General features: G+C 35.5%; 3 protein-coding genes and 1 long non-coding RNA gene across 7 annotated transcripts; 2 read left to right on the top strand and 2 right to left on the bottom strand.

Moving 5' to 3' along the window:
• Positions 1-661: 661 nt before the first annotated feature.
• LOC118031964 (1-aminocyclopropane-1-carboxylate oxidase 1-like) lies at positions 662-2,291 on the top strand. Of its 2 annotated transcripts, XR_012169135.1 has the most exons (5): positions 662-826; positions 943-1,169; positions 1,312-1,648; positions 1,785-2,163; positions 2,195-2,291. XR_012169135.1 is itself a non-coding variant. In XM_035036513.2 (4 exons), exons 1-4 carry the CDS (start codon positions 725-727, stop codon positions 2,052-2,054), a joined length of 936 nt encoding a protein of 311 aa, XP_034892404.1. In that variant the 5' UTR covers positions 662-724; the 3' UTR covers positions 2,055-2,291. The 2 variants fall into 2 exon arrangements, 1 of the variants encoding a protein (XP_034892404.1); XM_035036513.2 differs by having other exon boundaries at positions 1,785-2,291.
• Positions 2,292-23,221: 20,930 nt separating this feature from the next.
• LOC118032015 (uncharacterized) lies at positions 23,222-24,112 on the top strand. Its single transcript, XM_035036574.1, has one exon. The coding sequence runs from the start codon at positions 23,222-23,224 to the stop codon at positions 24,110-24,112; it is 891 nt and encodes a 296-aa protein (XP_034892465.1).
• A 17,391-nt stretch (positions 24,113-41,503) lies between these two features.
• On the bottom strand, positions 41,504-43,464 carry LOC140955239 (uncharacterized). The gene is made up of 5 exons (XR_012169056.1): positions 42,977-43,464; positions 42,550-42,857; positions 42,199-42,471; positions 42,012-42,131; positions 41,504-41,928 (listed from the first exon to the last, which is right to left on the bottom strand). It is a non-coding gene; the product is annotated as an uncharacterized lncRNA (long non-coding RNA).
• Positions 43,465-43,804: 340 nt separating this feature from the next.
• On the bottom strand, positions 43,805-54,362 carry LOC118032000 (inositol diphosphatase DSP1). Of its 3 annotated transcripts, XM_073407433.1 has the most exons (6): positions 53,887-54,362; positions 53,710-53,803; positions 50,756-50,813; positions 50,607-50,650; positions 50,336-50,517; positions 45,612-45,715 (listed from the first exon to the last, which is right to left on the bottom strand). In XM_073407433.1, exons 1-6 carry the CDS (start codon positions 54,129-54,131, stop codon positions 45,703-45,705), a joined length of 636 nt encoding a protein of 211 aa, XP_073263534.1. In that variant the 5' UTR covers positions 54,132-54,362; the 3' UTR covers positions 45,612-45,702. The 3 variants fall into 3 exon arrangements, 2 of the variants coding, with proteins under 2 accessions (XP_073263534.1, XP_034892452.1); XM_035036561.2 differs by lacking the exon at positions 45,612-45,715 and having other exon boundaries at positions 49,971-50,517; positions 53,887-54,358; XR_012169137.1 differs by lacking the exons at positions 50,336-50,517; positions 50,607-50,650; positions 50,756-50,813; positions 53,710-53,803; positions 53,887-54,362 and adding exons at positions 45,795-46,093; positions 46,198-48,564 and having other exon boundaries at positions 43,805-45,715.
• Between the last annotated feature and the right edge of the window lie 17,727 nt (positions 54,363-72,089).

Consider the following 72,089-nt stretch of genomic DNA (forward strand, 5'->3'; position numbering starts at 1 on the left):
AATTAATATTTTAACTTTTTTTTACTTGTTATTCATACTTCAAGGAAAAAGCCAAATGAAATGCTAAAATACCTTTTCTTTATTGCAATATATTTCTCAAAAAAGCTAAAAACTATCAAAGTAGGACTAACAAAAAAATAAACCAATTAAATCTGGTTCATGTAGAAAAACAATAACATTAAAATTATTAAAAAAATAAAACACTTATTTATTTTACTCTAATAAAAATTAGCTTTTTAAATGGTTTTTTTTTTAATTGAAATACACATGATAAAAAAAGCTATATTTATATTATTTAAAATATTATTTTTATTAATTTATCTCTTTAAAAATAGCAATTTTTGATTGAAGATGCTCTTGGGAGTAATGGAGGGGAAATAAGAAAAACTGAGTAAAGCATGGAAAGTGGTGAAGCCGCGTGAAAGCGTCCATTTTTGGGTGAAAAACTGAAAATAGGAGAGAAAGCGTGCCGCCACCAAAGTGGGTCCCATTAGGCCGGCCCAAACATATATATTACAAAGTCTCAAAATGATTTACCAATTATTCAATTTTTTTTAATTAAGATTATGACTAAAATACCCTTTGGCCCCACCATCACTTACAGTAATCTTCTTCAGACCCCTATAAATACCATACCATATCAACACTCCATTGTATCCGAAGCAAGCATCAAATTAAGCATCGCTTTAAGGACTTTAGAGAGAAGCAGAAAGATAAGAGAGAGATGGAGTTCCCAGTGATTAACATGGAGAAGCTTAACGGTGAGGAGAGAGCTGCCACCATGGAAAAGATCAGAGATGCCTGTGAGAACTGGGGCTTCTTTGAGGTTTGTCAACAATACTCTTTTCCTAAAAATGCCTTCCGACATTATATATTTAGTTTAGATTGATCACCCCCGTCTCTTACACTTGTTTTTTCTTTCTTTCTTTGAACGTTTTTCAGCTGTTGAACCATGGCATAGCCCATGAATTCTTGGACACTGTGGAGAGAATGGCAAAAGAACACTACAAGAAAGGCATGGAGCAAAGGTTCAAGGAATTGGTGACAAGCAAAGCCCTTGTGGGTGTCCAAACAGAGATCAAAGATATGGACTGGGAGAGCACCTTCCACGTGCGACATCTCCCCATTTCTAACATTGCTGAGATCCCCGATCTCGATGACGAGTACAGGTACAGTAACTAATATTTAATACTTAATAAAACTTGGCATCAACTGTGCCCAAGAAGGTGATTAGTAATTAAGTAGCCTTAAGGGTATGATTAGTATATATCACCTCTCGATATTTACCCGAATATGTTTTGGTTGATACAGGAAGGTGATGAAAGAATTCGCATTGAAGCTGGAGAAACTGGCGGAGGAGCTTCTGGACTTGTTATGTGAGAACCTTGGACTTGAAAAGGGGTACCTCAAGAGGGCTTTCTGTGGATCTAGCGGTAGTCCAAACTTTGGGACCAAGGTTAGCAATTATCCACCATGCCCCAAGCCAGACCTGGTCAAGGGTCTCAGGGCCCACACAGATGCTGGTGGCATCATCTTGCTCTTCCAGGACGACAAGGTCAGCGGTCTGCAGCTTCTGAAGGATGGCCAGTGGATTGATGTGCCTCCCATGCGCCACTCCATTGTCGTCAACCTTGGTGACCAGCTTGAGGTATGCCCAGTAAAATAATCTGAACTGCTGCAACGTAGCTAGCTAATTGCTGGTGTCTTAACTCAAAGCATTGGGTCAAATCTGGCTCACTCGTTCTAACCATACTAAATTCCTTGGAACTTCTATGAACACGCAGGTGATCACCAATGGCAAGTATAAGAGCGTGGAGCACAGAGTGATTGCTCAAACAGACGGCACTAGGATGTCGATAGCCCCTTTCTACAACCCTGGAAACGATGCAGTTATCTATCCAGCACCTGCTTTGGTGGAGAAAGAAGCAGAGGAGAAGAAACAACTGTACCCGAAATTTGTATTTGATGACTATATGAAGCTGTATGCTGGGCTCAAATTCCAAGCCAAGGAGCCAAGGTTTAAAGCCATGAAAGCTGTGGAAACTAACGTCTAATTGGGTCCAGTTGCATCTGCTTAATCTTATTCGCGGTGGAGGAGGGCTGGAAGCTGTGTTTCTATTTCTATTTTTTTTTAGGAGTGGAATAAAGATTTAGTAGTGAAAGGCTTTCAAGAAGCTGCTGTTTCTTCCACAAGGCTTTCAAGCGTCATTTTCCATAAAGCTGTTGGAAAATGACCTTGATTGCTTTGGAGGTAGACAGCTTTATTTTACAGGAACAAGTTGTTTTTCTAATGTCCTTTCTCTTCAAGTTATCGTTCAATTCATGTGTGTGACGCCATGAACTCCTTCCAAGTTCTTTCCCGTGAGGAAACACAAGAACAATACGTTCTATTACCATAAATGAATCACCAAATATAATGAATGTAGATGATCCACAGAATGAACGGTGGAGGGAAAGCAAGCGCAAACACAAGTTAAAAAATGTTTGCAAAATTCAACAAAGAATAGACAAAGTACTGGAAATGTCACCGAGTGACAGTCGCTTTCGCATAAACTTTATGTCACGTCTCTTGGAATAATTTTTTTTATTATATTATTTCCTTAATCATTAAGATTTTATAGATTTTTGACAGAAAAATATAAATTAATCATTAATATTTTTGACAGATTTTATAGATATTTCCTTAATCATTAATATAAATTAGACTGAAATTTTGACAGAAAAATATAAAAAACCTTGTTTTTCTACCGAGTTAAAATTTTATAATTCATTAGAACTCGACAAGGCCTTCAAATCATGTTTACATCTTATTCAGTTCAAGCCATCATCATCTGACAGGAAATGAATGTTTGATGTTCCATTTAGCAACTAATTCCACAAAGAAGATATTCAATCGTCTCTTTATTACGATGGCAGCCCAGATTGCCCTAGAGGAAAATCATGGTCTAATGAAGTCTTACAGCTCCATCTATATTAAAATGTAGGGAATCTTTACGAGGCGGTAAGAAATTGTTTTCCAAATGATGTTGGGCTCTGCATCTTGCAGAGAAGCAGCACATGCACCACTAAATTGTTTGTAACCAGATCATGGGACAGTCCACTGTTTCTTGCCCCAGAAAGTAACTGTCACTACAAACAATTGTCTAGTTAAGCCAAAAAAGAAACAAAAAATCCCACATCCACAATGGTTTTGTGTCCCATGATTGAAGGTCATCCTGGCTATTATTCTTAACCCTGTAATAGAACAAGACAATGAGAAGAGATAATAAATAGGATTATTTAAGATAATTATTTATTCAAGCTACCCAACAAGATGACGATGGAAGTCCACCACAAAGCTTCTTTATGCTATAGGAACTTGAAATCCACCTATGCAAACAACTTGCGGGAGTGGAAAAGCAAAGAAGCATGCCTAAGAATAAAGACTACGAAACCTCCTTTTGGCTTTAATCATAACTGGAATCCTCTCAGATCCACTCTCGAAGACAAAATAAATTCATTAACAAATCAGCAAAGCTCTTTTTACCCGTCAAAAGCTTCTTTTAGAGTAATTTGAGATTTGGAAAATTTGCTCTTTGCTTCTTGGGCAAGAAATTAAGAAGATATGCTTAATTGGTAAGTTAGCCTGGGTAATTGGAAACCATTTTAAATTGGTAGAGAAGGTCCAAAAATTTCTTATTTATGCTTTGCAGATGATATGCTTTTGTTCGCAGAAGCAAGTGAGGGGCAATTGGATAAAGTTCTTGAATGTCTTAATCTATTTTGTTCTGCCTCTGGTCAACGAGTGAGTGTTGAAAAGACCAAGATGTTTTTCTCTAAAGGTGTTTCTCATTCTATTGTTAGATCACTTAGTTACTGGAGTGGGTTTGCTGTTACTCAAGACTTGGGCAAATATCTGGGGGTCCCTCTTCTTCATCAACGCATTACCAAGCAAACATATGGTTACATTATAGAGAGCTTGCATCAGAAATTGGCGACATGGAAATCTAAACAGTTGTCTCTTGCTGGTAGAATCACTTTATGTAAGTCAATTCTGGCTACTGTTCCTTTATATCCTATGCAATCCAGTTTATTACCCAAGTCAATTTGCTTTGAAATTGAAAAAATCTGCCGAGGATTTATTTGGGGGGACAACATTGAGGCTAAACGAACTCATCTTGTTAACTGGAAAACTCTTTGCCAACCAAGAGATGAGGGAGGTCTGGGGCTGAGAGGAATGCATTCTATGAACCGAGCTTTCATAATGAAGTTGGGATGGGGTATCATTAACGACAATACTAGTCTATGGGCTTCAGTTTTTAGAAGTAAGTATGTCAGATCTAGTGATAACATTCCTAAAGTACAAGCTAAGCAGAAAGATTCTCCTCTTTGGAAAGCGATATGCAAGGAATGGTCTCATGTGATTAAAGGCATTTCTTGGGCTATTGGCAATGGAGAAAACGTCAAGTTCTGGGAGGATGAGTGGTTGGATGGCTTTGGTTCTCTTGCTAGATATGCGACTCAGGATCTATCTAAGGAATTGCTCAACAAGTCAGTGGCAGAAATGGTTTCCAGCAACAATCAGTGGAGATGGGATGTTTTTGCGCACCTCTTGCCAATGAATATTGTGATGACTCTAGCTAACTATCCCCCTCCAAATAGGAAGCCGAATGAGGACCAGCTCTTTTGGAACCTTTCCATGAATGGTGAGTTCACTATTAAATCAGCTTATTCTCTCTTCTTATCAACTCTTGTGATAATCGGACCCATTTGAAAGCCTTTATGGCGTCTTGTTGGAGATGGAGAGGTCCTAAAGAATTAGATCTTTCCTTTGGCCGTGTTCCATAAACAGAGCTATGACCAATAAGATTAGGTATAAAAAGACATATGATGGTTCCCCTAATTGTTATTGTGGTAGCAGTGATATTAAGACCATTTTACATGTGTTAAGGGACTGCAGATGGGCCCGGAAAGTGTGGCTGAAAATCTTGAATCCCTTGATACTGATGGTTTTTTGCTATGGATTTAACATAGTATGGTTGTTGTCTAACTTGTCAAGCATAGTTAATACAAAGGAAGGTTGGTGCTGGTCAATCTTGTTTGGTGTTATTGTGTGGTTCATTTGGAAGTACAAGAATTGTCGCATTTTTAGGGAGACTCCAGAAGTGGTAGGGCATCCTTTAATGGCTATTTGGGATTTGACCAAAGAGATAATAGGAGCTGGACACCATGGGGAGCTTAATACTTTGATTTCTAAGAAGATGAATGTTGTGGGATGGAAATACCCCCCTTCGAATTGGATGAAATTAAATGTAGATGGATGTAGTAAAGGCAACCCAGGTTTAGCAGTGGCGAGAGGATTAATTAGGGATTGCATGGGCTCTTGGATTAGAGGTTTTTCTATTAATACGGGGATTTGTACTCCAGTTCGTGCTGAGTTATGGGTGGTGATTATAGGGCTAGAGTTGGCTTGGTCTTTAGGCTTTCGCAAGATTATTTTGGAATCTGATTCTTTGGTTGTGGTGGATCTGCTCTTGAAACAATCCATGAGAGCTGATGCTAAGTTTGCCTTGGTTAACAGAGCTCGTGAAGCTCTAAGTAGAGATTGGGTAGTCCAAGTGCAACATTCTTACAGGGAGGCGAATGCTGCTGCAGATTGGCTTGCTAACTTTGGGCTTTCCAGGCATCCACTTTTTAAGGAGGATTCGACTATTAATGACTCTCCAGAGGCTTGGATATTGCGTTTTTAGTAAAGTATGACTTGATTGGAACAATGTTCCCCTCGTTTAATTTAATTTTGGCTTTAGCCCCGATTCGTATAAACAAAAAAAAAAAGAAATTAAGAAGAAGAAAACGTAACGTAGTAGTCGTGCTAAAATTGGATGAGTGTAACCTCATTTATCTCACATTATTTAGCATGCCGAGATTAATCTACTCTTGATATAATGACGAATATTGACGTAAAACAGAAAGATAAAATATCTATCCATGCGGAGACTTGAAATCATCAAATCCGTAACGGAAGGAGTTTGCAATCTAAACGGAGGACATTGCCATGACGTTTCTGCCTCACATATATGAGAATGCTCACCATAAAAATCCGATGCTTCTTTATGAATATCACAAATAAAAGAAATGCTAGCACACAAAACATTCTCAACCAACCACCTCTATGATCATCCTATGTGGGACGTTCATTCATCAGGATATAGCTATTCTTAGAGATGTCTCGTGTATACACCTTACCACTGCACTATTGTAACGGCTTCAGTTGTGTTCTAAACCTTTTGAATTTGGATATTTTTATTGCGTATTAATATCGACACTTATCCACATGGGAATAAGCTTTCTATTTCGTTATAATCCTTTGTATTTATAATCAGCTAATCTAATTGAGAAGATGTGTGGCAATATTTCCTCTCCTCCTATGTGATAAGTGTATAGCTTAAAATACAAATGTTAAATTTAAACGAGAAAGTGATAGCGTTTACAACAGTGCATGATAAGGAATCATGTGCAGACTTCTCTAATAAAGTAGGACATGGTTGGATAGCCTAGCATCAGTTACCACAGAATGAACTTGTGATATGTGCAAACGATTTGAGTTTAAATTGAATGAGTTATTCTACGTTCTTACCCCCCATTGTTGTATGATCTAAGAAAAGGTACAGTATCAAGTACTTTAATAGATTGGATCATAGTTTGCCCTAAATAATATTAAATGAAACAAAACTTACAGTATCAGCAAGCACATTTCTTTGCAAATTAAAACTGATTATCATCATCGTGAAAACGTTCGGATCTCATTATCAACCATCGTCTTATGCAATAATCCAAAGTTGAAGTCATTCTTCGGAGTGTTGTCTATTAATTCATGTCGCTATGGGCTCGTAGTAATTAGGGGAAAACAACAAAACCCATACCAAACTTGGTTTCTAACCTAATTTTAGAAATCATTCTCTACTCATAAAAAGTTCAACATTTTGTTTTACTAAAAATACGAAATAATATCAGTCACCTCATGACAATATACAAGGACAACAGACTCAACGCAGCTCGCTAGCAAGACAATCTAGGAACACAGATCAAGCTCTGCTACGCATTCTTTTTGCGGCAGAGAAAAATTCGCATTAAGCCCTATCGTATTTCATAATACCCGTTATTATAGTCCCAAATAATTGAGAGAAAAATGCAAATCAAGTTCAATTAATATCATTATTGTACGATATTTGCATAGAAAAATAAAGCAATACATAATAAGATATTTCAACAGGCCAATTTGATTAATTTATGTGGCCTATAGATTGAATTGGTAATATGTTAGATTAATTTGGTCTCAATTAAAGAACTAATTTAAGCTTGTGCAAGAGGCCGTAATTACACTTTAAAAGGTCAAATTTAATTATTAGGCTTAAATTAGTGAAAAATTAAGTCCAAGGACATAATAAATTTCATAGGCAATTTAATTTAATCATGAGCAAATTAAATTTTAAGAAGGTAATTTGTCCAATGAAGCGCGATTTAATAATAAGTCAAGCACTTGAATTATACTTAAATACGCTCAAATTAATTTATTAGACTAATTGAGTGAAAAATTAATTTTGGAGCGTTCAATTTAATTTGTTAATCGAGAATATTGAATCTTAAGGAGACCAAGATTTAATTTTACCCAAGTTAATTGATTAAATTAGGGCCAAATTGCAAGGAAAATTAAGTTTTGGGGTCAATTAGGGCTAATTGAAAAATTCGGAGCAAAGGTACCGAATCTGCAAAGATGCCCAAATTAGAGCTCTATTTGACAAAAATCCCGGGTGTGAAATTTCAAGGAGATGAAAGTTTAGATGGTTAATTAAGGGTTAAATTGATAAAAATCCGAGACAAGACCATGTCGTAAAGGGCGCGTAACTTCGGTGGCGGTTTAATGAAGTGTCATCAGGGGTTTAATTTCATTAAAATCAAAAGCTGGCTGTCAATTTAGGGTTCAATTGAAATCAATTGAAAGATGGAGGACTAAATTGAAAATCAGTTAAAATCCCTAATTCAATCCAAAACGGCGTCGTTTTACGTAAAAAAAAGAAATGGAGAGGAGTGACCAGACGACGCGTCGTCTGGTCACTGTTCATTGTCTTCCCCATTTTACCCGAAAGAAATTAGCGTGGGCCTATTTGCAGGTGTATTTAATGCTTGATTTTTCCATCAAATCGAACAAAACTTGCACGAAACGAATCCCCTGCAGTTCCTCTACAACCCCATATGAACGTTTCAGGATGAATGACAACACGACGACGCCGCCGACGGCGTGAAGAGGTCAACTCAGGCAGCCTTTACCTGCAGATTTGACAACTCAGGGAGGCTACTTTGAACCAACGGTTGGGATCTTTCCCAACCAAATCAAAAGCTTAAATTTTACCCCGGTGCAGACGAGATTACCCTCTTCCACCACCTATAAATAGAAGCTCCGTTGATGACCTGAAGGGGAAGAAAATTAAACGCAAAGTTTGCAGAAAACCAGCCTTCCCTGCCTAGTTTTCCTGTAACCAGCCCACTTCCTCTTCTTTCTCTCTCTGTCGTGGCCTTCAACCACCACCACCACCATCATCACTCGTCTTTTCACCATCATCTCCACCTCAAGCAGCATAAAACATCACACGCCGTGTGTGTCGCACCACTTTCTGTCTCCTCTCTCCTCTGCCACCGCGACCCCTAAGGAGCAGCAGAAACAACAAAACACCTCGCTCAAAGCTTTTGACCTTCCCAAAGACCGCAAGAGCATCTCTCTCCTCCGGCAGCCACTCCAACAATTCCAGATGTGTGAGAAGAGTTCCCTTCTCTTTGCAGGCGTCTTCTTCTCTTTCTTCCAGTTGCGACCACAGCCGCTACCGGCCTACATCACTCCAGTCGCACCTTGCGCCACCAGTCAAGCTGTCAGCTCCTTTTAGCGCTAGGTGAGTCTCCCTCCTCGTCTTCTTCTTCTCTTCATCGCGCCATCGTTGCATGTGACAGTGCAAACGTGAATTATAATTCACGTGTGCACTGTTCCTACAGCTAGTGTACACTGGGCTGCCCAGTGACTGAAGATTGCTGTTAGCTAGACCTGCCTAGCCTAGCCCCAAATGGCTGGGCCTGGTCTTAGCCCGCCCCTAAAATGCAGGAAGAAGAATATTTATAGTTGGGCCGAGTTCGCCCAACCACTCGGCCCAACCAGTTTGGGACCTGATAATCAACACACTTGTTTTGGGCCTGTGCTGGCCCAGCTCACATTTTGATATATTTTAATTACGTTCAGAGTATATAGTCTTAAAGAATAAAATAAAATAAAATAAACGAAACATTTTCCAAAAGATTTCAAAAATCCTTTCAAAAATTTGTAAGTTTCTCAAATATGTTTCTACAAATTTTGTTTCATATTGGATTGTATAGTTACACTGTAAGATACAAATCCGATATTAAAATACACGGTTTTCTCTGAAATATTTAAAAAAAAAATTCAAAAAAAATTCAAAAAAAAATATTTTGTTGCATATGGCTAAATTCTAAAATTTTTCCAAGTATATTTTTCATAAAAAAAAAAAAGGATATTGTAACCAGTTTATAATTATCCATTAGGATTTGACCAACATGTCAAAAATCTTTTTCCAATCTTTTTTTAGGATCCAAATATAGACTTCAATATTTGTGGGGTGTAAAATTACACAGTAAAGTACACCCTCGGGTATTAAAGATACAAAGTGTAAAACTGTAGACTTTAGAACGGTTAGGATTTAGCCGAATAGGATAGAGACTCTCTCATGAAGAGAGATCTGCCTTGAACCTTAGAAAAGACCAACTTGACTTAGAAAAAACAATCAAACAACAATGCAGCTTACCTTAGTAGGTACACTGGGGGGTGATGTGTCTTCCCCTTGCACAACCAGTCCCTTACCTAAACTCTCGCAGACCATAGGTTCCTAGTAACCATAATACTAGGTGGCGACTCCTAAAAATCAATCATAATTTTATGATTAAATCCAAAAACCTTTCCCAACACACAAAACCTCGCACAGGAGGCATAACAAAGCGCCTCCGCCGTAGCCAGACGACGTCACGTCGGCGCGCCCCCGCGATAGGATAGCGACTCCACTGGGGACCACCTTGTTTGGTTAGACTAAGCTTTGTTTGTTTGATTGATTATCTGTTTTGGTATATTTAACTTTATTTCATGTTCATGCATAAATACATCAAGATTAATGCATTCATGCATTTTTAATTTTGCAACAAAAGACCCAATTCTAGGATAGGTAGGGATTAACGGTCTGCCTCATGACTTTCAGTCGGGGTTCAGATTCGTGAAACATCCAACTATGAGCTGAGAGTTTATTCGGTGATGGCGGTCACATAGTGCCCCAACCATCCCTTGTAAACCCCCATACTGTCTTCATGAAAGGTAGTCACTGGGTAGTTCATAGACCTTTTGAGACCAGTTAGAAAACATATTGCTCATATAATAACCTAGAGTTTGTCTGAACTCCACAGGATTTTTGAGCTAAGACCATGGCTTCCCCTACCGTTTTGGAATACGGGGAAAGATATGAGATGATGCAATTAGTAAAGGGGATGCTCAAAACCAAGTTAAAGAATTACCACACATAATCAAAGTGCAGTGCTCCGTAGATAGCATAAAGAAGTTGGCCCCAATTCTGGGATATATAGATGAGAATCTATTTGAGAAGTATGGAAGAATTGCTCATCTAATAAGAATTCCTGTTCAGATTTCAGCAGTCAAAACCTTGATGCATTTCTAGGATCCAAGCTACAGATGTTTCACTTTTGGGGATATTGATATGACCCCTACCCTTTAAGAGTATGCTTAGATCTTGAGTTTTCCAAGTGACCCTTGCAAAGTATACTTTAGGCAGAGAATTGAGAGTACAACTATAGCAGTTACAAAACTTCTACATGTAGACCAAGTTGGTCGGTACAGGACATCTAATAAAGGGTTCAAGTGGAAAGTGATCGAGAATAAATTAAAGACAGATAAGGAAAAGGAGAAGTTGGGTGAAGAAAGATATCAGATAATTGCCTTTGCCATCTTTGGGTTGGTTCTGTTTCCTTCAGAAGCTGCTGGAATTATTAGCATTGAAGCTGCTAACGCATTCCTTGAATTCAAAGAAACAAAGAATAATCCTACTTCAGTTATCCTAGCCGAAACCTTCATGTCTCTAAATCATTGCAGATTGCATGGGAAAGGGGCGATGCGATGTTATGTTCCTCTCTTATTCATGTGGATAGTTAGCCATTTGGAACATAAAAAAAGTCTTCAATAATTTCTGGTGGTTTAACATAAGGCCACTTGAGCTGGTGCTGACTAAAGAGTGGAATGATTTGGATGAAAAGGCATGGGTAAAGAAATACCAAGAACTTCTCCAAAGTAATTTCAAATGGAAAGCTCTTTGGGTAAATGGTTCATCTTACCTCATGAGTTGTGGCGACAAAGCATGGGTCCCATTAATTGGCTTGAATGGTTATATCAACTACTCACCCTCATTGGTGGCCATACAATTTGGAGGAGTACAATACGTGCCAAGAACTTGGGGGTTAGTCGAATATACCAGTGATTAGTACTTAAAAGTGCATATTTATCAAGGTTTTATATCATCATTTTGCACTTAAAGTATCAATAACTCCTTAACTAAAGCATGTTTTATAATAACAAGTCTAATACTATAAAATGCCCTAATATATGGTAAATGTTCATCTTAAATGCAGGCCTATCACATAAATCAAAGGATTGATTGATGAATTCAACTACTGAAATTTGTGAAGATAAAGAGAGGGTGAAACTTAAAAAAGAGATGTTGGTGCAGTCCAAACTGGAACACTATTCGGTAATTGGGTCATATCTCGAGTTTTAGATGTCCAAATGACCTCAAATTTTTACACAGATTAAATAAGACATAGGCCTACAACTTTCATGTTTTCATCAAGATCTAAGAAGGCCGTTTTCAAGTCCAAATTATAGCAACAACGGAGAAGTCCGAATCTGTCCTGCAGCCCAAACACTGTTCAGTGTTTGGCCCATATCTGGAGTTCTAGAAGTTCAAATGACCTCAAATTTTTACACAGATTTTTTTAAGACAATTTCCTGCAACTTTCATGTTTTCAAGTGGACCCAGTTCTGATGCTAGCATTTTCGTTTTATTCAGACAAGATAAGGATTTTCACAAAGTCAAGAGTTGGCCACCCACTCAACAATTAGTCATCAAATCAATAATTTTGAATTTTGGCCAATAAAAGGAGGCATTTGCCATGTATTTGGGGGCTTGGTTGTTCAAATCAAGTTCATGCTTTTTATTTCTCTCTTTATATTTGTTTTTTATAATTCTTAAGTTTTGCTTTCATTAATATATTGTTTATGCTTTTCATTTCCTTTCATTTCCTTAGTTAACTTGTATCTTATTTATGTTCTTGTTTTGTTTATTTATGTTTCTCTTCTTCATTATGTTTAGCTAAGTTTATTATGTCAAGGTGAAAAGGTTACACTAATGGTGTAAGAATAAGTATGGTGTAAACTCAACATGGACCTTAATGTTTAATATTAACATGTCTTATCTTTTTATCTTATTAATTCTTAATACCTTACTTGTTAAATGGTTAATCTAGATTTGTGTTGTATAATACTTGGTACAAAAAATGCTTGGCACTCTCATAGCCCAATCGTATAGTATTACCTACACCTGAGCTATGAAAAGAACTTGATTTGTTGTTAACATTAGTTAACATCATGAATTCCTGACACTATTTAAAAGTTTGGTGTTATATAAATAAGATAATTAATATGATCATGTTAATAATTTATAATGAGCTATTAATGACAAATCATCCGATTGGAACCTCCTCCGTGTGTGGTTTCCAAATTGAGTAATAAGAGTTTATAACCATACTTGTTTGAAATACCATTAGTGGATCCTCTAACCTTAACATTTGTTTTTATCATTGTTTAATCCTTACATTAATCTTTCATCTCAAAGTTCTCATTAATTTCTTCATCTTCTTCTTTTACTACTACTACTACTACTACTACTACTACTACTACTATTACTATTTAATATTACTACTATTACTATTACTATTACTATTACTATTATTACTATTATACTATTATTATTATATATTATTATTTATATTATTATTATTATTATGTTTATATTATATAATATATCTCTTTAATCTTTTCATAAAATCAGTATATAGGCTGGAAACCTGTGACCCGATCTTTTAGATCATTCTCAGGTATAACAATGCCACGTACTGAGTATTATTATTATTATTATTGTTGTTGTTGTTTTTTATTGTATTGTTATTTATAATTTATACAATTAACCTCTCTGTGGTTCGACCTCGGTCTTGTCGGGTTATTTATTACTTCGACACTCCTGCACTTGGGAGAAGACATCAATCTTTTGGTCATGTCAACCGGCCCGTTTAAAGAAGCCAGTTCTTTGGATAAGTTAGACGCCATTAGAAATGACTGGAAGCAGCCTGTTTTGGTCTACAAAGAGGAGCATCAAAAGGAGTTCTCGGTTAACCCTAATTATTCAATATGGAGGAGCGGCAATTCATTGGTAAAAGAGCAAGGGGAAATCTAAGATAAGTCATCAAAGCTTAAAAGAAAAAGGGTCAACAATGAGGAAGATCTCCAAGAAGAACTGGATAAGCTAAGGATTGAGCTTGGTAAAAGCAAAAATCACTAGAAATTCCTGGAAAACCAACTCTTGAAAGAAGATGAGATGAAGGCCTCTCTAGATCAGCAATTGAAAGAAAAAGATGAGCAAATTGTTGAGTTAAGAAAGAACCAACATGAAGCAAATAAGCAATTGGAAGAAGGGAAAGTCAAGTATGATGAGTTGGCGAACAAACATGTAATGATGGAGCAAGAATTGGCGACTCTAAAAAGGGCCTAAAAAAATAGAAAGTCTGCTAACAAAGAAACAATAGCTTATCTGAAGAAAGAAAAGGACCAATATAAATTAAAATGGGAAGCTGAAAAAGAGAAGAACATATTAGCTGATCTCACCATTGAAGAAGAAAGAAGTTTAAGAACTCGGTATTAGGTCCAGGTTGATGATGAGAGAGAAGCAAGAAGGCTAGCTGAATCGGACATGAAGGAGTACCTAGACAAAATAAATGCTATGAGAAACCGAGTTTCTATGATACAAGCCGAGCTTGAGTCTCGAGAGGAAGAAGCAAAGAAGATGCAAGAACAATTTGAGGAATGGCAAGATTATATCAGCAGCCTTGATGTACAACTAAACCCTAAGGTAGCCGAGCTTGATATAGAGAAGGAGGAATTGCCAAGGGCCAGAAAGCAGATTCAGCAGTTGGAAAAGATGGTTCAAATTTTGGAGACAAACAATGAATCATTAGCCGCCAGTAATGGAACACTGCTTCAAAATAACACCTAGTTCCATTACAAGTTCGAACAGACTGACAAGCTAATTGACATGGTGGCTCGAAAGGCAAATGAGCTACAAGTGAAGGCTTCTAGGATTGACAATAGTCGTCATAGATATGAGGAATATTTGAATGAAGTTTCCTCTTTCATAAGAAATGTAGCCAATAGAGGAATAACATTTGAATAAAGGCACTTTATATGAACCATCTGTATAGGCTTAAGCCTACTTTGAACTTTTGTAATGTGTAAGGAATTCAATCAATCAATCAAAGGACTTGGGTAAAAACCTCTTTGAGTATATCAGACTTCAGATTCTAACTGTATTTGACAAAGAAAGTCATGGATTAGCTCTTTAATCCTTATACATGCATCTTTTTCATTTGCATCCATATTCAAACATTCATTCATTATAACACACATGCATACGCCAGGTTAAAATATAGGTCCCCAAAGAGTTTATAACACCCGACTCTGAGCAAGGAATATGGAAGACGAAGAGCGTGCTTACCGTGAAGCTCATTTCCAAGAAGAGTTGAATTCTCTAAAGGTTAGCATGGCTCGTCTCACCAACTTACATGAGCAAGCATTATGGAATACCTCTGGTGAAGGCCCTTCCACTAGACCTACCACTTTCCCACCAAATCAACCTGAAGAAATAATAGGAGAATAAGCACAGGAGCCCCGACACAATCCAGCATTTGTGCAATCAACAACACCAGCACCAACACCTACAGTCGCAGATGCATTCGCTAATGAGTCTCACAAAACCAAGCCATTTGATGACATTGACCAAGACAAGATGGCAGCACTAGAGGCCAGGATTAGGGTCATTGAGGGAGTAGATTTATATGACCTAGTGCGAACCGTAAAAATGTGTATAGTCCCTAATGTGGTGGTACCAAAAAAATTTCGAGTTCCTGAATTTATCAAATATACCAGAACTCAATGCCCTGTTACCCATCTCAAATCCTATTGCAATAAAATGGCAGAAGTAGTGCACGATGAGAAGCTACCGATGCACTTTTTCCAAGACAGCTTAAATGGAGCAGCATTAAGCTGGTATATGAGGTTAGATAAACCAGGATTCATACATGGAAGGATCTCGTAGATGCTTTCATCAAGTAATACAAATACAACATGGATATTGCTCCAGATAGAACCAATATATCTAACCTGGAAAAAGGGAATAAGGAAAGTATAAGGGAGTATGCCCAGAGATGGAGAGATTTGGCAGCACAAGTACATCCCCCTCTCCTAGAAAAGGAAATGGTTGCTCTGTTTGCTAACACTCTAAAAGCTCCATACTATGAACACGTGATGGGTAGTTCGGCTCAACAATTCAGAGCGTCGCATTAGCAAGGAGTAAAAAGTGGGAGAATCTCTGCACCTATGGAAAAAAAGGGTTTTGGAGTAAAAAAGAGGGAGATTGATCATGTCGAAAGTAACTATAACAGCAAGAAAAGCCAATTTTAAAGATATAACACTCCATCCCTTTCATCCCAAATTGCCAACACCAATTTCAACTTCCCGATCCCAACTAGAAAACCTGAACCCCAAAACTACCAAGTAAAAAACCAAGCTGAAAGTTTCCCTAAAAAGAACTACTAAAAAACCCAAGAATAATTGCCTCCATTGCTGTTATCCCTGAATGAGATGTACAAAAAACTACTAAGTATCGGACAAGTAGCCCCTGTACCTTTGGCACCCCTACAACCGCCTTACCCTAGCTGGTATAAGCCAGATCTTACTTGCGAATACCATGCCGGTGTAGATGGGCATAACATCTATACCTACAACGCCTTTAAGATAAAGCTTCTACAATTGTTCAAAGCAGGTTAGATAACATTTGAAGATGCCCCTAATGTGAATATGAACCCTCTACCAAATCATGCTTTAGGTAGTGGGTCTATAAACATGTTAGAAATAGAACACTAAAAAATATTAAAGGTGCCATTGGATAAGATCTACCAAATGATGGTAGATGTAACATACAAAGAGGGTAGCGAGAAGTGCTATGAACACCATAACATAGAAGGCCATATGATTAGCCAGTGTGAAGGCTTTCATAAAAAAATGATGCAAATGATAAGTCGTGGATTGATATGAATCGAGAAAGCAAAAGGTGAGGAGGTGTCCATGATGGAAGCACCAAATAAAGAGGTATGCTGAGTACAATTCGTTACAGGAAAGCCACCCAAACTGGTCTTATCCAAACCAGTTGTGGCAAATAAAGGGAATTACAATGCCTTACCTCATGACTATGGGTGTTCCTTTAAAAGCACTTAGCATTTGCCTATTTTTCAAGCAGAAATTGGAGGATTGACCTGTAGCGGTAGATGCTTCACTCTAGAAGAACTGGAAAAACAAAGAAAATCAAAGGGTAAAGAGGGGGTTGATGTGACCGAGGAAATAAACAAACCTATCATTGAAGAGGAAATCAATGAATTCTTGAAGCTGATGAAACACGGTGAATATAGTGTTGTTGAACAGCTCAAGAAAACTCCAGCAAGAATATCACTGTTGTCTTTGATTCTAAGCTCCGAGCCACATAGAAAGGCTTTACAAAAGGTATTGAATGAGGCATACGTTCCCCAGAACATCAATCAAGAAGCCATGGAACATTTGGTTGGGATAATCCAAGTCTCAAATTATGTATACTTCATAAAAGATGAATTGGGTCCCGACGGTATAGGGCATAACAAGCCACTATACATTACAGTACGGTGTAAGGAAATTCTAATTGGAAAGATACTTGTTGATAACAGTTCTGGACTGAATGTCCTACCAAGGTATATGTTGAAAGAAATGCCTATCGATGAGTCATATATGAAACCTAGCACATTGATGGCGCGAGCATATGATGGTTCGCCAAGATAGATAATTGGGACCCTAAAAGTGGAGCTATATGTAGGGCCGCAAATGTTTCTAATAACATTACAAGTAATGGACATTCACCCATCTTACAACATATTATTAGGGAGGCCCTGGATTCATGCAGCTGGAGCAGTGGCTTCTTCACTACACTAGTGTTTAAATATATCCTGATAACTGTCAAAGCTGAAAAATAGTTTCCATGATAAGAAATGTATCCATACCCTTCACAGAAGACTCAGAGAAGGGAATATTCATGCATTTGAAATTGTGAATACGGAATCCTGAGGGTGCAGTGTTAAGAAAGCCTAGAATTCCTGATAAAAAATGGTTGCCAGATGCTTTTTAAAGAATGGGCTCCTTTCCAATATAATTCTAAGATTACCGATCAAGCTAAAGAGTGTAGATCATCTAGGCTTGGATATAAGCCAAAGAAAGATTACTACAAACACGAGTTGCCCCAGATTATGCAAGGATTGAAGAGAGAGCCAGAAGAAGAGGAATTCCATCCCAGGCTGCAAAAGTGATTAGATCTGGCATAAGATCACATCACCCTCAGAGAGCCAAGAACAAATCCGTTTGGATGAAGGATGAAGTTCACAACTTTCAAAATTGCATGAATCCCCTCTGCAAGATCTTCTGTTGAATGAAGGAGTGTACCAAGAATTGGAAGACATTGCTCCTTAAAAAAGTCATTTGCTTTTATTTGATCATGTTCAAATTTGTTTTGCTTTATTTTGACTTATGCTGAGGTGATTTAGCTTGATGCAAGATTTTCTATGTTAACTGAGCCCTTTTGTTTTAATCATGCATTCTTATATCATTCCTCCATCCTTTATACCTTTTCACGAATCACACTTACACGTGCACACCTGATGTAGAACACGGAAGCATACATGCTCAAGAGGATCACCCGAAATTCAAAGGCAACTGAAATTTCGGCAGTCAGGGCGTCGAAGTCGGAGCTGCGAAACTCATCGAGTCAATCTGTTTGCGGAGGAAGTCAGGGCATAGCCCTGATGTCCACTCCAAATTCCATCGTTTCGGCCCCGGATCGTCATTTTTGCCATTTTTTGGAAAGTTTCGTTTTAGCCATAACTCTTGATTTCCAAGTCCGAATTGACTTTCATCAATTCCTACTTGCTCAGGATTTATAGGCCTTTCATATTCTGTATTTATCTCAAATTTGCCATTTATGGTAAATTTAATGTTTTGTGTCGTTTCCTTATTCGTCATGGGTTAGGTTAGGGTTTTGCTTTAAATACCATTGTAAAGCCTCTGGCCGGGGGTACCTATTGATTATTGAATAAAAACCTTGAGTTTTCTGAGAGTTTCTCTCGTTGTAAATCATTTACGGAATATTGACGTTGGTTGTATTCCTTTACTGTTTTCTGCTGCGTCAATTGGTTCTCTAATTGCTCGGACCTTCTCTTCATCCACATGAATCCCCTCTAAACTTACCACATAACCTAGAAACAACAAGCTATCCATTATAAAGCTGCACTTTTTCAGATTAAGGAATAGCTGGTTCTCTTGTAGCACGGCTAACACATCTCGTAACTGCTCCACATGCTCATCCGCGGTCTTACTATAGATAAGGATATCGTCGAAATAAACGACAACAAATTTCCCCACAAAAGGCCTCAATACCTGATTCATCACGCGCATAAAAGTGTTGGGCGCGTTTGATAACCCAAACGGCATAACCAGCCACTCATATAACCTGTCTTTGCTTTTGAATGATGTCTTCCACTCGTCCCCTGGTCTGACCCTAATATGGTGATATCCACTGCGGAGGTCAATTTTTGAGAATAACTTCGAACCCTCAAGCTGATCCAACATGTCATCTAGGTAGGGAATTGGGAAGCGGTACTTGACGTTTATCTTGTTGATAGCTCGGCTATCCACACACATACGCTAACTCCCATCTTTGTTTGGCGTTAACAACGCAGGAACCGCGCATGGACTCATGCTTTCACGGATAAAACCCTTCTGCAACAACTCTTCAATTTTCACCCTCAAGACCTCGTTCTCTTTCGAACTCATCCGATAATGAGGCATATGTGGCAAGCTGGCCCCTGGTATGAGGTCTATATGGTGCTGGACATCCCTCAAGGGTGGTAGATTATTCGACAACTCTTTCGAAGTGATATCCCTGAATTGATCTATCAATGGTTTCAGCCTGTTAGGGGCTGTCACCGAAGCCTCAACTTCCCCTTCCACCACGAGGGCCTTCATTACTAGCGCATAGAACTCTGGCGCACCCTTGATGTCTGCCACAAACTTTGTATCCGAACTGAACACTGTAAAAAATGATTGCTTCTCCACTTCAGAAGCCTTACCGGACAGTGCCTTCCTTTTGTAAGGAGCCATAGCAATTTTATGTGACCCCCATGTGAACAAATAAGTATTATCCCGACCCTTGTAGGTAATATCAACATCATACTGCCATGGACTACCCAATAACACATGACTAGCATCCATATCAATCACATCGCAAACTACTTCATCTTTATATATTTTTCCAATGGAAATAGGAATGCGATAGATTTCAGTTACCTTCACCGTGGGTCGTTTCTTGATCCAGCCGATAGTGTATAGAGTTGGGTGCTTCTCGGTTGGTAGCTTTAAGTGTTCAACTAGGCCCCTTGCAACAAAATTCTCGCAACTCCCGCTATCCACAATAAAGTCGCACACCTTCTGGCTTACGGTGTAGTATGAGCGGAAGATATTATTCCACTGTCTTGCGTCCTCTTGCCTTGGAGTGTATAATATTTGTTGCACTACACAGTTGACTCATTTTCCATCCTCCTCAGCAAACTCTACCCCCTCATAACAGTCATCCTCCCCTGCATCATCTCCAGCAGCCTCTGGATCCCCTTCTTCCCCTTCGATCCAGTTGACAAGTTTGCGATGATCTGGGCAAGTGTTAGAGAGATGCCTAGGTTTCCGACAGTGATAACAGACTCCAGGTGCAGGTCTGGCGGTAAGGGTTAGGATTCAAGTTCGTGTTCGTGTTCGTGTTCTGATTTGGATTTCTGGGTATATTCTTGTTGTCTTGGGCTGCTTGGTTGCTGTTGCTGCCTCCTTCTTTGTTCTGATTCAACACGCCTGCTTGGCTGCTATTGCCACCCTTGTCTGCTATTGCCACCCTTGTCTTTGGTATTAAACGAAGACTCTGGATTGTTTCGACAAAACCCTGAGATTCCTCCTATTCGCTCCATCAGTTCAGCCTTCAATGCCAGATTATGAGCTTCCTCCATAGTCCAAACCACCTATAACCCAATCTTATCTCGCAATGACGATTTCAATCCATTCATATACTTGGCTACGCGCTACCCCTCTATCTCGTTAAGATTGTTTCTCTCCAAGAGTGTAGAGAACTCCATAGTATAATCAAACACAGATCTGGATCCTTGTGAGCAGTCTTGAAGTAATTGAAACAGATATTGTTCATAATCTGGTGGCAGAAACCTCCCTATCATTAGTTGCTTCATCCTACGCCAAGTCCTTACATGCGCCTTTCCTTGTCGCTGCCGATTCTTCTGTAATTGATCCCACCATACTGTAACCCCTCCCTTCAATCGGAAGGCTACAAACCTCACCATCTTTTCTTATGGTATCTCCATCATCTCAAAGAATCACTCCACTTCGGTAACACAATCAAGAAAATCTTCAATTCGCAGATTCCCATTGAAACTGGGCAGATCTGCTTTCAGGCGATAATCATCTTGCTCCTTCGGATGTCTCACAGGTGGAGGTAAACCGTGCCCCATGTCATCTTCTTAATCTGAATCATCCTCGCTGTCAGGTTGGATGCGAGGTGCTGAATTGCGTCTTCTATCAACAGGTTGGCCTCTGGCAATTCCTTCGACGCGAGCCATGTTAACTGGTGGCCTGTTATTGGCGTTGAGGTTAATCCCGACAGCAAGCATCTCACGAATCTGCGCTACTTGTTGCCGCGTCTCCTCCACTGCTGCCCACAAGGCCTCTACTCCATGGTCTCCGCCAATAGATTTTTCATCTCCTGCTTCGTTATTCGCCATCGAGTTTGGAAAATCCGTGCTCTGATACCAATTGACGTAGCAGAAAACAGTAAAGGAATACTACCAACGTCAATATTCCGTAAATGATTTACAACGAGAGAAACTCTCAGAAAACTCAAGGTTTTTTATTCAATAATCAATAGGTACCCCCGGCCAAAGGCTTTACAATGGTATTTAAAGCAAAACCCTAACCTAACCCATGACGGATAAGGAAACGACACAAAACATTAAATTTACCATAAATGGCAAATTTGAGATAAATGCAGAATATGAAAGGCCTATAAATCCTGAGCAAGCAGGAATTAATGAAAGTCAATTCGGACTCGGAAATCAAGAGCTATGGCTAAAATGAAACTTTCCTAAAAATGGCAAAAATGAGGATTTCGGGGCCACAACGATGGAATTTGGCCAAAAATTGGTGTACATCAGGGCCTATGCCCTGATTTCCTTCGCAAACGGCGAAACGCATTGACTCGATGAGTTTCGAGGCATTCTGACTTCGACGCCCCGGCTGCCAAAATTCAGTTGCCTTTGAATTTCGGGTGATCCCTCTTGAGCATGTGTGCTTCCGCTACTTGTTCTACATCAACACCTTGCACTTTCAGGAATCCTGAAAGTTCCATCGATTCACAAAACCACAACACTAAGAATAATTGGCAAACTTTGATAATATGGTTGCAATGGGCGATGAAGAATGGGAGGAAGAGGATATAAAAGAGTTTATTAGGTTAGTAGAATACTCCGAGAAGTCCTGGAAACCTACTAGTGAGAAACTAGAAGTCATCAACTTGGGAAACGAGAAAGAAAATAAGGAATTAAAGATTGGCACCCTTGTTACAACTGAAGAAAGAAATAGACTGGTCTCTCTTTTACATGAATATGCAGATGTTTTTGCCTGGACTTATGCAAATATGCCCTATCTAGATATTGACATAGTCGTACATAAAATTCCCTTAACAAAAGGAAGCAAATCAGTTAAGCAAAAAAACTAGACGAATGCGCCTGGACATGTTGCTCAATTAAAGGCTGAGATTCAAAAACAGTGGGATGTAGGATTTTTAGATGTGGTCCAATATCCTTAGTGGGTAGCTAATGTGGTTGTAGTCCCAAAAAAGGATGGCAAGATCCGAGAGTATGTGGACTATAGAGATTTGAACAAGGCGAGCCCAAAAGATGATTTTTCTTTACCCCACATAGACATTCTAGTTGATAATGCTGCGAGAAATGCTACATATTTTTTCATGGATGGATTCTCTGGTTATAACCAGATCAGAATGGCGGAAGAAGACAAAGAGAAGACCACCTTTGTCACACATTGAGGGACATTCTGCTATAAAGTAATGCCATTCAGATTGAAGAATGCTGGAGCCACATATCAAAGGGCAATGGTCACCCTATTCCATGATATGATGCACCGAGAAGTGGAGGTTTATGTGGATGACATACTTGGAAAATCAAAGAAGGAAGAAGATCATGTGCAAGTATTAAGGAGACTATTTGAAAGGCTGCAAAAATACCAATTAAAGTTGAACCCTACAAAATGCTCATTCGGGGTAAAAACAGGAAAATTATTGGGTTTCATAGTAAGTGATCGAGGAATAGAAGTGGATCCTGACAAAGCCAAAGCTATTCAGGAGATGCCTGCACCTAAGACATAAAAAGAAGTAAGAAGTTTCCTTAGGCGCTTAAATTACATAGCTCGATTTATATCTCAGCTAACAGTGATCTGTGAGCCAATTTTTCGCTTGCTCAGGAAGAAAAATCTTGGAGTATGAGACAATAATTGTCAAGAAGCCTTTGATAAAATAAAAAGGTATTTGCAAAATTCACCACTACTAGTACCTCCAACACAGGAAGGCCATTGATCTTGTATTTGACAGTAACAGAAACAACTATGGGCTATGTGTTGGGACAACATGATGAGCCAGGAAGGAAAGAGCAAGCCATTTACTACTTGAGTAAAAAATTCAATAACTGTGAGTCGAAATACACAACAATTGAAAGGTTGTGTTGTGCCCTGGTTTGGAGTGCGAAAAGACTCAGGCAATATATGTTGTACTACACAACCTGGTTGATTTCAAAATTAGATCCACTCAAGTATATTTATGAAAAACCGTACCTGTCAAGTAGAATAGCAAGGTGGCAAGTGTTGTTGGCAGAATATGACATTGTCTTTATAACAAGAAAAGCTGTAAAAGGAAGCGTAATTGCCGATCATCTTGCAGACCATGCCATGAAGAACTATGATCCTCTAAACTTTGACTTCCTAAATGAAGATGTGATAGTAATCGAGGATGGAGATGGGGAAAGCTATACGTGGACCCTTTACTTTGATGATGCAGTAAATATATCAGGAAATGGGGCAGGAGCAGTAGTAATTTCCCCAGAAAATAAGCAGTATCCTGTTTCGGCAAGGTTATTGTTTGAATGTACCAATAATACAGCCGAGTATGAAGCCTACATTATTGGCCTGGAAGCTGCTTTAGAACTTAAAGCCAAAAAGCTTGAGGTCTTTAGGGATTCCTTACTAATCATTTGCCATGTCAAAAATGAGCGGCAAACCAAGGATGAGAAATTAAAGTTGTACCAAAATTATCTTTTGAGGCTAGCCAATGAATTTAAAGAGATCAAATTCACCCATATAAGTAGAGATAAGAATCAGTTTGCTGATGCCTTGGCAACCTTAGCTTCAATGACACAAGTCGATATTAGAAGTAAGATCCAGCCAATACCCTCAAGGGATTATCGAAGTCTAAAGCTCCCAAGCCCATTTTTGCTTAATTGAAGAATCTCCAGATGGGAAACCATGGTATAGTGACATCAAGAAGTTTCTCCAACATTGAGAATACCCTCAAGGGATTTCCAAGACAAATGAAAAGACTTTGAGGAGAATGGCCATAAATTTTTACTTAGATGGAGAAATTTTATATAAAAGGTCATTTGATGGTACTCTACTCAGGTGTCTGAATGAAAATGATATTGAACAAACATTAAAAGAAGTCCATGAAGGGATTTGTGCTACACATGCTAATGGGCATAAAATGGCAAAGCAAATACAAAGGTCGGGATATTTTTGGTTGACTATGGAAAGAGATTGTATAGACTATGTTAGAAGATGCCATAAGTGTCAGATATATGGTGATATAATAAATGCGCCTCCAACACCTCTGTTCAGTATGATCTCACCTTGGCCTTTTTATATGTGGGGTTTGGATTTATAGGGCCAATCAACCCTAAAGCAAGCAATGGGCATAGATTCATTCTGGTGGCCATCAATTACTTTACTAAATGGGTAGAAGCCAATTCTTATGCCCATGTAACACAAAAAGTAGTCAAGAGATTCATTGAAAAGGATTTGATCTGTCGTTATGGTTTGCTAGCAAAATTGGTAACTAATAACACTTAGAATTTCAATGGGAAGCTAATTGATAAACTATGCACCAAGTGGAAGATTAAACAACTCAATTCTTCCCCTTATAGACCGAAGATGAATGAGGCAGTTGAAGCAGCTAATAAGAATCTCAAGAAGATTATCCAAAAAATGGTGGTCACTTACAAAGATTGGCATGAGATGCTCCCATACACACTTCATGCGTATTGCATCACAGTTAAAACTTCTACAAATCCGTATTCTTTAGTATATGGAATGGAGGCGGTTATGCCTCTAGAAGTAGAAATCCCATCATTGCGGATCCTGAAGGATGTAGAATTGGATGAATCAGAATGGGCAAGGTTAAGATTTGAGTAGCTAAATTTGATCGATGAAAGAAGACTAGTAGTTATTTGCCATCACTAGTTATACCAGAGCAGGATAGCAAAGGCTTATAACAAGAAGGTCAAACCAAGGGTGTTTAAGGAGGGGGATTTGGTGTTAAAGAAGATCTCACTAGCATCAGGAAAAGATCAAAGTAAGTGGGTACCAAACTACGAAGGACCATATGTGGTGAAAAAAGCTTTTTTCCGGAGGGGCCTTAATTTTGACTAATATGGATGGAAAGGATCTGCCCAAACCTGTAAACTCAGATGTTGTAAAGAAGTACTATGCTTGATGTATTTACCTTTATCAATCAATAAAATTGAAGTTTGGCCAAGAGTTCTTTAGTGTGTTTCCCCTATAAAAAACTATGCATGATCTCATGTTTTCACAACGATTTTTGGGAAATCAAAGTTTTAATAAAAAGAAAATCAAATTGGTGTTTGCTTGAACAAATAAATTCTGAAAATTCAAGTGATATCCTAACACCCATAAAAATTGAAAGACAACCTGAACACTATGAGATAACCTTAAAGTTGAGTTTTGGCTGCATGAATAATGAGAAACTATTTTTGCATATTTACATGAGAGAAAGCAAAGCTTGACGATTCTGAATGCATGTGTTTGACATGAAAAAAGGCCATCTTTGATCATTCTTTCAGAAAGTCTAAAAATCCCCTGCAGTCCCTTTTTGAGCCTAATACATATTTCTTGAAAAATAACCTTGGCTAAGATCACACCCTGCATTGGGGGCAAGTGCAAAAAATAATGACTAAAAGTGCCCAAACAACCCTAGGGGACATAAAAAGTCCTCAAATGATAAAAGTGCCCAAACAACCCTGAAAGGCATAAAAATTCCTCAAATGATAAAAGTGCCCAAATAACACTGGGAGGCATGAAACAAAATCCTCATTAATCAAAAGTGCCCAAACAAAGTTGGGGGGCATATAAGAATTCCAAAAAGATTTGAGCTTGCCACAAAAATCGCTAATATAATGATGCTCAAAACCAAAAGAAGAAAAAGCTCAACATTGGGGGGGCACCATGGACCATTTTGCAAATCAATTCCAAAGTCCAGAAATTAAAAAAAGAGAGTTTGGGATATAAGCACTAGTGATCCTTAGTCTTGAAATCCCTTAAACACTTTTTGAGCCTATAAATATCCTTTTCTTCATAATCAAAAGCCTAAGCTTACGTTACATGCCCAACTAAGCCCTTTCTAATCAAAGGCAGGCAATCTGGATCGATGGGCAATGCTTTCCCATGCAAGTCATTATTCATGCAATCAAAATGAATGCTTTGAAAAATGATTCGTTGAAACCCTCGGATTGAATCTCAAAACCTTTTTAACCAACAAAACATCACTTCATATTTTCACCAAAAACAACACTTATGCAAACCTATCCATGAGAATCGCTTGAATTTTTCAGAACAAGTTTGTTTTGAACAAACATAAAAATGATTTTTCGGAATACTTTGAAATTCCAAAAAATTTTCATGAAGACAACTCCTTGTAAATAACCAAATCTTCTTTCACATAAACTTATCCCTAAAGAAAACCCCAAACAAATACTTGCGAACATGATCAAACTAAGGGGCAATTTAGCAAAACACATAAGGTTGGTTCCATGATTCCCGAAGATATGATGATCCTTCAGATAAAAGTTTGTGGAAAAAAAAATATGTTCATACCCTTCCCAGAGGTTAAGATCATAAGATGTAGCTCGAGTAAGCCAGAAATAAAAGGGCCATTAAAGCTTACTGCAGAGACTCGAATTTTCAAGATGGAAAATCAGCGAAGAAAGGGGACCTATATTTTATAGGTAAGTATACATGCATCTTGATCATCAATGCATTATTATCACCATTAGCATATTAGTGTCCCATTATCATAACGCATTACCTCTTTTCAAGTGGGTCCCTAATCCCTCAGCTTTTGGTATTGCGCTTTATAGCCTTATATCCCTTTCATATGTGCCTTTTAACCATAATCTCTCAGGTGGTGTGTTTCCTGACCTTACCTCCTTCCATTTGAGTGCGTCTTCAAACCCTCAACTATCTCAATTAATGCGCTTTATAGCCTTTTCTTCCTTCCCTTTCGAGTGTGCCTTAGAGCCCTCGACCACATTGGGTAGTGTGTTTTCTAGCCCTACCTTCTTTTGAGTGCGCCTTAGAGCCCTCAACCACCTTGGGTAGTGTGTTTTCTAACCCTACCTCCTTTGGAGTGCGCCTTAAAGCCCTCGACCACTTTGGGTAGTGTGTTTTCTAACCCTACCTCCTCTGAGTGTGCTTTCTAGCCCTCACTACAAATACTTCCATAAGGATTCATCATTCCTCAATATGATGAGTCCATCATCTCTCATTCTTCTTTTTCTTCTTTACAACGCTTACTATCTAAAGTCTCTTGCGAGACTATCTATCATAAGCATTTTAAAGAGGGGGGCAACAGTCATAACCCAATTCTGGGTTATTCCTCAAAAATCAATTTCTCTTTCAAAAAAAAAAAAATAAAATGAAGGTTGGCAATATGGAGAAAACAGATCAAGGAGGGCTACAAAAATAGAAAAAATCAAATTGTAATTTTTAGAGAAAATTCAAGGCCTAATTATACCCTATTATGCCCAAATATGGAGAAAAATACAAATTCAAGGTCAAATCAAATTATTATTGGACAAATTTGCATAAACATTAAGTCCAATGACATAATTAAATTTTCAACAGGCCAATTTGATTTAATCATAGGCCAAATTGAATTTTAATCATGTTTGAGAATTAATTTTGGCTCAATTAAAGGACTTAATTAAGTGTCAGGACTTAATTAATTATACTTTAAATGGGTCAAATTAATTTTATTTAGGCCAATTTGATTTAATCATGAGCCATATTAAATTTTAAGAATTAATTAGGGTCCAATTGAGGGATTTAATTAAGTGTAAGCACTTAATTATACTTTAAATGGGTCAAATTAATTTTATTTGAGGCTTAATTGGTGAAAAATTAAGTTTGGGAGCTTAATTTGGATTTAATTGAGAATATTGAAATTTTAAGAGACCAAATTTAATTTGTACCAAGTTAATTGATTTAAATTAGGGGCCAAATTGCAAGAAAATTGAAGTTTTGGGGTCAATTAGGGGCTAAATTGAAGAAATTCGGAGCCAAAGACCAATATGCAAAAGGCACCAAAATTGAGGAGCTTCATTGACAAAAATCTGGGGGTGAAATTGAAGAAATTGAAAGTTTAATGGTCAATTAAGGGTTAAATTGATAAAATCTGAGACCAAGGACTATGTCATAAAAGGCGCGTAACTTCGGGGTTCTAATTGAAGTTCATCAGGGGCTTAATTGCATTAAATCAAAAGCTTGGGGTCAATTAGGGGTTCAATTGAAATCATTTGAAAGATGGAGGAATAAATTGAAAATCAGTTAAAATTTTTAATTCAATCCAAAACGGCTCCGTTTCACGTAAAAAAAAAAAAAAAGAGGACCAGACGACGCGTCGTCTGGTCACTGTTCATTGTCTTCCCCGTTTTACCCGAAAGAAACAGCATGGGAGCCAACTTTGCAGGTGCATTTAATGCTTGATTTTTCCATTAAATCGAACAAAACTTTCACGAAACAAATCTTCTGCAGTTCCTCTACAATCCCATGTGAACGTTTCAGGATGAATGATAGCACGACGACGCCAGCGATGGCGTGAAGAGGTCAACTCAGGCAGCCTTTACCTACAGATTTGACAAATTAGGGAGGCTACTTTGAACAAACGATTGGGATCCTTCCCAACCAAGTCAAAGGCTTAAATTTTACCCCGGTGCATACGAGATTACCCTCTTCCACTGCCTATAAATAGAAGCTCTGTTGATGACCTGAGGGGGAAGAAAATTAAACGCAAAGTTGGCCAAAAACCAGCCTTCCCTGCCCAGTTTTCCTACAACTAGCCTCTTCTCTTCTTTCTCTCTTTGTCGTGGCCTTCAGCCACCACCACCATCATCACCCGTCTTCTCACCGTCATCTCCACCTCAAGCAGCCATCAAAACATCACACGCGGTGGTTGCACCACTTCTATCTCTCTCTTCTCTATGACAACTTTTCTCCTCTACCACCGCGACCCTAGGAGCAGCAGCAATAACAACCACCTTGCCCAGAAGCTTTTGACCTTCCCAAAGACCGCCAGGACAATAGCTCTCTCCTCAACCGCTCTAACAATTCCAACCGTGAACTTCCCTTCTCCTTTGCAGGCGTCTTCTTCTCCTTCTTCCAGTTGCGACCATAACCGGCCTCCAGCCTCACCACCTCCAGTCGCACTGTGCGCCACCAGTCAGGCCGTCAGCTCCTTCAGCGCCAGGTGAGTCTCCCTCCTCTCTTCTTCTTCTTCTTCTCTTCATTGCCATCGCTGCATATGAATAGTGCAATGTGAATTATAATTCACGTTGCACTGTTCCTGCAGCATAGTCACTGGGCTACCCAGTGACTAAGTTGCTTCGGGCTGGACCTGCCTTAGCCCAGCCTAGTTGGCTAGGTCGGGTCCAGTCCGTCCCTAAAATGCAGGAAAAAAAATATGTTGGGCCGGACATTTTGGGCCTATAATCAACACACTTGTTTCTAGGTTTGTGTTAGGCCCAGCCCACATGCTTTGATATATTTAATTACTTAATATATAATTAAAAATAAAAATAAAATAAAATAAATGAAAATTTTCCAAAAAATTTCAAAAATCCTTTCAAAAAATTTGTAATTTTCTCAAATATTTTTCTATCAATATTGGATTGTATACTTACACTATAAGATACAAATCTGGTATTAAAATACCAGGTTTTCTTCGAAATATTAAAAAAAAAAAAATTATTTTGTTGCATACGGCCAAATTCTAAAATTTTTCCAAGCATATGTTTCATAAAAAAAAATGGATATTATAACTAGTTTATGATTATCCATTAGGATTTGGCCAACATGTCAAAAATCTTTTTCCAATCTTTTTTTTAGGATCCAAATGTAGACTTCAATATTTACAGGGTGTAAAATTACACAGTAAAGTACACCCTCGGGTATTAAAGATACAAAGTATAAAAATGTAGACTTTAGAATGGTTAGGATTTAATCGAATAAGGTAGAGACTATCTCATAAGAGAGATCTGCCTTGAACCTTAGAAAAGACCAACTCGACTTAGAAAAAACAATCAAACAATAATGAAGCTTACCTTAGGTAGGGTGCACTAGGGGTGATGTGTCTTCCCCTTGCACAACTAGTCCCTTACCCAGACTCCCGCAGACCATAGGTTCCTAGTAACCATAATACTAGGTGGCGACTCCTAAAAATTAATCATAATTTTATGATTAAATCCAAAAACCTTTCCCAACATACAAAACCTCACACAGGAGGCACAACAAAGCGTTGCCAGTGTCACTAGACGACGTCATGTCGGAGCGCCCCCGCGACACCTGGCATGGCCCAACCAAACCTGCCAATAGCCTAAAAATAAATAGGGGAAGAAGAAGAAAGGGAGAAGAAGAAGAAAGAGAGAAAGTAGGAGAAGAGGGGGGGAAGGAAAGGAAAAGAGAAGTGATAGAAGCTAGCCCAACCAAGACTAAGTTGGGAAAATGAGAGAAGAAAGGAGGAAAGAAGACTAGCCTAACTTAACCCTAACTTAACCTCTGTTTTTTTTCCTTAACCTAGCCTAACGCTTTTAAGCCCAACCAAACTTTCTCATCTCCAACCAAACCCACTCCAATCTTGACTCAACTTAGCCCTTATCTTCCTAGGCCAAACCACTCTTGCTTCTAGCCTGTAATGACCATCATCTCTTGTCAATAACTACTTTACACACCATAATGCAATTTTGCCTATAATGATCACCCTCTATGTGCTCAGCCTGATTCTTACACCCCACTCTTATGATTGTAACAGTCTTTTACTACTAACAACCTCTCTCAAACTATCTCAGACCAACATTTCACCAATAATTATCCCTATCTGCACTTGATTTCCTAGCCATCCTTTCCAACAATCCCTTACTCTTAAGCACCAACTTATCACCTAATGACAAGTGTGACACAACAACTAATGACTAAACCTTTCAAGATCTCAAACAATAACATCATTTTTTTTTCTCTCCACCAAGTAAGCTTATATGACTTCCAGTATCTATAAATATCACAAGTGATGAGGTAAGAAGACAAGCTTAAATAGGGCTCACAAAAGCTCACACCATACATTACTCTCTTTGCTCCACACAAACTCTCTTCACACACACACATTTTATTCATTCTACCTTTACTAACTTAAGCATCGAAGGTCCCATACAGTGTTGTCACAAGGCATCTAGATGCTTACTTAAGCACCAAAGGTGAGGTGAGGCCAAGACGCCTTTCTTAGCCTAAGGTGATGGAGTTTAAAGAGGTGTCGCCTAGGCGAGTACCTTGTGCATGGGCGACATGAGATAAAGGCGTTTCCTGATGAAAGTCTCTTTAAATTCTATTTTTTTTTTTTAAGAAAGGACTTATGTTTTGTCTTAATTGCCTCCTTTTCTAGTCTTATACAAGAAAAAAAATATAAGGGTAATTTTGTAGAAAATATAGATTAGGGAGAGGGAGAGGGAGAGGGAGAGGGAGAGAAACTAACATGAAAGTTAAAGAAAAGAAACAAACATGAAACTTGAAAATTGAAATAAGAAAAAAATAAACAAAAAACATGAAACACAATTAAAGAGGTATTCCTTCCTTTTTTTTTTCTTTTGTAATCTCCTCTTTTTGTTTCTTAATTTCTTTCTTCTTCACTTTTTCTCTCTCCATATATTCATTCTCTCTCTCTTTTGTTATTCTACCAAAATTTGTACTCAGTTATATCATATGGCTAAAGCTTTATATACATTACATATTGTTTGTTTATGCGTGCGCATAGTCAATATGACCATTTTTTCAAGATTTATTGTTACAACTTACATCATGTTGACTATACTTGGAGGCTTGCCACCACACCCCTTTTTATGAACTTTTCATTATTCCAAGCTATAATGTGATTTGTAGTAAAGCATCACTGCTTGTATATCTGACCATGTCTCTATGATTATTTATCTAGTAGTGGGGTATTATGATGATTTATTTATAATCCTTTTTTTTTCATTTTTATGATAATTATGTTCATATTCAGTATTAATATCATAATATAATATTATATCACATGTAATTTTTAAAATTATACAAGTTGAGTGTCTTGGTTCAGTTGGGCGAGCACCAAGACGTGCGTTTAACGCCTCAATATTTTCCAGGCTTGGCACTTTTTAACACCTTTCCTCTCTAACAACACTAGTCCCATATACTAACAAGAGACTTATTTTACAGGAAAGCTTGTGAGCAATGATTCAGTCACTTTTTAGCCTAAGATCATAATTGTAGAAAGCCTAATCGTGTTTTAAGGTCTTTATGACTTCATCACTCAGTGTGTTTCAAATTGTATATAAAATCATGGATGTTATTTTCCAATAGGTTCAATTTAATGATGATGTTTATGCTTTTTTATCCTCCATAACGACACTCCATATCAAGGAAAAAAAACCAAATAAATGAACTTACTAAGTCTTCCTCATACACCAGACACAATAACTCATCCATGAAGTTTCTAAAAAAACAGTGGATATTTATGCTCAAATCCTTACAAAAAATGCATAAGCCTTGCGTATACACCTACCCTCTATATAATTGATACTCAACATTAAATGTTCGTATGCCTTTCTATTATAATTGGGTCTTTAAAACGACATCACACATGTTTATGTCAAGTGGAGAGGCCACATAACAAGGTATTTTTCTCTTAATAGTGCACCATTAACCATTGGGATCTATAAACCTAAATGATTGCTATTAAATCAAGTGTCTTAAATTGATTATTTAAAAATAATCCTAGATTATTTTTAAAGAACAGATTTATGGCATCTTGTTCTTTTAAGAAAAATGTCTTGTTTAAGGAGTCGCCACCTAGTATTATAGTCACTAGGAACCCTAACTGGTCAGCAGAGATTCTATGGTACGGGACTGGTTATGTAAAAGAAAAGATATTATCACCCCTTAAACGTTCTGCCTGAGGCAGACTGCATTGCTGGTTTTGTTTTAAATTGCTAAATATTTATTAGTTTATGCTACGATGATTTGTTTATAATATTCCTGACTCTGGCGCCAGTGAATATCCAAGCTCGAATAATTCCAACTCTGGCATTGGTAAAAATTCGTAGCTACGAAAAAAAATTAGATCAATATTTTTTTATTCCCTACTCTAACGCTAGTGAATAAATAAATAAAAATAAATTTATTTTTACACATGCACATATTTTTTTTTATTTTTCTAGCTAAACAAAATAAAAATACAACGAATAAAAATAATATAAATTTAAACCAGTATTTTTATTCTAGACTCTGGTGTTAGTGAATAAACCAATAAATTTACATTATTTTTGTTCATGCATACACATTTTTTACTTTTTTTCATTTTTTTTATTTTACTGTTTTTTTATTTTTTTTGGGTTGGGTCCAGCTCAGCCCACATAGGCTGGGCTAGACCCAGCCGGCCCAGCCTGGTCACTGGCCCAAGCCAGTGACCAGGCAGCTTTTATCCGCTAGCATGCGTGAATTGTTCACGCACGCTGGCAACAGTTAGCATGTAATTATATTTCTAATGTACAGTGTTGGAGAATTATTCTGCAAAACTGGAGACACTTACCTGGGAGCAAGATGGAGGCGATGGCGTGCTGTTCCTCTCTTCATTTTTTAAGCTTCTTCCTCTGGTTTTGGAAGCCGGCGTTGGAGAAGAAGAAGCTGATTGTGATGCTGGGGCTTTCATCTGTGGGTTTCTTGTTTCCCTGTCCTCCTCTCTGCATCCCTTTCCTTGTTTTGTTGTGTTGTCCCCTGTCTTTCACGGTCTCTCTCTCTCTCTATATGCCATTGGTTCCATGATTCCCCTGTTGTGGCCAAAGAATGGCCTTTCTTCTCATGTTCGTGCCTCGCGATCGTAAGGCACGAACACCTTTGTTTTATTGAGAAGAAACAGGGGCAGAAAGTTTGTTCTCCTCTGTCTTGTTCGTTTCCTCTCTCGTTCTTGGCCTTTTCTTCTCCTTCTGTGTTTTTTATTTTCTGCCATTCGTGGCTCCTTCTTTGTCTCCCTTGTTCTTTGTGGTTCTGTGATCCCCTGTCTCCTCCTCTCTGCCTCCATTCTCAAAGAAAGAAAGAAACGTTGTGGTTCCTGTTCCTGGTAGTTGCAGAAGACAATGAAAGTGTAGAAGGGCCATCCCACCAATACTGCCCTTTGGTTTTGTCCCTCCCCGGTTTTCCTTTGGTTTTAGTCTCTCTCCCTGCCGTGCATGGCTTTCTTTCTTTCTCTCCCTTCTGCTCCCTTTCCTCTCTGGCTTTATAGACACAGAATGCCACCTTTACCAGGTAATAAATTGGTTGTTATTGCAGGAGTAATGGCAATGCATCCGTTTTTGTTCGAGCGAGTGAAGGAGAGGATGAACAGTGTTGATGGACATGGCTAATTGCATTTTGAACCTTGACATTTTGAATTTTAGCAGTCCAGTCCTTGGGTAAATTGTAATTGAACCCCTGCATCTCAGCGCAATTTACACATTGGTCCTTGGGTTTTAATTTCTTGCAAATTGTACCCCAATCAACCCCAAACTTTGGTATGTCTTCAATTAAGTCCTTGATTTCATTAATTAAATTAATTCCAAGCTCAATTAAGTTCAAAAACTTATCAATTCTCCAATTAAGCCCTTGCTTTGATTAATTAAATTAATTTCAAGCTCAATTACGTCACAAAACTTATCAATTCTTCACTTAAACCCTTGATTTGATTAATTAAATTCATTCCAAAGTTTAATTAAACCTCAAAACTTCCAATCATGGTGCCCTTAACCTAAATTTTAATTCATTCTTATTTTATTTTATTTTTACTTGTTTTTCATCATTTTTTCAGTAATTAAAATAAAAGGGTCAAAAATTGGGTTATGATAAGGTTCAATTGAATGATGATGTTTATGCTTTTTTATCCTCCATAACGACACTCCATATCAAGGAAAAAAACCCAAATAAATGAACTTACTAAGTCTTCCTCATACACCAGACACAATAACTCATCCATGAAGTTTCTAAAAAAACAATGGATATTTATGCTCAAATCCTTACCAAAAATGCATAAGCCTTGCGTATACACCTACCCTCTATATAATTGATACTCAACATTAAATGTTCTTATGCCTTTCTATTATAATTGGGTCTTTAAAACGATATCACACATGTTTATGTCAAGTGGAGAGGCCACATAACAAATTATTTTTCTCTTACTAGTGCACCACTAACCATTGGGATCTATAAACCTAAATGATTGCTATTAAATCAAGTGTCACAATGTTTTCTCTTTTGTACCTTTATCTCTATGCAAATTAACATAGTTTACACACACACGTTCATGAATCACCAGCTAAGCAAGAGCACAAATACACACACACACTTTCTAGCATTCTTATCTTTTTCCTCACTTTTTATAAACACAAAAACAATACAAGAGCATATGCCTTAACGTTTGCTCCTTAGGATTAAGTGTCCCTTAGTAAGGGTACCATTACCCTGGGTTATTAAAAGGGTGGAGGAGTACACTCTTACTTCTAGGTGGAGTGATAATTGGAGTTGAAGCAATTAAAAAAGGAGAAGTATTGTCTCTGGTGGGCTTTTGTTACTAAAAATATTGAGAAAGGGTTACATCATTTGAGTTATTATTCTTGATAAAACACCTTTAAAGTCCATATTACTGTTTTTTCTTTTCTTTTCTTCTCCTTTATATGGTCTTTTAATTTAAAATTTCTCCTAAGAAAACAAACAATTATCTCATATGCTAACCACTAGCTTTTAAAATAATAAAGAAACTCTTAACTACAATAAGGGGGGGAGTAACTCAATTACAAGATTTTGCCTTTGACTTGGATATAACACCTATAAAAAAGAGAAAATGTTAAGTTATAAATTTGAATACATGACAAACATAAAACTTTTAATTATATACCTCTTAAACTCTCTTCAAATGAACATCCTTGGGCTAAACAATTAATGTTATACTTAGTAGTGACTCTTGTTTTTGGTTGCACAATAGCCTTTTCACCAATAATATAAAATCGTGAGCACCCTTATATGTCTTAAGACTTAGACGTAGGGATAAATCCTTTATATAACACCACCAATCACTTTTCTCTTCATTCATTTATGTGGTTGGCCTTTCTTTAGAATATTCATTCGATGAAACTCTTTATATTAGATGAAAAATCATATCACCAAGTCACCCATTAAGCTCCACTTACATATTTGGATAACTAATAATAATATCTAAATTCTATAGATATTGTTCTTCTTGTTGCCTCATGTAGTTTTAAAGGCATCTAGGATAACCTATCCATTTGGGTTTGTCTGGCTAGTATAAAGATGGTATGAAAGAACAGGCTTTATGTAAACCCTAATAGAGGAAAAATGTATTTGTACTTAAACATATAGAGAAGAGCCACAATCTCCCCCTATATATGCCTTATGAGGCTAACTAATCATCATTTCTAGCTTATATGGCATCTAAGCTATATATCTCTTTTGCAGGTGGGTTTATATATCAACTAGGTAAGTTATGAACATGGTGAAAAAATGAATCGAGATAAGTTAAGTAAACCTTATTTTAGTCCATTATATCTTAATTTTTTGTGTGTTTTACTCTATTTTAATGCTCGTAACATAAATTTATCTTATTAAGAATGAATGAGTTTTAGTTTTGAGGGAGTTATCCGCCAACTAATCTTGAGGCTACATAATTACCCTTAAGAGTCTTCTAGTCACTATAAAGGGTTTTATAACCTTCATTCGGGCTCTTTAGCCTAAACTCTAGTTTCAGGGTCTTTTCAAACTTTCCTACTTCAAAAAGCCCTAGATACATTAGTCATCAGATCTATCATGCTTACATTTGTTTTGTAAATAATGGAAAATATTGACCTTACTAAAGTCACTTCCATTAGATTCTAGCTAAATGTAAGTGAACCACCATGACAATGAATTGAAACTCTTAAGAAAAATGTCATGAAAATGTAGAACTCCTTCAAGATGGTTTCATAATGGTTTGGAATCGAAGAAATTGATGTTGGTAAAAAAATTTCAATATAAAAAGGGAGAAACCAAATGTTAGTAATTAAAAATGAAAGATAATGGTGTGTTTGTGGCCTTATACAAGGTTTGACAGTGCAATTGATGTTGACCAATAATTTTTAGCCACGTTCCCCAATATATGGACACATAGTAGCATCATAACTAACATGATTTTCAAAAGGCCTTTTGGTGTTAGGTTTATTAGCATTAACATGCAACAACCATTAATAGACGACACCATTTATTGACAAAAAACATGCTGCAACTAAAAAGTCATAAGTTTGATAGCCATCATTATTGAAGATGAGCTGGAATTAGTGGCACCATTCTTGCCTATAAATAGGCACTAAGAGAGCAGCATAATATGTGCAACAAAGTAAGAGCTAAAAATGTGAGGAAATATATGAGAGAGTGAGTTGTCAAGGGCAGCAAGTAGTGGCTGCTATTATAGCACTGCTAAGAGAGCAGAAGTGCAGAACAAGAGAAGAGAGAAAGAGAGAAGGGTTGCCAAGGACAACAGCTGTAAGTGCAATAATAAGTGATGGGAGTTGAGTGAGTGGGTGTGATCCTCCCTATCCTCCATGTATCTGTGTGTTGTAACCTTTCTCTATGTCTAATAATATGGACTATTCCCATGAATATAGGTGATTTGCCAAACCATGTTACATATTATGCTAGCATACTCAGCTTTCAAAGAGCATTGATCATGAACACCATCGATCAAAAACCCAACTTGTTTTTGAGCTTTGATTTATAGTGGTGCTTGATCTTTGCTAAAAAATGAAAATGGTCAAAATGGTGTTTTGAACATACCACCATGTAGAGAAGATTGAGAAGAGCCTGCTGGTGAATACAACATAAAATTCAAACGTGAAACATGGCTGCATTTGCCGAAAATGAGGCTGCACACACGCAATGACACGCCCCACGAGTCTTTTTCACCCAAATGGGCTAACCTAACCCGAATAACAGATGACTCGACCCACATGACTATCCCGGATGAGGAGGACATCATCATGATACATTCATGATGTCAGCATGCACAATTGGCATGCCATGTCATCGATTAGTCAATTGACACATCATTAATATAGGCCCCACCAGCCGTGTAATCAAGCCACGAGCTAAGTCAAGCCGAGCTGCAAGCCAAAGATTAGGATCTAGTGTAGCTGATCCTACGTGCAACCGGATTTGAGAATGAATATGGGTTGTTCATAAGGCTAGAATTGCTTTGATCAAATCTTAGTCTTCTGAAATGCAATTCGGATGATTTCATACTTGTTTCCATCTAATTTGATCATTCTGAATGCAATAGTATGGTCCAATTATTTAGATTTGAATCGAAAGTGGTGGTGGTGAATTAATAAGAAAGATTACCTGATGAAGAGGCATCTGAAGGTCATCATGGTGGTCAATAGAGATGAAAAAAAAAGAAGTCACACACGTTTTCCCATTTATGTGTGTTGAATTTCTAAGGGGATAATTTTAATTGCCATGAGGGAAGGCAAAATTAGGATACTTTAAACACCTGATCATATGGAGTGTGGAAGATTAAGGGTGTAAAGTAAATATAGATGAAGACTAATCTTGACGAATCTGAAGCATTGGTAGTCTCGTCAGATGTTGAGAAATCAGGTAGATAACCAAGATATTTCAGATCACTTGTAAAAAAAAACAACAACAGAGCTAACATATAGTTATATGTACGGAAAGACAGTATGATAGATAGATATGGCCTAAAAAGTTATGTCTAGGAGATTGAGTTTTAAATAGGACCAATGTGACCCCCTTCAATCTTTTCTGGGAACTTACTTAGTTGAAGAATTATCCATACTATACTATTTTCATATATGTAACAGCTTGTAATGAAACAGTTGAAGACTAGTAAGATGACGACACAAAGGAACAATTAGGTTCCTTATATTCAAGGATTTGATGGAGTAGTGATTTCTCTAAAGCTAGATTCGGTAATTATGATTTCTTGATGGTAAAATTGATGAAGACCTTAATGATGAAAGAAAAATACAGGAGAGGATAAAGAATGACACTTTATTTTAACTCAGAAAGGTGTTGTGACAAAGGCAGCAAGTAAGTGCCAAAAATATAAGGAGATATAAGATAAAATGGGCTGCCAAGGGCAGTAAGTAGTGGCTGCCATTACAACACTACTAAGAGAGCAGAAGTGCAGAACAAGAGAATAGAGAGAAAAAAGAAGGGCTGCCAAGGTAGCAGCCATGCTGCCTTGTGCAGTAGCTCCAAATACAACAATGAGTTATGTGAGTGGATGTGATCCTCCTCCTTCATGTATGTGTGTGTTGTAACCTCTCTCTCTCTCTTGCTCTCTCTTATAATATGAATTGCTCCTATAGATGTATGGATGTATGTGATTTGTCAAGCCACGTTAAATATTGTGTCAATGTATTCAGCCTCCAAAGAGCATTGATCTTGAACATCACCGGTCAAAAACCCAATATTTAGTTCCTTTCCATGTGACCACAAGCTAGCCTTTTAGGTTCCCATACATTTAATCAAATACACCCATAAATGCACATGAGCAACAAAATAACAAGGTAAACTGAATAAGAAAGCATCGTATCCAGGGCACAAAGGTTGGACCACTTATAAGCTAAATGCAAAGAACAATGAACAAAGTGTTTATGTTGTTCCATGAAAATGACTTTTGGAACAAGTAATATGTATAATATTTACACCCAAAACCTAGGCCAAGGCATAGTCTAGGCCCAAGACACAAAGCATGAGGTATATCCTAAGCTTAAAATCTAATGGGCTAAGGTGTGCACCCCAAGTCATCAGGTTCGCACAACAAGTATCCCTTTTTGGGCCCAAGCACACTAAATGACCTAATACATCATTTGATCCAAGCAGGATAATGTGACTCCTAAAAAACCTAATTAGGGTGACACGACTTCTAATAAACCCATTCGCTCCAACTGGCCCATATATTATTAAACTTCATAATGGGTTTGGGTTCTCCACTAAATCAATAAGGCCTCATATCTGAGTACACAAGCTTAAAAAATGCCCAAAGAAGGAAAGAAGATGCTTAATTTCAAAGTATTCACCTATCCTTCATATAGTTAGTACTTACCATTAAATGCTCATATCTTTTTGTCAAAACTAGGCTCATAAAATGGTGTTATACATATTCATCCGTGATGGATAACCCATATGACAATATCATTTCTTTTCAATAGTATATTACCAAATAATTACTATCAAATCTAGTGTCACAATCTTTTCTCCTTAATACTTTTATATTCATACAAGTTGGTGTGGTTAATACACATATATTCACGAATCATGAGATAAATAAGAACACAGTTTCCTTTACTTTCTAACATTTTTATGTTCTTCATCACTTTCAACAAATACACAATATAACCTATAATATTGTATTTCTCATATAATCTTTGCTCACTTAAGTATTAGAAAGTCCTGTAAACTCAATATTAAACTTGTTCTACTAATGCTCATGAATCGTTATGTATCACCGAATACAAAAGTCCTCTAAACTTAATATTGAACACCACAAGAATTCACAGTTTTACCGAAGGAATTATTCCGTCGGTGTGTGACTGTAAAACCTTCGGTAAATTATTTACCGACTAACGTACCGACAGAATACGTCCGTCGGCATACATTTCGTCGGTGATTCCCCATTCCGTCGCTATATCGGTCGGCAAAACAAAAAAACAATTTACTGACGACTTTACAGACAGAATTTGCACGCCAAAAAAAAATCAATTCCCGCTTCAATAATACCGACGGATTTTTATTCTGTCGGTGATATCACAATTCACCGATGGTTAATTTCTGTCGGTGAATTGTTAAAATACCGACAGAATATACCGTCTGTAAATTCATCGGTAAATTATAATAACGACGGAATCAATCCGTCGGTAAATCTGTTGGTGAGTCATGATAACACCGACCGAATTAATCCGTCTGGAAATTTGTCGGTGAAGGTCGCGACTACTGTCTAATGCCGACGGATATATTCCGTCAGTAAATCCCTTTGTAATTTTTTTATTTTTATTTTTTTTATAATTATTTAGAATACATAATATAAAATGATATAAATTAATGGTAATAAAAACCAATTATGCAAATAAAAATTATATTAAGCATCAAAAACAAAAAAATGATAAAACATAATATTCATTACAAAATGAAATTGTTCAAAAAAACATTAAATGAAATTTTAAATGTAAATAATATTTATCAAAAATTAATATAAACGAGGTTGAGGAGGATCAGGAGGAGGAGGAGGCTGACTGTTATGCGGCCAACTTGGATTGGGTGCACATGTTCCACCTTGTGACATGTTTATGACCATTTGACGAAGCTCTTCATAGGCCGCTCTTTGTTGTGCAGATTCTGTTGTGTATTGTTCCTTGAGTTGTGTGTACGCCTCTGATATCTGGTCGCACCTTTGCTGCAAGGCCACAAACTCCTTAGATTGGGAGCTCGATACTGATTGGGAGCTCCCGACGGTTGAAGCAGTACGGGTCGTCCGCAAGGTGTCGGCCCTAGTGTTGAAGAGGCCGTAAACCCGATTCTTATCGGGTCCACCTGACGATCCAGCCTCCATCTACAAATCTGGATCGAATTCCGGATGGGTCGAAGGGTTGTCCCCGTATGTGGTCCCTCAACCGATTATTATAGGTCTCCTGAAAATGAAAAAAGTAATCATCATATTCAATTCAATAAACATAATAATAGCTTACAAAATAAAATGGATGAATAAACATACCACAAAATGTTGAGCGCGGCTGTCAACGAACTGTTGCACCCCTTTTTGGCGGTCTTGACTCCGCACGTGCGTCTCCACAAACAGCTCCATAGGGCTTGGCTCACGTCCAAGAGACATAGCCTATAATGAAAAAAATTTATTAACAAAAAATTAATTGAAGGATATATTTCATTTAAATTAATCTTACCATCCGTTTCGCATGAGCAGCAAACGGAACGGAGCCGCCGGTGTGAATTGTCACCGAGCCATGAATTGGCCGATTCCGGTTGCCAGCACCGGACTGTGAGCGTCGTGTGAACCGCTCAGACGTCACGTGCTCAAGATATTGCGGCCATATATCATCCGAGATGTATATCGGTTTGAAATCCCTCCAAACCGCAACATCATTCCAGCCTTGGAACCCCTTATCCCTCGCAGGTTTTTTTGCCTTTTTTGGGCTTCGTACCAAAAATCACGCAACCTACTTAACGCAATCAAAAATTACATTTCGAAACATAAATTTTTTTGTAAAAAAAAGTTGTATTGTTTTCGATGTTACCTAGTTGCCGCGTGATTTTCCCACACCCTCCTCACAACATTGTTATGTTCCTCATCCCAGCAGAATCGATGTTGTGTATAAAAAATAATTTTTAAAAATGTTAATAATTTATTTACAATTATATTAAGAATTTATTAGAAATAAGCTGAAAATTATATATTAACACGAACCTCAAATCTGTAAAACCATGCATTGATTTGAGGCATCCATTCAGGATGCCTGGATATCTGACTCTATTGAAACAATGGAATCTCCATCGACGCTTTAAACGCCGATGATATTACTCGGGCGGCCTCAATGTTTGTGAACTTGAAAAGAATTGAAATTAATTAAATAGTGACTTCATAAATTTGTTTTAAATTTGTTTGTGAACCTCAAATTTGTTTTTTTTTTTAAAAAAAAAAAATTAAAACCTTAACAAACTTACATTGAAAGGTCGTCCTTCCATTGTGCCTCGTACTTGCAGTTGCATCGATTCTGCTGCGAAGGCATGACGCTTCTGCGACGTGAAGCATCGCTGGAAGAGGCAGCATCAGCTGACGGAGCAAGTGGTGTAGGTGCCTCTTCTTGAGAGGCACCTAAGAAAATGTCTTCGTCGCTGCTAGACGAAGTAGATGCGACCGTACGTGAAGCTCTGGTTTTTATTTTGTACATCTAACCAACTTTATATAAATAATTATATAATTCAATTGAAATGTTAAAAAAAATTCGGCAGCACCTCCCCTATACTTGGTTACTACCCAAATCTACAAACCTGCAAATATTAACAATATCCACAACCAATTGACCCAATCTATACTAATTATTCCAACATATTGAATTACTAATCCTAAAGTAAATTCTACATTAACAATTACAATTCAACAAATTATTCAATAATTATGTCAATACAACAATAAATTATTCTAAGGTAAATTCAACATTTACAATATTAATTCAACAAATTAATCAACAATTATATATGGCAATACAACAATAAATTATATTCAATAAATTAAAAAAAATATATAGAATAACAATTAAAATCAATGGAAATAATTAAATAAAAATCATGCAATAATAGAGTAAAATTACTAATTATTCTAACATAGTCAATTATTAATTCTAAGTTAGATTCAAATTTAACAACAAACATCCAACAAATTAACTAATACCAATTATAACAACACAACAATAAAAAATATTCAAAAAATTCAAAAAAAAAACCTACATCAAGAAAAGGAACGAAATATACATACCTTAATAATATGTCCAATTCAAAACTTTATCTACATTACAAAAGAATACAACAAAACAACAAAATAACAAAAATAAAAACAACTACAACTAAAATAAAAGAAAATAAAATAAAACAACCACATACCTTTATTCAAATCTTGCAAAAGATTCAAGGTGCAAGCCTTGAAAGATTTAGAGCAAAAAACTGGAAATCACAACGCAGCGGAGGAGAAGAAAAACAGAGGAGAAGAAAAAATGAGGGGAAGCGGCGAGCGTTGGAACTTATAGGTCATTTGGCAGATTTACCGATGGATTTACCGACGGATATTAAAAAATATTATTAATTTTTTAAATCCGTCGGTAAAAGATAAAACAATCCGTCGGTAATTTTTGAATTTCGCTCCGAATTTTTTAATTGCGCTCCAAATTTTTCGCGGTCCGTCGGTAATCTGACACGGTCAGAGGTGCATTTAATTCACACCCTTTGGAATTCGCGCATTCCGTCAGTATTTTTGTCAGTAAAATTAGTCACCGACAACTTACCGACGGAAAAATTATGTCAGTATAGACGTCGATAAATTTGTCGGTATGGACGTCGGTGATTGTGGCATTTCGGTGTAATTATTTTCAAACTCTCTGTGAGATGCCGACGGAATTAGGTCCGTCGGTATGGTCGTCGGTGATTGTGGCATTTCGGTGTAATTATTTTCGAACTCTCTGTGAGATGCCGACGGACGGCAGTCCGTCGGTATAGACGTCGGTGATTGTGCAATGTACAAAGGTGTTGTGTTTGTATTTTCTATTTACCTTCCTGCAAAAAATTCAATAATAAACTGTCCATTGCACAAAACAATAGCAACAGTGCTTAAACAATAAATATATATTTCATGTTACAAAATATATCATCCATAATGTAAATTACATGAAGAAAAGGGTTTTACACAGGGCTTCGTTTTGATAGTTAGTCAGAATTATCTTCTTCTTCGTCATCAATTGAATAGTCATCACCTTCATCGCAATCTTCAATATGGATATCATCTTTTTCATCGATATTTGCTTGTCCGCTAGAGCTCAAAACAACGTTCAACTCCTCTACGTCAACATCAACAAGACTATCATTGGAAACACGAAAATTTGAATTTTCTTCCAATTCAATCAAAAGAGCAACTCAATATGGTTCAACCAACTCAATTAACTTGAAAGACTTCATCCCGCACACTTGTTTCTTCGTTCTCATCCTGAACAACCTCGACACGACCCCATGGTTTCATTTTCAAAACGGACAACCAATCAACTCTTGATCGATCCTTTCTAAATGAAGGGGTGTATGTGTAATAAACTTGTTGACATTGCTTTGCGAAAACAAAGACATCGTTTATGTTGCGGAGTCTAGCTTTTGAGTTGATTTCGACCAGACCATGGTGCGTATCAACTCTGATTCCTCTGTCCGTCGTGTCATACCAATAGCATTTGAATAAAAATATTGTATTTTGCTCGCTATGATATTGTAGTTCGACGACCTCTTCTAATCTACCATGGTAGTCAACTTCTAACTCACTACTTGTGGATCCTTTAACACAAACACCGCAGTTGTATGTCTTTCTTCTTTGCCCGTATTCTTCAGTATGGAAAACGTATCCATTGACAAAATACCCGTTATAGCACTTAAATTTTCTTTCAGGCCAGAGGTTTAGTGAAGACAATGATTTAGACGCACTTCTTCCCCATTTGATAAACCTTGTATACATGTAATGTACATCAATAAACGGTAAATGAACGAGAATCTCGTAATGGTATGCATACGTACAATAATTTTGCAAGTTAGAATGAGTTTGTGATAGTGTTTACATGTGTTCTAAACCATGTGGCAAATTGTTCATCTTGTAATTGAAAGATCTGAGGGTCGGTCAGCTGCGAGTTATTGGAGAGCAAATATTATCGATGTTGCCTGCAAGTGATAATGAGTGTATGATTTCACAATATATAATTACCAATATTTTACTGACAAAACACATATATAAACTTACTGAATAAATGGTCTCAGCTCATCACAGTTAAATAGAACATAGTTATGTGCTTGTTTGAATTCTATTTCCGACAAAAATCTTCCTTGTACGGAATTTTTAGGTGTGGGTCATCCAGTTTTGGAGAATATTGACAAGTTCCCACTGAAAGGCACTTCACCACCATCGTCATGCCGTGGAACGCGATTGATTCTTGTTCTCATATGAGGTTCGAAATAGTACGAGATAAATGTTGATATCTCTTCAACAATATAGGCCTCACATATCGAAGCCTCAACATGCGCCTTGTTCTTAACCTTTTTCTTGAGATTAAACAAGCATTGAATTACAATTCAAGTATTTCCAATTAAGAAAAACATAGAAAAAACTTTTAGATATGAATTCTATTGCAACTGTAATATCTCACCGTTCGAATGGGTACATCCATCTATACTGGACCGGTCCTCCAGCTTTTACCTCGAACAGTAGATGTATAGGGAGATGCTCCATTGAGTCAAAAAATAAAGGAGGGAATATCATCTCAAGTTTGCATAGTGTCTCGATGATATTCGTTTGAAGCCTCTCAATGTGCTCAACATTCAACTTGCTGGAGCATATATCTTTGAAGAAATGACTAATCTCCGTCAGTGCATCCCATATTCCCTTTGGCAACAAATCACGAAAAGCTAATGGGATGAGTGTTTGCATAAACACGTGGCAATCATGACTCTTCATTCCATACAATCTGCAGTCCTCTATGTTAACAAGCCTTGATATGTTCGATGCATGTTCATCCGGAAAACGCAGACTCTTAAGCCATTCGTAGACTAGCAGCTGTGCGTTTTTCTCTAACACGAAGCTTGCCCTTGGTTTTGCGACCCGTGATTCCTCATAAACCAATTCTATATTTTTACGGTTACAGTATAAAGCTATATCCAATCTAGCCTTGATGTTGTCCTTTGTTTTCCCCTTCACATCCATGACGGTGTTGAAAATATTCTCAAACACGTTCTTTTCGATGTGCATGACGTCAAGGTTATGGCAGAGAAGATTGGTCTTCCAATAAGGAAGCTCCCAAAAGATACTTCGCTTTACCCAATTATGGGTCACACCAAAACCAGGAAACTTTTGCTTACCTGATTGAAGGCCAAACACAATGTCACCGTACTCTGATACAACATGATGCAATTCTTCACCAGAAAGACCCTGGGATACAGCATCTTTTTCAACTCTGCCAACAAAGAAATCTTTTTTGTTCTTTCTGAACCTGTGATTAAGTGGCAAGAAGCAACGATGACAGTCAAAAAAAGAAGCTTTACCTCCGTTTGCTAGCGTGAATGCCTTGTTGTTTTCCATGCAATATGGACATGCGAGCTTCCCATGTGTGCTCCAACCAGAAAGCATTCCATAAGCTGGAAAATCATTGATAGTCCATATCAAAGCCGCCCTCATAAGGAAATTTTGTTTCCTCGATATATCATAAGTCAGAGCTCCGGAGGACCACAACTGCGCCAGCTCATCAATTAACGGTCGAAGACAAACATCTATATTCCGCCCCGGGCTACTTGGACCGGGTATGACAGTAGATAAAAACATGAACTCCGGCCTAATACACATTCCTGGTGGCAAGTTATAAACTGTGAGTATGACCGGCCAACAAGAATAGGGAGCAGCAAATGACCCAAATGGGTTGAATACGTCTGCACACAACCCAAGACACACATTTCTTGATTCAGCTGAAAAGTCAGGATGCACACTGTTAAAGCGTTTCCACGCTTCGCCGTCAAAAGGATGCACCATCACACCATCAACCGCATCATGTGTTTGGTGCCATGTCATGTGCTCAGCAGTCCTTCGTGACATGAATAACCTCTGCAATCTAGGTGTGATCGGGAAATATCTAAGTTTTTTATACGCCACTAGAGTCTTTCCCCTGCCAGTTCTGGGTTTGTAACGTGAATGCCCGCATGTCATGCACTCGGTCATCTCAGCATTTTCAAGGTAGTATAACATGCAGAAGTTAGGGCACATGTCAATTTTCTGGTATCCTAAACCGAGGGGTTTCATCATGGACTTCGCAGCATAGAAGTTCTCTTTGAGCCTGTTCCCTTCAGGTAAAATGCTTCTTGCCCAATCAATAATTTTGTCATACCCGGCCTCACTCAGCCCGTGATCTGACTTGATGGTGAACACCTGTGCCACGGCCGATAATTTACTGTGGTTTGTGCAGCCATGCCATAATGGTTCGTCAGAATCTTTCAACAAATCAAAAAACCTAGCTGCCTCTGCATTAGGTTCTTCTTCTACAATTGGACATTGACTGACATTACCTTGATTCATTCTCATTGCATCCATAACCATGTTTCTATAAGGATTAGTGTTGTCATTTGTCGCTTCATGCACGTTGCTACCACTTGAAGTTGACCCAACCACCGTTTCTCTCATTCTCCTATTACTAACAAATACCTCTCCATGTGCATACCAACACCGGTAATCCTCCACAAACCCTTTATGTAGAAGATGCATCATTATAACATCTGGATGCAGATACTTTTTATTTTGACACTTCCTGCATAGACACCTAATACCGCCTCTAGTAAAATTTCTGGGAATAGATGTTGCGAAATTAATAAAACCCTGAACCTCGTTACAATAATTCATCCTCCGCAATCCTTGGGGTGAATCTAGATACATCCATGACTTCTATCGAACCTCTATAAAATTATGATGACATCATGTATATATTAATTAACTAAGTTAGGTAAATAAACTTGTAAATATATTACTTTACCTCGAAATTATCCAACAAACCAATCACAACTTCTCATAAATATTAAATATTCATTATCATTTATCAATGTCCATACAAATTAATATATATATATATATATATATATATATATATATAAAATTAACAGAAATTACCACTCTGCAATACCATCGATAAAACTTAAAAATGATCCATTAAGCAAGCTATTAATTATTTCAAAACATAACATGTAATTCCACAAAGTTTTAATAATTTACAAACAAATACAATCTTACAAAATCTAAAACAAACCATAACAGGTATAAAATTATACATTAATAAACTACAAGTTTGTTTGAGAAATAACAATAAAACATGTACATCTACTAATAAAAATACTTATACTAAAAAAACAATAAAATTGACATTTAAATGTTAAAATTTAAAAAGATAGAATTACTTACAAAAATTGATAAAATCCGTCGGTAAATCAAAATACGGATGCTGTGACCACAAAACTTCAAGAAATACAACTGCTGAGATGAGAAAGATTTTTGTTTGGGGGCGAGAGGGGGGCTGGTTATTTGCAAATGGGGAGACTTAGGATTAGGAAGAAGAAGGAGAAATAGGGGAGGAGAATATCGGCAAGGGAGTCATATATTCACTTTTTCCGATGGACTCACCGACGGACTAATCCGTCGCTAAATGTCACGGGGAATCGACACGTCACCGCACGGACCGCTTTTTTCAAATCCCTTAGTGATTTCGTCGGTATTTTTTGACTGTGCACCTGTCACGTCGCACGTACAGATCTGGCATTCAAATCCGTCGGTGATTCCGTCGGTATTTTTTATGGTGCGGGTCCCAGGGTTTGAATCTGTCGGTGATTCTATCGGAAAAATCACCCGCCAAACCCCAGCCTTAGGTACCCGCCCTTTTTTCATTAATTCTGAGTTGTTCGTCTATAATTCGGTTGGTAATTACTGACAGAAATATTCCGTCGGGGATTCCGTTGGTATTTAGCGAATTTCTGGTAGTGGAACTTGTTATGCTAATGCTCATGATTCTTTATATATCACTGGATACAAATTCCTCTAAAATCAATATTGAACTTGTTATGCTAATGCTCATGATTCCTTAGATATCACCAAATACAACCACACATTTACACCATCTTAACCCATCCAAATTTGATCTTTTGAGATTTTCTTCAAACTTTCATCATTTTGTAAGTAAACCACTGATGAGCTTCTTTTTTCTTTTTCTTTTTTAATCAAAAGGATTTGCAATTAGGCTCTTTCTACACCAATATCTTCATATAAACATGCCTTTAAACGGACATGATTTAACGTTTTCATAACTTCCAACAATTACTAGACGTGCTATATTTCAATTGTTCTTGTATTGGAATTTTGTGCAGAGGTCTGAAATCCATCTCATAAGCATGCATATATTACGCCTGAGACAATAAGATCTATCATTCAACACCGCTACACATTCATGGCGTCTATTTGCTGGATTCTTCTATTTGTTAAAATACATCAAAACAGAGACCAGCTTATCTCTTCTACATTGAAGTTTTAAAATTTGCCTTTTTTGACTATGCTGCTCAAAATTCATAGTACAATATGCCTGGCCTTAAGTTGTTGGATGTGTCGGACATGCCTACTACCCTCAAGCAGGATAAAGAAATATTCCTTTGCCGCAGCAAATGGATCCAAAAACTCATCACCTTTCCTATTTATTCCAAAGCAGGACCTAGAATTCCCTTCTACTACCAAAGAAAAGATATGATTTAGTCCAGCTAGTGGTTTACCTCTTCAAGCATGAAAATGACATTGGCAAATGCTTTAAGGTAGAAACATCAAACAACTCCATAAACCTTTGATCTGAAACTCTAGCCTTTGCAACAGCAAACCGCTGATACTCATCAAATATGGATGAGAGACACCACTTTTGCAATTTTCTAAGGCAACCAACAAGACAACCAGTTCGGTGCTGGATATAAGACAAGCAAAGCATACAACTCAGAAGGAGTTGGCCCAAAAATCAGGTATCAAACTCTAGGAAACCAGGAGAGGACATACCTTTCCCCGTTTACAATGAATCAGAATTGGATGATTCTTCACATCTGCATTGAAAACAAATATTAAATGATAAATGTTTATATCCCTCAACTTATAGCAATTAATCAAGTCAGGTATAAAATAAAAAAGTTTGGATGTGCTTGCATTACCAAGGACCACTTGAAGTGCTTCACGAATTGTATCCTGCGGAATGTTTACGAATGGCTCCTGGATGCATAGTTGAAACATTACTAGTCAACATAGAAAAGTTTTTCCAGGAGCCCCAATGTAATCAAGAAAGAGAAACACAAAGCATGAAAAAAGTTACCTCCAGTATTATTTTTTTAAGACAAACATGCAAATACACAAATATTTCCTTAAACTTGGCATCATTCTGACCTCCTAGTTTTTGTCCATATGTTATTGAGCCACCTGTGGGGTTTTATTTCTATAATGACCTGCTTACTACCGCTTCTATTCTGATGCTAATAAACTCTTTACCAATCCAGGCCATATGTTTGACCTGATAACTAGTAACTTTACTCAGCATCTCCACCTGTCTCTTCCATCTACTGTTTTTTTATACTAATTAACAATCTCTATATATGACAGTTTGTACACAGCACACACAAATGGGAAGTATTCTAACATGATTCCATGTTGTGTAGATCAAATCAAAATTACAATGTGTGCTTGTTTCCACCTACAATTTTTTATCTCACACATACCAAATGCTACACCTTTATCCCTTTGTTCATGCACCAGGTCAAAAGGATTAATGTCATGCAATAATATTTCTGGCTCACCACTTCCATAATATGACTATTTTGTGTGTTACGCATTACCCTTAAGGAAGCAAAGATTGCTTGGCAGGTAAAGTAATTCAATTAATGACATGTATGTTAAGAGTTCGGGTCATGGTACAGGGTTAGGAACGTGATGCGCACATATGTGCATGTGATTCATAGTTGATAGTTAGTACACTAATTTGGATCATGATGCATTTTAGAAATCTATTTCGGTCATCGTTAATTTTTAATATTATTAGCATATGTAGTGATAGTTAGTGCCTTTTGATAATAAAAAAAAAAAAATTGATCCTAATTAAGTAAAAGTAATCTCATAAAACTGTAAATACAAGAGATGACAACTTTAACATTGCACTTAAGCAGTGGGCAAAAACAAAATCCATGCATAAACAAACGTGAGAGAGGTATTCAAACTAAATTTTGCATGTAGTCACGCGCTACTGCTAACTAATAACCTGCATCAGCTATTAGGGAACACACATTTCCCAATTTTAGAAACTTAAGCTCCTTTCTGAATACATGCATGGACACTAAGAATGAACAAACATAGTGCAGAATAAATGCACTGAAACTTTTTATTAAAGAAGCATTTCTCTTTTGACATCAAGGACGCTACATCTCCTGAAAAAACTAATTAAAGTTGAAGAAATAAGTGACCGGTATGAAAGATTATGAGCTTCATAACCAAACGATGTCATTCTAAAATAAATAATAATAAATAAATAAATTCAAAATCCCAGGAGTTCCAGGAGAGCTCAGGCCCATTCGAGCCATGAAATGTTAAATTCTAAACAAAATCAGTTCGGGGAGCATATAGTTTTGTTAATACGGATGTGCTAACAATCAATTAATCACCAATTGGACCTTCCTATATATAAGCCCATGTACGTATACGTTGAGCCTTGTTGCAGGAATAATCCACAATCTTCATAGCAAATGACAAGAAATTTCGGCTTTATTTGGAAATTAGTTTTCTTCAAGAAAATAAATTCTAGAAAAGTAAATTATTTTTCAATATTTCATAATTAATAAAAAATAAGTTAGAAAATATTTTCCAATGTTTGGTTATGTCATGAAAAATGAGCTGAAAAATAACTTATTAATGTTTTATTTTTCTCAAGTTTATTAAAATAATGAGGAACAAATCTTACAAATTAAAAAGTTTAATGAGAATAAAATTGAAAAAAATATATAATTTCATAAATTATCTCAAATAAAATAAATAATAATCAAAATAATATAGATCAAATCTAAAAAAATAAAAAAAAATGAAAGATGAAGAAATTAAAATAATAATAATTAACATTTCATAAATTATTTCAAATAAAATAACAATCAAAAGAATGAGAACCAAATTTGATAAATAAAAAATTTCAATAAAAAATGATAAGGAAAAAGCAAATAAGAATTATAAAAATGAGGACTAAAGTTAATATAAAAATTAAATTTTAAGAGATGAAATTGAAAAATAAATATTCAAAACAAAATATATATATAGCAATTAAAAGTTTGAGGACCCAATTTGATATAATCAGCAAATAATATGACATTTCTAAATTTTTCACAACTTCTGGAAAGGGTTTTTCCGTCTAAATTTTTCAGTAAAACACTTATTGAAAACCAAGCCAAATTTTTTTTGACTGAAAAGTGTTTTCCGTTGACTAACTTTTCTAATGACAAATAAACACAGGAAAGTTTGAAAAATAGTTTCTCAGAAACCACTTTCCGGAAAACAAACATAGCATTCGTCTCCACCGAACTTAACAAGTGCTTTGGGTATTTTCAAAATTAGATAATACACAGCCATTACAAATTCAAATGAATGACAATTGATCATTTGGGAAAATTAAAAAAAAAAAAAAAAAAAAAAAGAAGAAGAAGAAGGAGAATTCACATGCCTGCCACCTGAAAGGATTCTGTATTACAATAATTGTCATTTTTCATCTTTTCTTAATTCGATTTTCCATTTTGTCGAATGCATAACTGCTGATCCTACTGAAATGGAAGTATGTGCACATAGAAAGGAGAGGACTACCACATGCATGAAACGGCTAGATAATTAAAGAAAACACAACCTTTCCTGTAGCCCATGTAAACTCGAATGAATAAAAGTAAAAGTAACGACGACAAGAACAAATGCCCATCACCTATAAGAAACCCTAAGCCCCCACATGGTCACATGAAATGATTTTTTGAAATTTAATTCTAATTAAATCTCACTAACAAAGAAAGATTTAACGAAATGAGTTCATTACGTGAACTCAAGAGCCACTACTTGAAAAAAAAAAATAGATTGAAAACAACGATTGATTTACCTTATAACTCTCGATCCCAAACTGATAGAGCCTCATTCCACCATCCCTTAGAAACTCCGTGGTCGCCTCTGTATATGGCTCGGGACATAGACATCTGCCAAAAAAAACATAGCTCCAGTATTCCATATTATACGCACGCAAAAAAACCTAACTGAAAAGTAAGAAGGAAATGCTTACATGATAGAGCGGAGGCCGAGTGTTTGGAGAAAAGAGAAATTAGCAGAGTCAGGAAAACCAGACCTAAAGATGCCATTATCTACCATAGCAAAGTTTAGAGGTGGAATAAGATTAAGTTCGTCTCCGACAACAGGAAAAGGAAACACCGGAGACGGAGTGAGATCGCGTCGGTCAATAACAGCCACTTCGATTGTCTTGTAGATGGTGTCATCACCGTTGGCGGCGGAGGTGTGGACTATTTTCATGTGAGAAGTTTTTGTTGAGAGAATCACGAGGGATGTTGTGTTAGGTACTGTACAGCAGTCCTTCTGCTACTGTTTTTTTTTAAAAAAAAAAAAACTTCTTGTTTGGCAGTTAAAAAGGGGAGAGATGTGAGGCTAAAGGTCAAAAACTGGTGGCGCTGGAAGTTATAAGAAAAGGAGGGTGGTGAGCCCAACACGCACGCGAGTGAGCTGAATGTTTTTGACCGAGTCTGACATTATTGTTGAGTAGTAAAAAAGGATAAGGGCTTTATCCAAAAGCAACGGAAAAGAAGATATAAATTAATCAAATATAAAGAAAGATTCAAATACGAACGAAAACAACCACGGCTTGATTTGTAATTTGCCAAATCCCAACAGGTCAAAAACAACATCACTCTCGTCAGCATCAATTCTGGTTTAAACGGTGAGATGCTCTCTCTCTCTCTCTCTCTCTCTCTCTCTCTCTCTCTCTTTTTCTTTTTTATTATAAATTTGGGGAATTCACATCCAATGCATATGTATTCGTTCAATTAAAAGCACACCTAATTCCAAGAGATTTACTTGATAATTAAAGAGATCTGATCTCTCTTTCTCAAGAAGATTTATTAATTTTTTTTAAAAAAATATATATCAATTTAATTAATGTAGGTTCTGCTCTTAAATTCATTTAAAAATAAAACTATTTTTATTAATTCACAAACTACTACAAAAATAATCAAAAATACAACTAGAGCTCCTCGTTCTCTCATTTAGGATCTCTTCTTTACAATGACTAGGTCATGTAAATCTACTATCATAATCGGATATATTAATTATTAAAAAGAATAAACTTGATTAAAATAATGGTCACGGGAGAAAAAACCGTACTTGATGACTCTAAAGCCAGCATTGCACGTGTTCACGCCTGTCCCACCTCTTGAAAGATCAAACCATTCAATGAGAGACCGTTAAACTTGGATTGCGTTGTATTCTGGGTTGTTGACCCATAATTAAAAACAAAAAAACATGGGCTGCTCCAAGCCCCCAGGGAAAAATTTAAGGTGGAGTTTATTGACAGAGAGAGAGGTAGGGATGCCGCCGGCGCCATTGCTCCAGAGGGAAAAATTTAAGGTGGGAGATAGGGATTCTTTCCTTATTTTGAAGAGTTAAAATTTTTGTTTTGTTTGGAACTTGAATAGTCGTACGAGAAGGAGGGTGATTTGATATTACCGATGGAGACATTTTGATGAAATGGTTATGGAGACAGGAGTTTTCTTTTTTAATAGTTTAAAAAATTAGTAAAGTAAAGCAACTAAAAAAATATTTAGAAATAAAATATAGTTTCATGAGCCTGATTGACAATTATAACACGCGTGTCATAAATAAAATTGTTTGTAGTTGGCATCTGCGATGTGCATATCAAGAATACCATCTGCCACTCTTATTTCACATTTACCATCTACAACTTCATTCAAAATTTATACTTAGAGACCATTTCTTTCATTTTCTCTTCTTCTTTCTTGCTCACTCTCTCTCCCCACAACTACCCACCCTTTCCTTTTCACCATCATCATCAACCTTCTACTCTCACTCTCTCTCTCTCTCTCTCTCTCTCTCCCCATCGCGAAACACACTCACAATAGCATAAGATCACCTAACTCTCTCTAGCCCCATATCATTGACTATCCCTCCTTCCCTCCCTCCCTCTTTATCTCTCTCCACCGTGAATCATTCATTTTCCATCCAAAACAAATATCACCAGTCACCATTACCACCCACATTCTATATTTAGAGGTATATTGAACACTTTTCCTTTATCAATTTGATGAAATTTATGTTAATATGTGTTAATTTAGAATGTTAGGGTTTTGAGTTAAGAATTAGGTTATTTAGATATAATTTAAGTTGATAATTATGTTAGTTTGTAAAATGATCAATGATTTTGGGTTGTTGATTGTGAATGAACAAAACTATTTTAGAAAAATTAGTGTTGATTTAAGGTTAAATTATGAATTATACCGAATCACATATAAATAAATAATATTAATTATGAAATACATAATTTTGGTTGATAATTTTGTTATGGTAGCAGAATTTGATGAATTTAGGTGTTCATTGATTAATTTGATAAATTTAGGTTTTAGCCGATTATATTACCGTCATGGTCTTGTTGATAAATTATGCACTTTTATTAATCCCAAGATATTAATAAATTGTATTACCGTCATGGTATTAAAGCCTAGTTCTCATTTATATAAGTTTGCTTAGACTTTGAGTAGAATGACAACCTCTAGTTTTAATGCTCAAAATTAAGAATCATCAATCTTTAATACACCTTTCAATCTTCAATCTATTTATCATTATTTTTGGTTATTTAATACACCTTTCAATGGACTTCACTTCAAGCCTTTTTAGATTGAAAATGATATAATGAGTTTCTGAAACCTAGAAGTGAGTATACCAATAGTAATAAGAAGTTATTTTTATGGATGTTAAAGCTATAAACACTTTATATTGTATCTTAAGTAAAAGTGAGTTTAATATAATTTCATCTTGTAAAAATGATAGGGATATTTGGTATGATTTAGAAATAACTCATGAAGGTACTAATCAAGTTAAAGAATCCAACATTGATATGCTTGAACATCAATAGGATTTATTCAAAATACTTCCAAATAAATTCATAATTAGCATGTTTACTAGAATGGCAACAATCACTAATAGTATGGATGCTCTTGGTACATTCTTTAGATAATGAAACCAACCCCTTTTATGCATGAACTAAATGATGCCTTTGAATTGTTATATGGTGAATTTAAAAAGTTATGATCTAAAGATAGTTCATTGAAAAATATACATGAAAATCTGAAAAATAAAAATAATGGTTTGCTTGAAAAATATAATAAAGTAACACAAGTAAATGAATTGTTATGTGGTATTCCTAGTTGTTCATCATATATATAACTTGGATGTTGTATTGGGAGGACAAAACAAAAGCGTAAATAAAAGTGGTTTATGTTTCAATGGTGTAGAAAAATAAAAATCGAATGATCATGTTAATCAATTTAGCATGTATTTGTTTTTCTCATGATTTTTGTAAGAGGAAAGGTCATTTATCATATATATGTAGATTAAAGAAAAATAACATTCCTATCAATATGTTGTGGGAACTAAAAGGTGAAATGCCTAACAAATAATGACTTGATATTAAAAGAGTACCTAAAAATGTTTTTTGCAAGAATTCCATAAATAAAGCAAGGAAAATGTTCCAACAAATCAGGAATACAAGCCATAAACAAGAAATGCCTTAATTCAAAAATCAAAATTTGAGAGGTAACTTACAAAGAAGGAACCAATAGCAAAGGCAAGAAAAGCCTTACTTTCAAAAACACCAAGTTGGAAATTCAAAAGTTACCTCTCAAATCTTATAAAAATAATTCAAATTACTAGAAATGATTCAAGTTTATATTTTATAAAATATCAAAAGTTAAGTGATATATAATTAGAAATTCAAATTATATCCATGAACATCCTAATTCTCGATGAGTAAGTACAAGTGAAGTAATCTTATAAAAATAATTCTCCATACAAATAATTAGTTTAACATAATATATCATACCCACTCGGGTCCATAAGAAATTTAAATGATTCAAGTTTACAATTTATAAAATATCAAAAGTTAAGTGATATATAATTATAAATTCAAATTATATCCATGAACATCCTAATTCTCGGCAAGTACAAGTGAAGTAATCTTATAAAATTAATTCTCCAATGCCAGAACGATGTGGTCGTTGGAGGGATTTTAAATAGTTACACATCCCAAAAGATATTTGGTCGCAATATATTGAGCATGTGACGTCTGAACGGTTCACACGATACTCAAGATCCGATGCTGGCAACTGAAACTGGAAAATTCATGGTTCGCTGACAATGCACACCGGCGGTTCAGTTCTGTTTGCTGCAAATACAAAACAGATAGTAAGATTAATTTAAATAAAATATATCGTTAAATAATTTGCTCTTACTTAATTAATTTTTTTTTCTTACAGGCTGTCTCTTAGACATGAGCCGAGCCTAATGAAGCTGTTTGTAGAGACGCACGTGCAGAGTCAAGATCGCTAAAAAAGGGTGCATCGGTTCATTGACACTGCATTCAATACTTTGTGGTATGTTCGTTCAACCATTTTATTTTGTAAGTATTATTTTTATTGAATTGAATATGATGATTTCTTTTTTTATTTTCAGGAGACCTATAATAGCCGATTGAGGGAGAGATATAGGGACGATCCTTCGACCCATTCAGATTTGTGGATGGAGGTAGGATTGTCTAGTGAACCCGATAAAAATCAGCTCTATGGGTTCTCCAACACTACGGTCGAGAACTTGCTGGTGGCCCATAGTGTCTCAGCTATTGGGAGCTCCCAATCATTATTGAGTACTCAATCTAAGAAGTCTGTGGCCTTACAGCAACACACAACTCATTTCACTGAGAAATACGAGCAACTCTCGGCAAATTATTAGCAACTTCGCCAAATGGTCATGAACTTGACATAACAGGGTGGTGATACATGTGCGCCCCCTTTTTTGTCATATGGTTCCGAGAACAATCAACCTCCTCCTCCTACTCCTCTAGCTCCGCCATTGTGCTAATTTAATATTTTTTTGGAATCACATTCAATTTGTAATGAATATTATTTAACTTTATTTTTTTATTTTTTTATGTTTAATAAAATTTTATTTGCATAATTGGTTTTTTTTACTATTAATTTATATCATTTTATATTATTTATTCTAAATATTTTTTTTTAGAAAAACAAATTTAAAAATACCCACCGATAGATTTACAAACGGAATGTATTCGTCAACATTTTACATAGAGCTGGAAAATATTTACTAAAAAAACCACAATCACCGATGTCGTCACTGACGAACATATTCCGTCTGGCATTTTAAAGAGAGTTGAAAAATATTTATTAGAAATGCCACTATCACCAATGAAATAAATCCGTCAGTATATTTCTAGCGGGATTTTTTTTTTTGTGCACATTTTTCCATCTGTAAACCATTGGCAATATTTTTTTTTTACCAACATCATTAGCAACAAAATGTGGTATTACCAACAAAAGGGATACTAACGGACTGTTTCCATCGGTGATTTGATGAGTAAAATTTTTTTCCAACGGAGACTAAATCTTACACCGACGGCTATATTCGTCGATAAAACTATGAAATCTTATAGTGAATTCATACGCAATTAAAGCTTAAAAACAAAAATGCTTACAATCACTATTTGCAAATCACCCATCAAACAACATCGAGAATTCACTCATTCTAAACAATAAATAGATAAAATAGTTATCCTTGTTGTTTATTTATTTATTTATTCAACATTAGCAACAACAAATAATTAGTAAGACTTTTAAATCCTCCATTATATAATCTGATTTTTTATTAATAATTAGAAGAAATAAATTTCAATCTAACCATATACAATCACAAACAGTTACCCTTGTTTTCTCCTAATATATATTAATAACCAACTTGACTATTATTAACTTAACTTCCATTATATTAAATCTGAAAATAGGAAAAGAAAAGAAATTACTTAATCCTTGACTAAACCAGAAAGAAACAACAAATAAAAAAAATAATATTTGTATATAATTAATGAATTTATGTATTACTTACATTACCCAAAAAAATCAATCCATAATAAAACTCTTGCATTGTAGTACATTATCAACTCTTGCATGTTTAGTAGTATTTTTGGAAATTACAGAGGTATAATGGCTTTTTTCAGTAGTATTTACGGGTGTATTTGGATAGAAGGTGTAATGGTTTTTTTTTCAAAAATATAATTATTTTAAAACACATCATACTTTCTAAAAATAAAAATTATATATTTTTTATTGGAAAAAAAAATACCGTACCTCTCACCCAACCAAAAACACAAGTATAACGTTGTTCATGTTAAAGGCTGATCTTTGGGCAATAAACCTAGAAAAAACATAATACATCATGGGTAAAGTCATGACAAGAGAGCGTTAAAGACAATAGAATAATGGGAACTCCATCATCATGATGTTATGGGCAATTATTTTTCATGAGTTATAACTGTTCATTTCTGTATTTTAAAAATATATTTGAAAAATTTTAAATTTTTAAATTTTTTTATTAACTTCAAATTAATATATTTTTAGTATTTTTAAATCATTTTGATATGCAAATGTCAAAAATAATTTTTTAAAAAAATAAAAAAACATCATTAGCATGTATTTTGACACAAAAAATTAATTTGAAAAGCAATCACAACCACATTTACAAACAATCTTTTAATAAATTTCTGCCGCATAAAGCTGTTGTTTCCGTGGGGATCATATAAAATGATTTTTAGTTAGCAATAACTGTTTTTTGCATTTCAAAAACCATTTTAAAAAATTTAAATTTTTTTATTTTTTTATTAATTTTAAATTAATATATTTTTAGTGTTTTCAAATTATTATTTTAATATATTAATATCAAAAATAATTTTTAAAAAATAAAAAAATATTATTGACATGTATTTTAACATAAAAAGTTATTTGAAAAGCAACCACAGCCATATTACCAAATAAAATCTAAATAAAAAAATAATAAAAAAGCTCGAATTGCTGACACAAGAGGTGCAAACCTTATAAATTGTGTGGAGTATTCACATCACAGTGCAGAGAAAGTGTTTGCGTTTGCTATGACGATTTGATTTCGAGCTTGATCATCATTATAGCTGCTGCTGTCAGCGTCACCGTGTCACCCAATATATTGCAAAAGGTGGAGCTAGCTACAATACCTTTAGTCTGGAGACATGCACGATGAATATTGTTAATTGAACTTGTATTTTCAAAAGTATTGGACGCACTTGAAAACTGAAGTAGGCATGTTAGAGTGCGAAAGAAGGCGTGCACATAAACAAAGAAAGAGTAAGAGGGAATTGCCATTTCTAGCTCAGGAAAAAAAAAACATATTCAAGGTTTATTTTACATTTTAATTTAGTGGTTTAGTGCAACGTATGATTGGAATGTTATTGCATTTTGTTTCCATTGTATATTCATATTTGAAGTGGATTCTCCTTGTATAAGTTTATAATTTTAGCCATAATTTTTCTTGTATTTTTTTATCTAACAACTCTGATTTTCTATATTATTTTTTACGTTACATTGAAAATTTTTTGTGTAATTGTTTTATATACAAATCTTGCTGAACTTTTATGGAGTCTCTCCTATACTGCGAGTTTCCAAGTTATCGATAAAATTATATTACACTTTCAATTTTATTTCACAACTCGATCTAATCATACTGGATCTCAATCCAACTTATCATCATCATCAACACAACACATCTTATTCAATAACATCATACAATTCAAGTTCACAAAATAACAATGCATAATTGAATTGTTACATAATATCATCATATAAACTATATTTTGCATAATAACATCATATAATATAATTCAAGTGAAGGACTCAATTTCAACTATAAACATGCATGGTTAAATAGGTACTTAGAAATACAAATATTATATTAAATTCATACATCTAAATTTACATGTTAATGTTACATTTCAAGTTTTAGGAGATAATGCTCTTAATTTATAAATAATTACATGGCCAAAAGCAAAAGATAATTAAACTAAAATCACCCATGACGTAACCCCGATGGACCTGAAAACAGAAATTAACTTGTACATATAAATATAAAAAGGTAGTAACAAACAATAACAATAACATGTGATAATTTTCATGGCATTTCTTTTTATACATAAAATTAGGCATAAACCTCTTTTACAACATATATTTTCCATATATTACCAATATCCATCAAATATCCTAACTCATTTGCTAAGAATAATTTCATCTTGAAAATCTGAACACAACTCAATGGTTTTGAACACCATCTTCTTATGAATTATTTCTCACTTAATATCAAGATATTCATCTCTTAGTATCATTAACTTAACTTATTCTTTCATAATAATTAATCAATTGTTGATACTAATGATGATATCATTAGTCTCTCAATATCGGTTAGATTAATCAATTACATTTAAGTGTTGATATCTATAAAACTGATTGATATCATTAATTATTCCTACCCCGGAATAGTTAATCAATTCTTACCCACATTTGGTTTACCATTAAAGTTGCCAATGTCAAGAACCCTTGACATTATTAACCTCCTTGCTCAGAGTAGCTAATCACACTAGAAATAATTGTCGATACCAATGTGATTCATTAATATCATTAATTATTCCTGACATGAATTGGTTAATCAACTTACATTTTTCCTTTAACCGAGAGTAACCATGCCGATGATAGTAATCTTTACTAACATTGCTAGTCATCCGATTACCTAAAATCGACTAATCAATTTAAGAAATGTAGGCACCAATGGAACCTTATTGATACCATTAACTATCCAAACTCAGATGCCTAATCATTGTCATCTCATCCATTCATATAGATCCCTTTTTATTTTTCTTATTAACATCATATACATTGCAATCATGATTGTCAAGTATCATTCACACGTATCCTTAGTTATTGACACTACGATCCCTAAGCATCATTCACATAACCTTAGTCACCCTCATCACGATGTCAAGTATCAACTCATAACCTTAGTCACCATGCATCATCACAGTGCCAAGTATCAACTCATAACCTTCGTCATCCTCGCACAGTACCAAATATAAACTCATAACTTTGGTCACCCTCGTTATGGTACTAAGTATCATTGTAACATATCCTTCGCCACCGACACTACAGTGACCAATTATTCATCATTTCTCCTTCAATCTTCAAGTCATTATGTATACCTAATCCACACCAAGGTATGTAAGATAATCACATATATTCTAAAGTTATCATGGGTAATTCGATACTTATCAATGTATGTAAGATACTCAAATCCATTCCAATAAAAACATAATTAATTTGATACATAACAATGCACGCAAGGTACTTATGTTCATTCAAACATTATCATAATTAATTGGATTCATATCAATGTACATAAGGTACTCTTCTTTATTCCAATAATATCATCACAAGTTTGATACATATCAATGTACGCAAGGTACTCATATCCATTTCAATTATATCATAACTAGTTGATACACATCAATGTACGCAAGGCACTAATATCCATTTCAATTATATCATAACTAGTTGATACACATCAATGTACGCAAAGTATTCATATTCATTCCAATATTTATCAAAGCAATAAAACAATAAATTATGAAATTTATCATTAAGTATACATAAATTGAAAAGACAAGATGTGATGCACCTACTTGTTTCCTCAACCGATCCAGTCCTTTCAACTACCAACGACCTTACTCCAAGCATCTCTTTTGTTTGAGAATCAAGAGATACAATCAATACCCTTTTGTAAGTTTATCACAATGTGCATTCTTATATTATTGTAATCTCATTCACATGAATTCATTGCCATGTTTTAATTTCATTTTCCAATTATTTTCCTTTAACCACCTCATTACACTTCCTAGATCAGTTTTCATTCAAGAGTATTATTTACCATTTTATTTATAAGTAATGTTATAGAATTTGGTTTTAAGTGTGGATTGATTTCGTGTAAATGCAAGACATAGTTCTACAACTATACTGAATGATAGAAAGCTCATTTCTGCACTTAACACCCCTGAAATTATTCGTTATAATACTCAACACAATTTGTCCAGTACGAGACAGTTCGACCTTCTTCCATTTTCAGTCCATATTTGGAGTTCTATAACTCCAAATTAAGTGAGGTTGGTTTTACTCGAAGGATAACATACATACCTATAACCTTTGTGCATAAACCAATCTTAAATTTTATCATTTGAATTCCCTAACCTCAGTTGGAAATTGGGTGGTTGAACTATTCTGTCCCAATACATGGATTAGACGATCAATATCTCATTTTTCCTACTATCATCTTGTTTTTACATTAATATCCTAAGGTTTATATATATCATCATCAATTATTCATGTTTCTACTATCAATTTAGCCTATCCAACTTCTATAGAATCTATATTTATCACGAGGTCCCTTTTATAGGTGGATTGCCCTCACTTCTCATTCCCTACTCCTATAATTTAGTCCTCTCTTTTTCATTAAGTCCTTTACTTAACACTAACACATATACATAATGTCTACCATCTCATCTTCCTTACTAATAATCTGGTCAAACATGCCTAAGGTAAGACACCAAGGATTTTCTTCAATTTAAATCATAATTAGCATGCTTTTTATAGTTAAACACAAATAAAACCACCACACTTTCCATTTATTTCATTTCTTCTAGCTTAATTTAAAAACACTTTTCAACAAGGTTAAAGTTTCTCCTAACTCAATCAGAACTAATCAAATCCAAACATTGAAGTTAACCATCATCATGTCATATGACAGATACCCAAAAAGCAAAGCATGGTAATGGATAGATCTACCCAGATCAAAACAAAATCAAATTGACTTGAAAATTGACAATATATTATTCTCCAATGAATAACTTCTTGTCGGAATCTCTAATCCCAATCTCCACTGTTTAAAATAAAGAGCTCATCAATATGACCAGCATATCCCAAATTACGTAGGATCCAATGCTGGATGGAGGAGCACTCATCGTTAAGGATATACAAAAGAATATCATAGATTTAACTCGTGGGTTAAAATAAATGGACTTGTAAGACCAAAACCATAAGAGTGATTATAGGTCCCTATCCAGTACTAAAAACCAAAGGTATGATAAGAGGAGATAACCTCTTGAGCGAGAAGAGGTCAAATTTATGGATTTTAGTTTTCATGTTAAATTATAGAAGTTAACTTAGACTTTATAAGTATAGAAGTTCATAAATCAATTGAATGAAGTTGAAAGATTTTTTTTAGTACAATGAGGTTTCTGCGTAAACACAAGTTAACTTAATCACAATCAGACTAGAGTTCTAGCTATCTATCTGGTAAGAACAGTTGAAAAGGATGCAAGAGTGGTAAAGAAAGTTAAAAATAAGTGATTGGAAAAGAAAAAAAAAAAAAAATGAGGCAGCATTTTTTTTCTTTTAGCTATTCTAAACCCTATACTAGAGGCTTCACATATTAAAACAATTAGGTGAGTCTGTTAATGATTACATTGATGATTTCTACTAATTAATAGCTTAAAATGATTTGGTAGAAATTGAGGAACATTTTGTAGCGAGGTATCTGGGTGGTGTATGGTAGTCTATACAGGAGGTATTGTGTCTCTAGTCTCTATAAATGGTTTTTAAAACATATAAAAGGGCCTTGACCGTAAAAAAGCATCATACTATTAGGGTTATTGGTAGAAATTTCAGGGCATATCAAAAAAAAATTTAAAAAAAAAAGGTACAATAATCAAAATATTACCACCACAAAACCTAGACTAGCCTAACGGAATCAACAAATGATGGGTCGGGGTTCTAGTTTTAGAATTTGTTAATTTAGATGTGGTGAACCAAGGCACCGAGCTAGCGAGTGCAACAACGCATAAAGCCATCTAGGAAAAAGTATGTTGATATAAGTGCCTATGGATATGATTGATCCTAAGCATGTTGATGACTCGAGCATTAGGAGATTTTACATGAAGATGGTGGTACTACCCTTGTTATTAGAAAGAGTTTGTTAATGCATAATGGGTGATTCAAAAGAGGATTTGATTATGTACTAGTATTTTCCATTCGATGTGCACCATTAAAGACAAACTTTGTAATTTGATTATAGACATGGAAATTGCAACAATGTATTATTTTTAAAGGCAATAAAGAAGCTATAACTCAAAAATAAAAACCATCATAATCCCTATAAACTGATATGGCTGAATAGAGACACTAAGGTAATTATTGATAAATGCTACCTTATTTTTATTTTCCATAGGATAAAAATATTTTGATAATGTTTGGTATGATGTGGCATCTATGGATGTATGCCATGTTTTGTTTGGAAGGCCATGGCAGTATGATAAAATGTGGTGTATGATGGTAGGAACAAAAATTGTATACCCTAAGTATTAAAGGAAAATGCATAATGCTAGTACTTAAAAAAATTGAAGATGAAGACTAAAAAGGGAAATATTTTTGTTGTCTTTATCATAATTTATAAAAGAGATGAAAGGTGAACAAGTGGTGTACGCCCTAATTCCCAGTAGTAGAACGGTTATGGAATAGGGTGATATTGATGATAATCCTAAAGAAGTACAGAATGTACTAAAAACATTTACTTTGATGCTATAAGAGTTATCTCAAGCATTGCCTCTCATACAAGATATTCAACACCATATTTAACTTGGTTTCAGGTTCTAGTCTACCAAACAAACTAGCTTATAGACTTAGCCCTAAAAAAATCAAAACATTATAGAGGCAGGTTATGGAATTGTTAGATAAAGTGTACATTTGAGAAAGTATAAGCCTGTGTACAGTCCATGCTCTCCTAATCCCTAAAAAGTAAGGTTCGTAGCATATATGTGTGAATAGTTGAACCATTAAATGGATCACATTAAAGTACAAGTTTTGATATCATGTGTAGATGATATATTGGACCAGTTAGCAAGTTCAAAGGTGTTTTCCAATATTGATCTCATGATTAGTTACCATCGTATCAGAATCAAGTCAAAAGATAAATAAAAGACAATATTTAAAAAGTAATATCGATTATAGAAGTGCATATTATATATTGGATCAGTTAACAAGTTTAAGGGTGTTTTCCAATATTGATCTCAACATTAGTTACCATCATTTCAGAATCATGTCAAAGGATGAACAAAAGACAATATTTAAAATGGAACATCAATTATAGAAGTGGATGGCGATATTATTTGGTATGTCCAATGCTCTCAGTACTTTCATGATGTTTATGCATAGGTATTGAGACCATTTATACACAAATTTATTATGGTTTATTTCAATGATATTCAACTTTATAATCCTACTCTAGAATCTTATTTGAAGAATTTATGGGTTATGTTTGAAACTTTAATGAAAAAGTTTATATATGTGAACTACAAGTGTAAGTTTTTCACTAGTAGTGTCACTTTGATGGGATTTTATTATATCTAATGTGTTTAAGCTTATTACTCCAAAGTTTTTATAATTCTAGAGTGGCTAGCTCGAAGGAGCGTTATCCAAAACTAGAGCTTTCATGAACTTACATCCTTTTATTAAAGGGTTATCCAAAACTTCATTTCTCTCATTGCTCCCATTACAAAGTGTCTAAAAGGGTGTACATGTTAATTGACAAATAAGGCCAAATCCAACTTTCAGCTAGTGAAGCAGAATATGATTAAAGCTTCTATTTTGGCTTTTAGACTTTCAAAAACTATTTAAGGTAAATTTTAATGCGTTCAAGATAGGCATTAAGGGAGTTCTTAGCTAGGATTGATGGCCAATTACCTTTTTCAAAAATAAGTTATCAAATTCTAAAAAAAATCTCACCACATGTGATCTAGAGTTTTATGATATAGTTTAGAGTTTCAAATATCAACAACATTACCTAGTGCAAAAAGAGTTTGTCCTAATCACAAATCATGAAGCTCTAAAATACATAAATACGCAGCAGAAGTTAAGTCATCAACATATAAAATAGGATTTGTTCTACAAGAGTTTATTTTGCTAAGGCGCCAGTTGGGCAACTTAAACAAAGTGGTTGATGCTCTTAATAGGCATGTTGTTTTACTCGATACTATACATACCTAATTAACAAGGTTTGATGCTTTTAAAAAGTTGTATTTGGGTAATTCATCATTTGATAAAATGTTTACTGAGTTGACAGATGAAGGTAAGCGAGACAACTTTATACTTGTGAATAGTTATCTATTTCATAGTTTGCAACTATGTATCCCAAATTACTTCTTATGGGAACATATCATCTGATAAGTACTTAAAAGTGTATTTTTATAAAGGTTTTATATCATCAGTTTGCACTTAAAGTACCAATAACTCCTTAACTAAAGCATGTTTTATAATAACAAGTCTGATACTATAAGATACCTTTAATTTATGATAAATATTCATCTTAAATGCAGCTCTATCACATAAATCAAAGAATTGATTGATGAGTTTAACTACTAAAATTGAGAAGACAGAGAGAGAGTGAAGCTTAGAAAAGAGATGTTGATTCAGTTCAAACTGAAACACTATTCAATCATTGAGTCATATTTGGAGTTATAGATCTTGGATTTCAATTTTGTTTATATGGCTAGAAACCTAAGACATAGACCTAAAACATTCATAGGAGTGTAAAACACAATTCCACTATTTAGATGTCCAAATCTTAGCAACAACGGAGAAGTCAGAATTTGTCCTGCAGCCCAGACATTGTTCAGTGTTCAACCCATATCTCGAGTTTTAGAAGTCCAAATGCACTGATTCTTTTTTGTTGGAAAGCTGAGATAATTTTCTAGAACTTTCATGGGACAATCTGTTCAAATTTTGACATTAGCAATAATGTTTTGTTCAAACAAGAAGATAAGCATTGTCACCAAGTCAAAATGTGGCCACTCACTCAACAATTAATCATCAAATCAATAGTTTCAAATTTTGGCCTATAAAAGGAGGCATTTTCCATGCATTTAGGCATCTTGGTGTTCAGATCAAGATCATGTTCTTGCTCTCTCTTTATATTTTTGTAATGCTTAAGTTTTGTTTATATTAATCTCTTGTTTATGTTTTTCATTTCCTTTCATGTACTTAATTAACTTATATCTTATATATGTTCTTATCTTGTTTATTTATGTTTCTCTCTTTCATTATGTTTAGCTAAGTTTATTATGTCAAGGTGAAAAGGTTACACTAATGGTGTAAGAATAAGTATAGTATAAATTCAACATGGACTTTAATGTTTGATACTAACTTATTTTGTATTTGTTATCTTGTTCACTTTTAATACTTTGCTTGTTAAATGATTAATCTAGATTTGTGTTATATAACCCTTGATACAACAAATACTTGGCACTTTCATAGCCCAACCGTATGGTATAATCGACACTTGTGCTATGAAAGGAACTTGATTTGTTGTTAACATAAGTTATAATCATGAATACCTGACGACATTTACAAGTATTAGCATTATTCAAATAAGATAAATAATGTAATCATGTTAATAATTTATAATTCGATTGAAACCTCCTTTGTGTGTGGTTTTCAGTCAAGTAATAAAAAGATTTTATACTATACTTGTTTGAAATAACATTAGTGAAACCTCTAAATTTGACAACTATTTTATCCTTGTTTAATCCTTACAGCAATATCACATCTTAAAGCTCTCTTCAACTCCTTTTCTATTATTATCTATTTTTTATTTATAGTTTATATAGTTAACCTCCATGTGATTCGACCCCTGTCTTACTAGGTTATTTATTACTTCGACACTTCTACACTTGGGAGAAGACATCAACTCTTTGGTCGTGTCATCATTCGTGAATTACATTGTAAGGGACATTTTAGGCAAAACAAGACCTTGGCCCTAGTGTCAGCAAATTATATTTAGCTTTAGCTATCAAGTCAAATATTTAGTTATGTGAGATGTGTTGTTTATTTGAGGACCAAGGGAGCGTTATCAAATTCTGGGTTGTATACTCCATTGCTAGTATTTTAATATTGATTTTATGTTAGGCTTACCTTATACCCAACAAGACATGGATTTTATTTTTGTTATTGTGAACAGATTCTCAAAAAATAGCCTATTTTGTAACCTATCGAAAGACCATAAACACATCCTAGATAACTTATATTTACTTCAATGAGGTTATACGTTTACATGGCATTCCCAAAATAGTGGAATATAGCCTTATCGCAAATAAAGTTTGCTTATAACAAATCTCAAAATTTGACTACCTCATAGAGTTTATTCAAGATCATCTATAGACAGAACCCTTTTAGAGTGTTAGAGTTGATACATGTTCCTTATATCAAATGATTGAGCATCCAAGTTAATGGTATGGTAGATTATTTATATGGTATTCATGAGCAGGTCAAAAAGATAATCATTGACAGCAATGCCAAGTATAAAAGCCCTAGTTAATACTTATCATATGAAAGTGGTGTTTGAGGTTGGTGATGTGGTGTAAGCAGTCCTTACTCATGATAGGTTGTAAGTGGGCGTGTAAAACAAGTTGAAGGAAAGAAAGATAAGCCTTTATAAGGTATTGTAAAATATAGATAACAATGCTTACAAACTTCTCCTTCCTAGCCATTTATAGACTTTTGATGTCTTTAATATTAGGCACTTAACACCCTGTTTGTAGTAAAAAAACAAAACTTAAGAACGAGTTCTCTCTAACTTGAGAAGAATAATGCAGCTAAGCTTGTAGGAAATAAAAGTTTTAAGCATTTAGGTCAGGATTTGACACAAGTACATAGGAATCTAACCTAGACACACTATATGGATAGCCTATCAAATGCTTTAATGAACCAATGGCACGGGTCTAGGTATAAAAGGAGATCGGGCCAAACTGAGTTATCAATTTAAAACAAAGATATCAAGAGATCCGATCATTGGATCAGACTTTTTTCAAGTGATTTTACAAACAGTTTTCTTATGGTAGGTCATTGCATCGCTTATCAAGTTTTAGAATCTCTTGAAATTAAAATATAGACCAAAATGGCGTTGTTTAGACCTACTTTTTTAATTTTTGCTAAGCTTTTTCAAATTTATTATTTAATTTGGATTTTTGTTTTAATCTCCTTGGTACTTTTGGATTTCTAGTTATTTTCAAGAAGATGTAGGGTTTTTTAGTCTATTTATAAATCTTGTAAAAAGAGATTTTAATAGTTATTTTCAGATAAATTAATTATAAATTTAGATTTCACATTTATAACTTTTTTTACTCGTTAATATTATTGTGTTTTCTTTGTTGTTTCTATCCTTTTAGCTTTCGGCTACGGTATTTGCATTGCTTTTCTCCACGTCTAAGGGGCGGGTCCTTGCATATAAATTTAACTACATACTTGATTAAACTCAGGATCTGGTCCACTAATTGAGGAATATATGCACTTAAAGTCTTGACATCGTAGACTGCAGTTGAATGACTGCCTCAACCGTAATTGCTTGTGACATCGTTTTCATCATCAATCTGGAAAATAGCTACAAGTTCTTTCTAAAACTTAGACAAGTGTTGGCCATCTTGTTATTGTCGTTTCAGTTCAAATATGCAAGTTTCATCATAGCCATCGTAAAAGGTTTTCGACATATTATCTCCTATATGTCCTTGACAGAAGGAAGGAAGATGATCATCACTATATCAATGAAGGGGTCATGGAGTCAACGAGCCACCTCTAGACCCTGTTATTCTCAGCAATCCATATGTTAAAAGGGGCATCTTTCATGGCTGGTTTTGTCGTAGCTCTAGTGAGATATCCGAGTTTGTTGCAGGTGTCACTACGCATCTCCATTGGTAAGGATCATAATTAAGGGATAATTGGTCTCATCTTGTGTTGTTCTAGTGGGGATGGAACATTGTCCTATTGAACTTGCTAAAAAATCACTGGAGATTGTGATCTTTGAATGATGGATGATGAGTCGATATCCCCCAATGAATCTGACAAAGATTTCGAGAAAACATGTGTGTAGTTATAAGAGTACTGTATTTTCATTGTTGTACCCTGAAAAACCTAATTTCAGGATGACAAAAGAAATTATGATTGATACTGATATCAAATTCTTCTATGGTTGAGGTGCCGGCGGCGGCGGGTACCTAAAGAACTAAGGTTGCAATGACTTCTCTGATGCCATTTTGAGATTCTAAACTTTTTGTAGTATATTTCTCTTCGCACAGTTGGTATATATGCTAGTTTTACATATTAGTTGTAGAATAGGAAGAATCTATGAAGGAAACAAATAATATTTAGAACACAACTGTTGCAAACAGAGACTAATCATTACACTAAACCACTACGTTACTCCATCTAACCTATGAATTTCTTATTTTCT

The sequence above is a fragment of the Populus alba genome, chromosome 2 (genome assembly GCF_005239225.2).
Source record: "Populus alba chromosome 2, ASM523922v2, whole genome shotgun sequence".
In the NCBI taxonomy this organism is placed as follows: domain Eukaryota; kingdom Viridiplantae; phylum Streptophyta; class Magnoliopsida; order Malpighiales; family Salicaceae; genus Populus; species Populus alba.

What these genes read in the sequence shown, in the direction of transcription:
- LOC118032015 (XM_035036574.1), top strand. Translation starts at nt 23,222, where the DNA reads ATGGGCTATGTGTTGGGACAACATGATGAGCCAGGAAGGAAAGAGCAA.
- LOC118031964 (XM_035036513.2), top strand. Translation starts at nt 725, where the DNA reads ATGGAGTTCCCAGTGATTAACATGGAGAAGCTTAACGGTGAGGAGAGA. An exon ending in GATCTCGATGACGAGTACAG is followed by an intron (nt 1,170 to 1,311) that starts GTACAGTAACTA and finishes TGGTTGATACAG; the next exon opens with GAAGGTGATGAAAGAATTCG. An exon ending in ACCTTGGTGACCAGCTTGAG is followed by an intron (nt 1,649 to 1,784) that starts GTATGCCCAGTA and finishes ATGAACACGCAG; the next exon opens with GTGATCACCAATGGCAAGTA.
- LOC118032000 (XM_073407433.1), bottom strand. Translation starts at nt 54,131, where the DNA reads ATGAAAATAGTCCACACCTCCGCCGCCAACGGTGATGACACCATCTAC. An exon ending in AGCACTTCAAGTGGTCCTTG is followed by an intron (nt 50,651 to 50,755) that starts GTAATGCAAGCA and finishes TTTTCAATGCAG; the next exon opens with ATGTGAAGAATCATCCAATT. An exon ending in TTCATTGTAAACGGGGAAAG is followed by an intron (nt 50,518 to 50,606) that starts GTATGTCCTCTC and finishes TCTTATATCCAG; the next exon opens with CACCGAACTGGTTGTCTTGT.